At 39.3% G+C, this 72089-nt stretch overlaps 1 long non-coding RNA gene across 2 annotated transcripts; it reads right to left on the minus strand.

Moving 5' to 3' along the window:
* Positions 1 to 1572: 1572 nt before the first annotated feature.
* Positions 1573 to 45476, minus strand: LOC110741915. 2 transcript variants are annotated; one of them, XR_002518943.2, is made up of 5 exons: positions 45166 to 45476; positions 18572 to 18812; positions 17633 to 17772; positions 10997 to 11236; positions 1573 to 1976 (listed from the first exon to the last, which is right to left on the minus strand). It is a non-coding gene; the product is annotated as an uncharacterized LOC110741915 (long non-coding RNA). The 2 variants fall into 2 exon arrangements; XR_002518942.2 differs by lacking the exon at positions 45166 to 45476 and adding an exon at positions 21402 to 21947 and having other exon boundaries at positions 18572 to 20063.
* Between the last annotated feature and the right edge of the window lie 26613 nt (positions 45477 to 72089).

Below are 72089 nucleotides of genomic sequence, written 5' to 3' on the forward strand. Positions count from 1 at the left end.
TAAGTGGATTACCACAATGACCTTCTAACTGATGCTGTTAGCACCGAAGCAACACAATCCCTTGAAATCTGAAGTGAGACCTTACTCCTTCTCTGTGAGAACTCTTTCATGGCTCCCATGTCATTCACAGTAGAATCCTATGTGGCCCTAAATTGTCTGACTCTCAGTCACCTCTCACTCACTCAGCGTTAGTTTCCACTATACTGACTTCTTTGCTGTTTTTCACATACGCCAAAAGAGCCCTGTCTTAAAGCTTTTGCATATTCTCTTTCCTGTGGCTAGAAGATTCATAACCCAGGTATCCTCGTAGCTCACAACCTCACTACATTCAGACCTCTGCTGCAGGGTCAACTTGTCAGAAAGATCTCACTGAGCAATCTGTATGAAACAGCACTCTCTTCCACAGGCCCCTGCCCTATCCCCCTCCTCTAGACGATAAGCCCCAGGGAAGGCACTGGCTTGATCTTTGGAAGAGCAAATAATAGGCCTTCAATAGAAATGTGATGGTTGAGAAAAAGATTGAGTGAGGAATGTGTAATTGAAGACACAAGAGCTCTTCAAGAAAGTGTCATGGCTGTGAGACAGCATATAATAAAAAATAAATAAACAAAACCTGTCCTGGACTTGGCATCAGAGAAAGCTTCACTGAGGTCATTTGAGCTTGGGCCATCATTCAAAGAATGCGAAGATCTCAAGGTGTGCAAGAAACTCAGAAGAGTGTGAAGTTTCGGGACACTGAAGCAGGGGAGGATTCTGGACTAGTTTTGCTTTTTTTTTTTTTTTTTTAAATTATACTTTAAGTTCTAGGGTACATGTGCACAACGTGCAGGTTTGTTACATATGTATACTTGTGCCATGTTGGTGTGCTGCACCCATCAACTCATCAGCACCCATCAACTCATCATTTACATCAGGTATAACTCCCAATGCAATCCCTCCCCCCTCCCCCATCCCCATAATAGGCCCCAGTGTGTGATGTTCCCCTTCCCAAGTCCAAGTGATCTCATTGTTCAGTTCCCACCTGTGAGTGAGAACATGCAGTGTTTGGTTTTCTGTTCTTGCAATAGTTTGCTGAGAATGATGGTTTCCAGCTGCATCCATGTCCCTACAAAGGACACAAACTCATCCTTTTTTATGGCTGCATAGTATTCCATGGTGTATATGTGCCACATTTTCTTAATCCAATCTGTCACTGACGGACATTTGGGTTGATTCCAAGTCTTTGCTATTGTGAATAGTGCCGCAATGAACATACGTGTGCATGTGTCTTTATAGCAGCATGATTTATAATCCTTTGGGTATATACCCAGTAATGGGATGGCTGGGTCATATGGTACTTCTAGTTCTAGATCCTTGAGGAATCACCATACTGTTTTCCATAATGGTTGAACTAGTTTACAATCCCACCAACAGTGTAAAAGTGTTCCTATTTCTCCACATCCTCTCCAGCACCTGTTGTTTCCTGACTTTTTAATGATTGTCATTCTAACTGGTGTGAGATGGTATCTCAGTGTGCTTTTGATTTGCATTTCTCTGATGGCCAGTGGTGACGAGTATTTTTTCATGTGTCTGTTGGCTGTATGCATGTCTTCTTTTGAGAAATGTCTGTTCATATCCCTTGCCCACTTTTTGATGGAGTTGTTTGTTTTTTTTTCCGTAAATTTGCTAGTTTTGCTTTTATGTGGCTGAGTGTGCACAGTGGAGCTCCACTTCTTTCCAAGCCTTTATAAAGGACTGGGTTTCCCCCACCCCACTTAAATGAAAAAGATAAATGCTGAGGCACATGCTGGCCCCAGGACCAGAGATAGCCCTGTGCAGACTTGTGGGAGACATCTCCTTGCCCAGCTCCCCTGCTAACTTGGCACTGCAAGGCAGCCTCTTTTGCTCCATGGAACTCCACCCTTTAACTGGAGACAGCTTCAAGGACCAGGAGGTGGCATCTCAGTAGATGAGTTGGATCAATCTGATTTTCTGCCCTAGGAATATGAAGTGAAAAACATGAAAATTACTGAGCGTAGAGGATTGTTCAGCGGGAGAATTCTGAAGTGGAATAGATTATAAAGCAGTTTTCAGTGTTGATCCTAATTGGATTTAGTGACTTCAAGGGAATATGGACAGGTCCCCAGAGATTATGGGGAGAGAGAAGGGAAGTACATAAAGAAGGGGAGGTTGAGCCAGGTGTGTTCCCTGAAGGCCACAGAAGTGAAGAGGAGTTGAGGGCAGACTCGTGACTGACCAGGCAGCCCAGGGGTGACCCATGGGTGGGGTGACCTAAGCATGGTGCACACAATCCCGACTGTAGGTAACAAGAATCCTGCCCACAGCAAGAAGCAAAACCAAGTGCTAATAAGGACCCATTCAAACCTCCAGGTCCACCCTTTGGGAAGGTCTGGAAAGAGCTTGCAGAGAGCAGGGGAGTTTGAGAAATATAGGAGCATGTGATCATTGAGAAGAAGTTGAAAATAAAGAAAAATATTAAAGGAACCTGCACACCAAAGAGAGGCTCTCTAGCCTCTTGGTCAACTGGGAGCAGGTGAAGTATCCCCCAAGGATGTGTCTCCTGGAAGAGTCCACGCTTGGGAGAGACTGCTGCTTTCTCTGCTCAGGTTCTGGATGAGTTGACCTGGAGGAAAATTTTGCAGTCCCTTCTTGTCCCTGGGGGAGTGTGGGCCCTGCTAAGAGGCTCCTTGTGGAGTGAAGAAATAAGATGCCTGGTATGGTGAGGCTAAGGGTCAAGACCTGGGTGCATCCATGCCATGTGCACCATGCTTCCACTTCGTCCCATGTCCTACCAACTCCAGGTACTGCTGAGGAGCTAGGGTGTAGTGCTGACCATCCCAGGCCCCGGCTTCTGTCCTCTTTCTGTACCAGTGATGAGATGGGACCACAGCAAGCCCAAGACAAGCCTTACTCAGAAGGAAGAAGTAAAGACAGCGACCAGATATGATAAAGATGAGATTAATAATGTTAAATAATTCATGCATTTTGTTTTGAATCCTGGCTGTATGGCTACAAATGTTGTTCTCTTAACTCTAAGCTATACTACCTCTCAGTATAGAGAAAGGAAGGGAGCAGATATACTGAGGGTAACATCAGAATAGTTCCGGCTGATGTTTATTGAGCACCAATTGCATGGCAGGTAGTCTTGTGCACCTGTATTAATCCTCTAACAGGCCTATTGCAGCAGGTGCAAATATTATAAAATTGATTTTGCAGGTGACAAAACTGAGGCAAAAAACAGGAAGGAAGGAGGGAGGGAAAGGAGGGAGAAAGGGAGAAAGGGAATAAGAGAGGGAGGCTAAACAGAATGGAAGGAAGGAAGGAAGGAGTATTTTACAGCTAATAAATAAAGGAGATAAACTTCCAACTCAGGCAGTCTGAATCCCAAAGGTGTACTCTCAGCTATCAATTTAAACAGTCTGAAATGACCAGCATTTGGCTTGTTTGGCCTATATAATAACAGCACTCCCGTATCTTAAACCTGGCACCGTACCTATAACTTCCATGGATCATGGAGTCAAAACCCAGACTTGCACTGCTGAGGCCTTTGGGGCTTTCTTGACCTCCTTTCTCACTCCAGGCTACTGTGGCTTCCGACCTTGTCTTTCTCTGAACTTTCCTTTGACAACCCAGAAAAGTCTCTACAGATGTGAATTTGCAGTTCCAAGCTCAATGGTGCCAAAGTATCTCATTTCTTACTATGACTCAATCAAAGACATTCAACCCTTGATTTACAATCACTTCATTCAATAAGAAGGCACCATTTCTGGTGTTTGAGGAGCTCCCTACTTTACCCACTCCCTCAGAGTCAGGCAAAGACAAAGCAAAATGTCCCAGGAAGGTCCGCCCACCACCTTTCTTCTCCCTACAGTGGTTACCTGCATTTATATAGTTTTGATGTCTATAAATTCTGCTGCTCACATAAACAATTGCCATGGCTGGGTACCACAAGACTTGGCTTTATCCATGCCACGCGCACCATGGATCCATCACCTCCAGTGTCCTACCAACTCCAGGCACTGCCAAGGAACTAGGGCAGAGTGCTGACCAACCCAGGCTCTGGCTTCGGTCATTTTTCTAGGCTACAGGACAATGTTTATCTCCCTTGCTGCTTTCCACAGACTCCATCTTCCTTCAGGAACCCTGTGGACACAATCTTCAGTGGCTTCGGCTTTTATAAAGTAAAGGAAAAGGGTTTCTTCCCATTCCCAGCTTCTGCTCTAAGCTCTGCACCTGTACCCCACAAAAAGAAATACAAATTGCCTGGTTCACTTCTTGAAGTGAGATGCAGTGGGGAGAGAACGCAAAGATCCAAATTCAGCTCCCACCCTAATAGAACACCCAAGAAGCCTGCTTTCCTGTTGCATGCTTGGGTGGGGTTCTGCTCGTTGCAATCAGAAATGCCAAATGGAAACAGTTCTACAATCAGGGGAGTGTATTTTTAGGGATTTTTTTCTCTGGAGACTTCCTCCAGCCTCCTCCTTCTGGCTTCTGGATCTCTAAGAGGCCCATGGCTGATGCTGCTTCTTTCACTGAACTGACAAATGAATCCATGTGTCACCATGATTGTATGTTGCAGGAGACAGGTCACAAGAGCAATGTATATATAGAGTGTAGTTTTCGTATATGTATGTAGGGTAGAATATATCTTACCTATAGAATACTTTTTACTGTCATGGTTTTTCTGTCCCTGGGGTAGGGTACCTGAAGAGAAGAGAAGGTTGGGTGTCAGCACCCCCTGTTGGCTTCCTCAGATTACATTGGAGCATTGTTTCTGCCCTTTTATGGGGGAAAGAAATCCTACACAATTCTCTTCTCTTTGCCCAAGCCAATGAAAAGCAGACAGCATCCTCTGGCTCAAGTGTGACTCCGGATCTGCCTGGCATCTCCTGCAGCGGGGAGGTGTCGTGACCTTGCTGGGCTGGTGGCTCCTGGCACCCTCCCAGCCCTGGATGCGCTGCACAACCCTAAATAACCCCGCTTCTGCACCATCTGACACAGAGAGCATTTCCCTGATGAATTACCCATGCACAGATAATCAAATAAATCTTTGTCTCGCTACCTGCAGTCGGGATGCCCTGCGAAGTTTCACAGGTCACAGCACAGATCAAATTAAGGCCCAGAGTCATGGGTGGGATGGACGGCCCCAGCCTGGCTGTCCGGGGCCACACGGACACACACAGCCAGTTCTCCAGGCCAGGCTGCAGCTCTGGGGGACACATCAGTCATTGATTCCAGTACCCAGGTGAGCTCTGCAGCAGCTGCAAAGCATCAAGGTGGAGGCGGGGGAGGAGAAATTAGGAAATAAACCAGCTTCCTCTGGTAAAATAAAAAATCTTGCCTACCCTCAAATCCCACTGTCCTGGAAAAGGGCAGAATTGGGGGCTGCCCTGTGCTTGCTCCACCCCCCAAGAGAGCAGTGGCTGCCTCTCCCCTCTCTCCTGACAAGAGAACACGATCACAAATCGGGAACCAGATGGCTGCCTTTATATTTCTTTTTTCCTTTTTCTTCTTCTTCCTTTTTTTTTTTTTTTTTTTTACTGCAATACTAAAGCCACCATAAAAAAGCAAAGTTGAACAGACAGAGCTAATAATATAATCATTCAAAACACCTGCAAACAGTGCAGATGGGCAATTTCTGTCTGCAGAATCGTCGGTGAAAGACCGCCTCCCCATATGGGCAGCTCCAGAAGCCCAGTTTTGCCCAGCTCTGTCCCTTACCTTAGGAAAACCTGCGCAGAGCATATGCACGCTTTTTATAGTCGAGCGAAAGAGTCGGTGGCTGATTATTTATGTCCTTCTGGTATGTCTTAGAGTCAGGCAACCTGCAAAAGGTCCGTCCAGCCCAGCCGGGCTCCCCAGGTGTTGTGTGACCCAAGGGGAGGCCAAGGACAGCCCTGCAGCCACTTCGCAGTCTGGGCACAAACAATGGCTATTGCCTGCGAATGGCTCCATCATCCTTCTCGCCATCTACCTGCATTGTCAAAATAAACAACCCTCCAAAGCCAACAGCCCTGCATTCTGTTTCTCACTGAAAAGGCACAATGTGAATCTGTAGAGAAAGAAAAAAAAAATGTGCTCTGCAAAGGCTTGCTTTTGTCATCTGTCAGTGGGTTCCTCATGTCACTCTCCAGCTTCCTGCAGGAGAACTCAATCCCAAGGAAGAAAGGATGTGATTGGGAGCCTGTTGTGGAAGGAAGGCCACACCCCAACCAGAGGGTCAATCCTGAGGAATAACCACTCCCCGACCGCCACCTGCATTACAGAGGGATAAACTGAGGCTGAGAGGGGAACAGTAATTTTCTCAAGGTGGCAGAGGCAGGGTGGGTCTCCCCATTTGCAGCCATGCATGGAGAGCTAGGGTGGCCCTCACTGCCCTTCGCTTCATGGATTGATTCCACACAGCACCATGTCAGCTCCCTATGAATTAGGTACAGATGGACAGGTGGGTGGATGAGAACTGAAGGTACAACTTGCCTGCCTGCCGGAGAGAGGCAGCTGTGGGACCTGCATTCCTCCAGGCAAGGCAGGCAGCTCAACTGACCACAGCTGGCTGAGTGGCTGCCAGGGATCAGGCACTCCGGGAAAGAGAGATGAGGGAGAATGGGGTCTCAGTCCTCTGGGGGCTCCTAGTCTTCTGGGAGAAACATGTTTGACTGCCCTGAGTCAGAACCAGTAACTAAAGAGAAGTCCACGCAATGTCCATTAGAGTATTTAAAAGATGGAGAGTTCAATGCAGCAGGGATCCAGTTGAAAAAAAAAAAATTAGGGAAGGCTTTCTGGGGGAGGCAACATATAAGATTTTTCTTTCTAAATATATGTGAATTCATTCGCTTCTCTCCATCATCACCTCTACTACCAGGGTCTCGGATGTCATTAGGTTTCATCTCTTCTACGGAGTATTTCCATCGGCTCCTTATCCCTCTCCCCATTTCCTTCTCACCCAGTCCACTCCTCACACTTCAGGCGGAGTGATCATTTTAAACCATAATTCAAGCATCCCTTCTTTAAAATTTACCGGTACCTTCCCTTTGCTCTCACCATAAATACTCAAATCCTTATTATGGGGAAGTATTTAGAGTGCTTTGGGGAGCAAGTGATAAGAGAACAGAATCAACTTATGTTAGGAATGACTTAACAGAAACATTTATGCTCTTATGTAAATATCCAGGAGAAAAGTGCATGTTTGGTTAATTTGGTAGTTCAGTAGCTTCCTTCTAGCTTTCCTGGCATCCTCAATGTAGGTTTTGTCCCCTAGACTGGTCCTCCTGGCTTGAAGACCTCTGCAAGAATTCCAAGTACCACCCTGGCACATGGCAGAACTCAAAGCCAGAGGACAGAATTCCCTTCTCTTGGTCCCTTTTTAAAGTCCTGGAAACATTTCTGAAAGTCCCACCAGCCACTAACACCCCTCCACTATGGGACTTCATTCACAATCCCTTGGCCTGTATTTTGTCAGCTGCTTTTCTTTAAAACAAGTCATGGCAAAGAGAATGGCACGTCTATAGGTTAGACTCATGAAGATTCATCTCCTGGGATTGAGGCAGGGCCCAGCACACACTCGTTCTCAAGGTCTCCTTCTGCCTGAACAAAAATAGGCTTTTATTAGCAATAAAGTAGAGACATGAGAAGAACTCTGTGGTGGTCAGCCAACAATGTCTGCGGCCCATGCTTCTAGGACCTGCAGGTATGGCCCCGGCTGACCTCCTTCCTCATATTGTTTTACTCTCCTTCTTTCTCTGAGATACTCTCCTTCTTTCTCTGAGGTCTTCCTACCCTACAGCCACCCCACATGCTGGAAGGCAGATGAGCTCCTGATTTTAGTGTGGAGAAAATACGCCCCCCCCGCAACCATATTGTGGAATCAACAAGACTGAGGCAATCCATCTCTGGAATGTTTGGTAGAACTTTGTAGAACCATTTAGGCTCATTTGTTTGCTAGTTGAGTCTATGCACATGTGTGTGTAGGTGTTTGTGGATATTTAGCCACTGATTCATTTTGCTTATCTTTATTGGGCCAGTTTTTAAGATATTTTCATTATGATATAATTCATATATCATAAAATGCATTATTGTTGAGTTTATAATTTAATGAGTTTTGCAAGTGCATACACCCACATAACCCACATTTCCACAAAGATTTTGAATAATTCCATCACTAGAAAAATTATCCATGCACCCTTCCAGTCATTACCTCTTCATGCTGTCCCCAAACTGCCACTGCAAAGAAATAGTTTATCATGGATTAGATTTGTTTTTTTCTAGAACATCATGTAAATGGGATCATATAATATGGATTAATTTGTATCTGGCTTTTTATAGTCAAAGTAGTCTTTTTGAGTTTATCCATATTAATGGTGTATTAGTAGTTTATTCTTTTTATTCCTAAGTAGTGTCACATTGTATGAATATACACCATTGGTTTTGCCACTTTCCCCTTGATATATATTTAGGTTGTTTCCAGCTTTGGGCTATTATATGTACTTCTGTCACGAACACTGGTATTAACTCTTTGGGTAGATATCTCAGAGTGGATTTGCTTAGTCTTACAATATGTACATGATGAACTTTATAATAAACTGCCAAATAATTGTATCATGTTTTATTATTTTACATTGCACCAGCGATATGTGAGAGTTCAATTGTGTCATATCCTCACCAACATCTGGTGATGGAATTTTAATTTTAGGCACTCCACTGGGTATGAAATGTTATTTCATTGTTATATTAAGTTGTATTTCAATGAGGATTACTAATTTTGAGTACTTCTTATGTAATTATTGGCAAATGTGTCTTGCTATGGGAAGTGTCTGTTCAAATCTTTTACTCATCTTTTAAAATTAGGTTGTCTTATTTAATAATAAGATTAATGATAATGTAATTATATATCATTATTATAATTATAATCAAGGGTATTATTAATATGATAAATAATAACATTGATTGTAAGAGTTCTTTGTGTCTGTGTATACATGTGTACATATATATATACAAAACTTCACTATAAACACACACACATATATACACATATATACAGTGAAGATTTTCCCTAATCTTGAGTCAGTTTTCAGATTTCATTTTTTTTCTAGAAAATGTTCCCTTTTGTCTAAGTTTTCCAATTTAAAGCCATAAAGTTTCCAAGTATTCTCTATTGTTTACATCTCTGCAAAATCTGCAGTTATGTCTCTTTTTTCAGTCCTAAAATTATTTGTGCCTGATCTGTTTTTGCTTTGCTCAGTCTTGCCAGAGGATTGTTTATTTTTATCATCTTTTCAAGAAAAAGATAAGATTTGATTTCTTCATTGTGTCTTTGTTTTCTGTTTCATTAGACCACTCTCTTACCTTTGTTAGTTTCTTCTTTTTATATTCTTTGATGTACTCTGTTGCTCTTTCTTTTTTCTTTTTATGAGTTGAGGCCTCTCTCTGTTGCCCATGCTGGAATGCAGTGGTGTGATCATAGCTCACTGCAGCCTTGAACTCACAAGCTCAGGAGACCCTTCCACCTCATCCTCCCAAGAAGCTGGGACTACAGGTGCACACCTCTGTGCCTGGCTAATACTGTTTATCTTTTATCTTTCTCAATATGGCACTTAGCTCATACGTTTTTAGGCTTCTTTCTCTAACACAAATATTTACAAATATGTATTTTGTTCTAAGAACTGCCTTTATATGTAGTATTTTCATTTTTGTTCAATTTTAAATATTTTCAAATATCTATTATTATTTTTGATTCATACATTATTTAGAAATATGCATTTTTCTTCTAAAATTGTGGAAGAATTTTTTAATTTAAAAATCTTTTTGCTATTAATTTTTAAACTAATTGCTTTGTCGTCAAATAATGTTGTGTTTATGATTTAATAGTTTGCATCTTTTAAGACAATCTTCCCAGACTGGAATTTGGTCATTTTTTTAGTATTTCATGTGTTAAAAAATAACATGTTTTCTATAATCATTGGTTGCAGAGTTCCTTATATATCTGTCCACTAACAAACTTATTATTTTTAAATAGTCTATATTCTTAATGTTTTTGTTTTCTTTGCAGTTATTGATAGTTGTATTAATAGATTATGAGGATTATATATTTATTAACACTCAAAAATAATCTTTTGCAATAATTTATTTTACATTGTTTAGGGTAGTTGGTAATATAAGCCAGCTACCTAGCCATGAAAGACCTTGGGGACCTTTGGTCCAAGGGAAGTTGAGTTGGAATGTAGCCCTTCTTGTTGGACGTAAGGCAGCCTGGTACCAGTTGGATCACTAATGGGTGACTAGGAGAGAACTTCTGTAATCAGTCATTGGACCAGATTATCTGATTGATGATTCTCTGGCTAGAACCTAGCGCATAATAGGTGTGGGGGTCATAGGTTTTGGCCCCCTTGCTGACAAATCTCTGGCATGAGGCAGATTGATAAATAGGAGAAAAGGCATGCAAATTTACGGAACATGTATACATTGGAGCCTTCAGTTCCTCATGTCAAAATGCTATACTTTGGATATTGCTTTCTGAGCCCCAACATTGGTGTATCAGTCTGCTCTCACACTGTTAATAAAGACATACCCACAACTCGGTAATTTATAAAGGAAAGAGGTTCAATGGATTCACAGTTCCATATGGCTGGGGAGACCTCACAATCATGGCAGAAGGTGAAGGGGAAGCAAGACACTTCTTACATGGCAGCAAGAAAGAGAGCTTATGCAGTGGAATTCCCCTTTATAAAACCATCAGATCTCTGAGGCTTATTCACTACCACAAGAACAGTGCGGGGGGAACCGCCTGCATGATTCAATTATCTCTACCTGCCTCCACCCTTGACATACAGGGATTATTACAATTCAAGGTGAGATTTGGGTGAGGACACAGCCAAATCATAACAATTGGTTTAAGCATGTGTATGTGTGTGTGATGTTGTGGGGTGTATAATTAATAAAGAATAACTTAAATGTGTCTTAAAGGCATAAGAGCATGTCTACAGGCAGAGAGAATACTCACTTTGATGGTGACAATGACTTCATTTTCACTTGCCCAGGATCACCCCTGCGTTTGGCAGCTGCACTCCAATTTTCCTTTGCAGAGGCCTCTTTTCCTATCTTCACTCCACGTGGGCTGAGTGGGGCTGACCTCATCTCTTCCCTCCAGGAGTGGATGCAGAACCTTGACCTCTGCAATCTGACCACCAACACATCCGAGGAAAGCCTGCTTGAGAGTGAAATCAGCACAGAAGCAGCAGAACTGAGAAAGGAAGAGATGCTTTGTTTATGAATCTGCCCAAAGGAATCCCTTGAACTTTCCAATCAAATAAACCAATAGATTCCGTTTTCTTTTATGTGAATTTGTGCTGAGTTTTTGTTAATTAAGAGCCCTAACGATCATCAAGAGTGACTCTGCAGGGGGCTCACGCAGAGCAGGTCACAGGCTGTCTCCTTTCAAAAGAGGTTAGAAAGGCCTGCCCTCCACTTGTCCCCCTCTCCTCACCCCAGCTTCTGTGCACAGTGCTTGGGCTTGGTTACATGAAAACCTTTCCCAGTACTCTTAAACCTGACCTCAGATTCACATTTGCCAGCTATCCAGGACACAATGTATTTCCTTGATCAATTCCACACAATTGTGAAGAGCCCCACGGAATTTTATTCCCGGCCTCATGCAAAATACAGTGAATGGGAAAGGAACTAGCGCTGGATGACAAGTTTCTCTTTCGGGAGTGCCATAATTTGTGGCAAAGTGTGCTAATCTGAAATGTTGATATCATATTATATTTTAAGTTCACTAAAAAGCTATCTGGTTAAAGGGACTTGGAGAGAACTCCTGGACACAAATAGATCACCCCTTTAGCGGAGAGCATTTCCCCTCGGGGCTCGCGGTTCCCAAACATGAGTAGAGCTTCTATTGCAAGTCTCTGTGACTCTGCAGATGGGCTTTCTGTGGCTGCAAGAGCATGGCGAGCTCCCACATGAGATAGGCCTACTGTGCCAGGCAAGGCATACCCTGCCCATGTCAATGAAAGGCCAGTGACAATTGAAGACAAACACCCCAGCTTCCTCGCCCCTCAGATGGGATGACAACACTGAGGTGTGTTTTACACAGTCTCCCAGGGGTCCCAGGTAGACCTCCTCACCCCCGCCATCATATCTTGTACATCAAAACTCTCCACATCGCTTGTTCCCATTCCCAGTCTCATTTCCTCTTTCCCCTACGGATGCTTCCTGGGGTCAACTCCCAAATGAGCAACTTAAAGCCTTGTTTTAGGGTGTGCTTAGAAAGGTTTGCAGTGTAAGACCCACCCAATTCCTTTGCTTATCACCATCTCTTTTGCTTAAATTTATTTGCTTATGTATTTATGTATTGGCTTTATTTTTTTAAAGCAGCTTCAAGTTCACAGCAAAATTGAAGGGAAGATGCAGAGAGTTCACGTATATTCCCCAACTCCCATGGCATCTCCTTTACCCACAGCCCTGACCAGATACAATCTGGTACAATCCTTATAACTGATAAATCCACACTGACATGTTATAACCACCTAGCATCCCCAGTTTAATTAGGGATGACTCTTGGTCATGTACATTCTATGAGTGGCCATTTGCTTTATAACATGTATTTCCTTATACTGGGGTCACCTCTCCCCTTTCACCTGCTTAGAAAGTGTGGCTTGGTGATGAAATTCACAAGGCCCTCCTGGTCCTGTCTCCACCTACTTCCTTAGTTGGCTGGCAGCCTTGGATCAGTGAGAAAGCTGAAATGCAGAGACCCTGAGTAATCAGAAGGCCGCCCCCCAATGGCAGCAGTGGGTAGTTCAGGCCCTTCTCTCATTTCTGCCTTCCTCCCCCATTAAGATGAGCTGCTATGGTCTGGGACATGTACTCTTTTTTCTTACTAACTTTTATATTACAAATATGATTTGAAAATTATTGAAAAGTTAAGGCTGGGTGAGGTGACTCACGCCTGTAATCCCTGCATTTGGTAGGCTGACATGGGAGGATCGCTTAAGGACAGGAGTTCGAGGCCAGCCTGGGCAACATGGTAAGACCCTGTGTCTACCAAAAAAAAAAAAAAAAAAAAGAATTAGCTGATGGGCATGTGGTGGAGTGCCTATAGTCTCAGCCACTTGGGAAGCTGAATTGGCAATATGGTTTGAGACCAGGTTGCAGTGAGCTATGATCACACCACTGCACTCCAGCCTGGACAAAAGAGTAAAACCCTGTATCTAAAAATAAAAAAAATTAAAAACATAACAAATACATATAAGCAAAAGAAGAAAAACATTAAAAATCAACAATATTATTAGTCAATATTAATGGTGAAAGGCAGAATGCTTTCTTACCCTAAGGCCAAAAATTAGATTAGAAAATAGAAAGTACGAGACAAGGATGTCTGCTCATGCCACTTCTATACAACATTTTATGGGAGATTCTAGCGAGATTGAAAAGGAAGAAGTACAATCACCACTATGTGCAGATTAAGTCATCTTGTATGTAGAAACTCTTAAGGAGTACACACACACACACACACACACACACGCCCTATTAGAAGTAATAAATGAGTTCAGCAATATTGCAGTGTATAAGATCAATATTTAAAAATTTGTATGTTTATACACTAGCAATAAACAATCTAACAATGAAACTAAGTAAACAGTTATATTTATAATAGCATCAGAAAGAATAAAATACTTAACATAAATTTAACAAAAAAGTACAAGACTCTTACAGTGGAACACTGTAAAACATTGTTGAAAAGAATGAAAGAAGATCTAAATAAACAGAAAGATGTCCATGGTCATGAATAGGAAGACTGAATATTGGCAGTGTTTCCTAAATTGGTCTTCAGATTCAATGCAACCCCGGTAAAAATTCAGCTGCCATTTTGTAGAAAATGCAGGAAGTTATGATCAGGAATGATCACAAAATTTATACGAATATTCAGGGGACTCAGAATAGAAAAAAACAATCTTGGGAAAGGAAAAGAGAGTAAAACGACTCAAGCTTCCCAATTTCATAACTTACTACAAAGCTAGAGTAATCAAGACAGTGTGGTACTGGCATCAGAAGTAGAACCGATAATCCAGAAAACAAAGCTGTGCATTTGAAGTCACTTGATTTTTCAAGATCATTCAATGGAGAATGAATACTCTTTATGACAAATGGTGCTGGGACAACTGGATTCCCACATACAGAAGAATAAAATTGGACTTCTACCTCACACTACACACAAACATTAACTCAACATGGAAAATAAATTTAGGTGTAAGAGCTGAAACTAGGCCGGGCATGGTGGCTCATGTCTGTAACCCCAGCACTTTGGGAGGCCTATGCGGTGGATCACCTGAGGTCAGGAGTTCGAGACCATCCTGGCCACAGTGGTGAAATAAAAAAATATATATATATTTTTTGTATTTTTTCTCTACTAAAAATACAAAAATTTCTCTACCCAAACTACAAAAAATTAGCTGGGCGTGGTGGCACACACATGTGGTCTCAGCTACTTGGGAGGCTAAGACAGGAGAATCATTTGAACCTGGGAGACAGAGGTTGTCGTGAGCCTAGATTGTGCTGCTGCACTCCAGCCTGGGTGACAGAGCAAAACTCCATTTCAAAAAAAAAAAAAAAAAAAGCTAAAACTATAAAATTACTGGAAGAAAACAAGGAGTCGATCTTTGCGATCTGCATAAGACTATGATATCTTAGATATGAAACCAAATGCATAAGGAACAAAAGAAAAATAGATAAATTATACTTCATTATAATATATTTCATTAAAACCAAAAGTTTCCATGCTGTAAATGATACCATTCAGAAAGTGAAAAGACAACTCACAGAATGAGAGAAAATATTTGAAAATCATAACGTTATACACATCATAAGGGATTTGTACACAGGATATACAGAATACATATAAAGAACTCATACAACCAAATAATCAAGATATTTAAAAACTCAATTAAATATTGAAATAGGATCTGACGGTTCTCTAAAAAAGATATCCAAATTATCAATCAGCATAAGATATTCAACATCATTAGCCATTAAGGAAATACACATGAAAACTACAAGGACACACCACTTCACATCCTATGGTAGCTGTATTCTAAAAGACAGATAAGGGCAAATATGGGTGAGAATGTGAAGAAATTGACACCCTCGTACATTTCCATTGCGAATGTAATATGGTGCATCCATTTTGGAAAACAGTCTAGTGGTTTCTCAAAAAGTTAAGCAATATAATTACCATATGACCCTGAAATTTCCTCCTAGATACATACAAAAGAATTGGAAATATATGTCTACACAAAAACTTGTACATAAATGTTTATAACAGCATTATTTATAACAGCCTTAAAGTGGAAACAACCCAAATGCCCATCAAATGATAAATGGGAAAATAAAATGTCTTATATCCATACAATAAAACTTGATAATTCAGCAACAAAAAAGGAATGAATTACCAATACATGCTATAACATGGACGGACTCTGGAAACATTATGCTAAGTGAAAGAAGTCAGTCACAAAAAAAAAACCACACACTGTATAATTTCATTTATTGAAAATGTCTAGAATAGGCAAACAGGAGGAATTATAAGGTATGTAAATTACATCTCAATAAAACTGTTCAAAAACCCCCACTTCCCAGAGGTAATCACTGTTAATATACTTAGTAAAAATAACTTTCAAGATACAAATATTTTTATTTATGTGTATATATATCAAAAGGACAGTAGGGTGCAGTGGTTCACACCTGTAATCTCAGCACACTGGGAAGCCAGGGTGGGAGGATTGTTTGAGCTCAGGAGTTTGAGACTAGCCTGGGCAACATAGTGACAACATTTTGTCTCTGCAAAAAATACAAAAAGTAGCCAGGTGTTGTAGTACACGCCTGAGTCCCAACTACTCGGGAGGCCAAAGAAGGAGGATCACTTGAGCTTGGGAGGCAGAGGTTGCAGTGAGCCAAAATTGCGCCACCGCACTCCAGCCTGGGCAAAAGAGTGAGACTCTGCCTCAAAAAAAGAAAAAAGAAATTATACTATACATTAATCTTCTATTTTTGTAATAGAATGTGTCATTAAATATTCTTCTTCAATTTTTTTTTCAAAGCTACATATTGATTTTGCATCATGTTCTATAATTTGTTTAAAGAATCTTGGCCAAACCTTTATGTTGCTTCTAGTTTGTTGTTTTTATAAACAACAGTGTTGTGAATATCTTTTGGCTAACTTGGGTAACGAATATGCATGTTTTGATGTCCTGAACTATAAAAAGTCTATGACAACCTTGAAGAATGTATCAGTTTGTTCACCCTCCAGCAGTTCAATGCTGTGCCCAGTTTCCCATACCTCCATCAAAGCAGATATTACCCATTTGGAAAAGGTTACACCAATTTTATTTCAGTTTTTTAATTACAAATGATTATCTACACACCTCAAGTTGAGTCTGCATAATGCCAAAGAACCAGAAGAAAGTAAAGAAAAATTGAATACGTGATAAGAAGGAACTTGTTTGTGTCTTTTTATCAGTAGTAATTTGTTTGACTGATTCATCCAATGCACTGAATGGTCCTGCTCAGAGCATCCTAACAACCAATTCCTGCCACATTTCCATGCAGTCAGCATGTGGGGCTTAGCTGGTATATAACTGGCATCACCAGTATGGACTGCCTGGTGATCAACAAGGTGGGCTTTCTAGGGAAGACCTTCCCACTGACTGTGCATCCTCAAACCTAGCACGTTGTTTTGCAGATCTGAGGACAAGGATGCATAGATGTTTCTGCACATGTAGTTGTGCCTTCCAGACAAGAGGTTGTGTAAAGTGGGGATCATAAATCATTCTTTGACTCATAATTCCATCAAACCAATACATAGCATAAACATTTACACACTAAAATAAATATTTCCTAAATGCAACTTAGTATCCTGGATTGTATCCTGGGAAAGAAAAGGGATATAAATGGGAAAATGTGAAACCCAAATAAAGTTTGGAATTATTTAATGGTAGTGTACAAATGTTTTGACCAATGTACGTCTATGTAAGATACGGATATTAATAGTAAGTAGTTGAAGGTTATATAGGAATTCTTTTTGCAACTTTTCTGTAAATGTAAAACTGTTCCAAAACTTCAAATGTAAAAAAATAGAAAATAAATGAATATTTTATTCATATATGTTTGTAATTTAGCTATTTGTTGATTCACCTATCAAATGGGGTCAACCAATTCCCAAATTAAGGAATTAAAGAGTTGGAAGGACAATAAGATAGCCCACTTGCTACCTTTTCCTGTCCCTACCTACCAGAAAGACACAACATATTCTCATCAATGACAGGAGCTAATTTGGACATATGTAATTAAAAGCATCACCACCCTAATGTTGTAACTCTACTTTTCTCCCTAGAGGTCACAGAAGAGAAGAACTCTGTAGCCTTCATTTAGAATCACTGAGCTAGTCCAACATGTTCATTTTATATATAGAACAATTGAGTTCACAGAAGTATTGCAATTGTCTTCATTCTTTTTCCACTAATTATTTTAAAACCATCTTAAAGAAGTATTTACACATCACTTGTGTGCTTAGTGCCTTTCTTCCAATCTGGGTGTTGGCATATTCCACGGGCCATCAGACACCAGGGGGCTTTCTGTGTACCTTTTGGCCCTTTTCTTCCTGGGCAGGTCCATTCAGAAGGAGGCTTGGTCCTACCACCTCTTGTTTGTCTAATGAGGCCACTGAGAAACTCCCTTCGAGGTTGTTTTCTAACTGGAGATTACAGCTTTTAGCAATGTTTGCTGGAAGAAAGAGAAGAGGGTTTTAGAGGCTTTGCAGTGGCTTCCTGCCATGCAGTTGTGTTCTTGCTAAGTATCCCCCTGCCATCTCAAAATCTTTTGCTTTTCTAAAAAGCAACAATCATTTGAATAATTACAACACTGAAAATACTCTCCTTTCTGACTGTGTACTCTGTTTATCTCCAAGCAAGAACTCTGCTTTCATCTGATACATAAAAGAGCAATAGTTCTCTGATGAACTAAGACACATGGAATATCTAATTAACATTAAAATATTGTCTGTCATCATTAGCTTCATTCACACTGGATGTGTCAGTTCTTGAGAAAGAAGTGCACAGGCAATGACCCAATCTCACAGTTTTTTTTTTTTTTAATATAAAAAAGGCAAATTGATGTAAAAAGAAGGAGGACAACATATTCCACGTCTAGGACAATGGTTCACTAAGCCCATTGCCTGGGAATGACTTCCCTGTGCCAAGGCCCTGAGCGCTTTCTGACATCCAACCCCACTGTGAATGGGTCTGTGACCATTTATATGTATTTTTATTATCTTGGAGTCTCTACAGAAGGAACAGTCAATCCCTCCATGTCTGGGGCCTTTACATGAAGCTACACAGCTCAATACAGTAGAGCAGAACCTGAGGAACTCATTGGAACGAGAGCATTTCTGCTGCCAGGTGCAGCTTCATGGTCTCTGGATAGTCCCCAGTGAGCTATCAGAGGTCACAGCAGACTAAATAAGTGGGTTCTAACAACCACCCCGAAATGCATTAGAAGGTCTCAATGAATAGACACTTCTTACCTGTCCCTGAGAGGGGTCCAGAAGATTCTGGAATGAATTCTCATGATGGGTAAGAGAACCTTTAAGATTCTAGACTCTCTGGAGCCAGAAAACATTGCACTGTCCATGATCACATGCTTCCTATGAGTGCAGACCCACTGAGCAACATCCATGATCTTGCTGGGTGACCTCCAATAAAAGGTTTCTCTGCTGCTCTCAAAAGCCAATGATGTCCTCTTTGCATCAACTGTGGGCTCCTAGCCTGCAGAGAGTCCATATGTTTTCCAGCTCTATTATTATCCACAGAAGCCTATTGAAATTCCCAATTCCCCTGGAACCTCCTGAGGAACTGACAGCTCCAGGCTCTCAGTAGAAGCCAACACACTATATTTTCAGAAAGCATTACCAGGACCATTCCAAATGCAGTCCAGTTTCATATGGTCCTGGAGACTGAAGGTCTTAATGAGGCCACAACAGCCACACATTTCATTAGGATACTAACAGTTTAGGTCTTCCACTACCATTTCTACACCCTTGGGCTTCCATCCTTTGCCTTAGCCCACTTGCTTATTGCTTTTCTCTTATTTTGTTGTTGCTTTTCCTCTTGCTCACTGAGCTTCTTTGATTGTTTCATCCAGAGAGAGCCAGGACTGCAAACAGCAACATTAGCAATATTGTATGCTTTAAATCTTACATTTAAATAAATCTGCAAGTAGGTAACCCAAATCGGGGCATCTTCAAACGTTGGAGTTTGGGTATATTCCACGCTCTTCAAAGAACCTCTGCAACACCCATCTCTCACCTTTAAAGCCCATGGACTTTTCTTCCCAGAACCTGATTTCAACATTGAACTCCTGGCCTCGTGTAAGTCCCAGCCACATGAAGAAGATCTCTAAGTGGTTGTTGTTGTTGTTGTTTTGGCCAAACTGTTATTGATAATGTAGGTTCACTGCGAAACTGGACTTACTTTTTTCTCACTGTATCTGCTCTTTTTGAAAAGTGATTTTGTAAGTTCTCCCATGAAGAGATGGAGTCTGTTTTCCTACCCCTTGAATGTGAACTAGTTTTGTGAATCTCTTTGGCCGATGAAATGCAGAAGACAGGGCAGTGTGTGAGTGCCAAGATGAGACCTCACAAGACTGTGTGGTTTTACCAATTTTTGGAACTCTGCCACCACTAATGAAACAAGTGAAAGCTATATTGATAGAGGATAAGAGAACATATAGAACAGAGTCAAGTCATTCAGCTTCTTTTGTAGAAGGTACTCTGTACCAGGCACTCTCTGCTTTGTCTAGTAGCTAGTCATAGATACATTAGCAGAACCAGTAAACAAAATGACCCAGCTGACCTTTAGACTCACGAAAAGTTACAAATGGTTGTGATTTTAAGTCTTTAATTTTAGAATGGTTATGCCTCAAGAGGTTAAAAATATAGAAATTGGTATGTAAAAGTGAGTGTTGTAACAAAAACCTGAAATATGTAGCATTGGCTTTGGGGCTGGATGAAATGCGACCTGTAGAAAAAAAGTGAGGAACCTTTTAACAAAGCAGAAAAAATAGTTTATTATAGGAGGTAGAAAAATGGCAACTTGCATTATGAAAACTGTAACAACAGATTCAACATTTGTTTCTAACAGTAGAGTCCCAGAAGGACAAGAGAAAGAAGTGAGTGCTTAAAAAGTACTAGGAGAAATAATAGCTGAAAACTTCTCAGATTTGACAATAAGCATAAACCTATAGATTCCAGAAGTGAAGCAAACCCAAACAAACAAAACAAAACAAAAACTTAATGCCAAAACACCTTAACCATCTAAAAACTAAGCAGAGTTAAAATCTCGAAATCCGAGAGAGGGAAACAATGCATTATCTATGGAGGAAAAAAAATTCAAATAACAACAGATTTCTTGTCAGAAACCAGGGAGGCCAGAGAAAGTGGCACAATATTTTTCAAGTGCTAAAATAAAATAATTTTCAAACAAGAATTCTAGATCCAGAGAAAATATCCTTTAGAAATGAAGAGAAAATCAAAGGAGTGGTTACATTAATACCATATAGAGTAGATTTTGAGCAAAGAATATTTCCAGTGGCAGAAAGTGATATTAAATAATGGCAAAAGTGTCCCTCTATCAAAAATTAATAGGAATACTAAACATGTAGATAAATAAACAGCAGAGCTACAAAATGTGTGAAGCACAAATCGATAGAAGTGGATGGTGTCAGTAAAAATGGTGCAGTAAGGACTTCTGTAAATTTTTAGCCCCTACATAAAACCAAAGAAAAGGAACTGGCAAAATATATGATTAGGATCAGCTTTTATGGAACTCTGGAAATTAATTAAAGGCTTTCAGCAACCACGAAGTGTTTATAGAAGAAAAGCGGCTGACTCTTAGTGTAACAGCAAATTTTATGGTGTTTTAAGTTATTCTAGTTCTATCCCCCAGTCCTCAGCAGAGAAGTAGCCTTGAAAAACAATAGCTTACATTTCTAGTGCCAAAAGAAACACATGCTCAAAGGATTGTCAGAATTTGACTTGTCTGATAGTTCCCTGTAAGGTCCTACTACTACATCCTGTCTTTATTTGACCTAACTTGATACTCGATACTAAAAATTTCATCACAGAGGGAGTTTCTCAAAAACATTTACAGGCAAATGTTTTAACACTGTGGCTGCCTAAGGAAATGGATGACAGTTTGGAAAAACGATAGACTAATTTAAAAGGAAAAGCTGGGTAATAATACATCCATAGGAGCTTTGAAAAGTTGTGACATATTCTTGTAAATCTAGAAAGTCATGCAGATACATAGGGCTATGTGTATGATAAAGGAAGACTTGAGAAGTCCCCAAGGACTCACCTCTGGCTGGACCTGAGGCTCTGCACAAGCAGAAAGGCATAATTGTCAACTGTCTGGATGAGTGTTTAAGTTATGCCTCAATGGTCATGTGGAGTCCTTAAACAAAAACCAAGAGAATTATTGCTTTCAAGTGTTTAAGGAAATAGCTGTCCAATTATTAGCTGACCACTAAACTAATATTGAAAGACTTAAGTGGCTACATACAATAAATAATACAGGCTTTACAACAGTAGATTAGAAAAATCACTACACAAACAGCAATTACAGCAAACAGCAAATATAACAAACCCTGAGAAAAGAGAAAGAACCTAATTTCCAGAGTTGACATATTATAATATTTAAAATATTTTCAACAAAAATTTAAAGACATGTAGAGAAACAAGAAAATGTCCCCAATACATAGAAAAAAAGCAATAAATAGAAACTGAACCAGAGCAAGTATGGACATCGTACTTACTAGCAAATACTTTGTCAGTGATTTTAAATATGTTTTGTTAGTAGAAGGAAACTAAGTTTGAAAACCTAAAGCATGACATTCCATAACAAATATAGAATACCAATAAAGAGATAGAAATTATATATATATAATAAATTAAGTAAATTAAAAATTAAATAAATAAATATATAACAAATAAAATATATAGAAATTATATCCATATGTATATATAATTACTGGAGTTGTAAAGTATAATAACTGAAAAAAAATTACTAGACAAACTCCACAGCAGATTTAGGAAGGCAAAGGAAAGATGTAACAAACATGAAGATAGATCAATTGACAGTATCCAATTTGAGAAAGAGAAAGAATAAAAAGAATGAAGAAAAATGAGAGAGCATCAGAGATTTGTAGGACAACACCAAGCATACTAATATACATATGATGGGAGTTCAGACTGCAGGGGGTGATTTCTCAAATATGATGGAAAATCATTAGTCTACACTTTCGAAGAGCTTACCAAACTCCAAGAAAAATAAACTTCAGGGTATCCACATGTAACATCGTAACTGTTGAATGCCAAAGACAACAAGAAGCTTGAAAGCAGGAAGAGATAAGCAATTTATGTACAAGAGATCTTCAATAAGATTAACATCTTATTTCTTATCAGAAATCATGAGACAAAAGGCAATAGAATGACATAATCATAATACTAAAAAAAACCCTATCAAAACAGAATTCTATATATATTTTTAAAAATCCTTCACAATAAAGGAGAAATTAAGATATTCTCAGATAAGCAGAAAATTCATCATTAGCTGACCTACTCTAAAAAATATGGAAAAGAGTCTAAGATGAAATGAAAGAACACCAGGCAGTAAGTGGAATATATTTGAAGAATTAAACAACCCTGATAAAGGTAATCATGTAGCTAAATACAAAATATAGTACAAATATTTTTGTAACTTTTTTTCTGCTATACAATTGAAAAGAGAACTACACAAAGCAATAATTGTAAATGTATGCTGATATGCACACAATGTATACTGATGTAATTTGTGATAATTATAGCACGAAGCAAGAGACAAATGGAGCTATATAGGAACAGAGTTTTTGTATACTACTGAAATTAAATTGGTATTAATCCAAGGTAGGTTGTTATAAAATTAAATGTTACTGACAATCTTCAGGAAACCCACCAAGAAAATAACTCAAAAAATATATAAGAAGAAAAATGACAAAAGCATTAAAATGGCACAGAAGAAAAAATGTTTTTCACACAAAAAGGCAGTAATGGAAAAATTGAGTAACAAAGAAGACAAGATATAAAGAAAGCAAACATCAAAATGACAGACGTAAATATTATTGTGCCAGTAATTATATTAAATGTAAATGAACAAAATTCTCCAATTAAATGACAGATATTGGCAGAATGAATTTTCAAAGGAAAACAACAATCAAGCTATATGCTGTCTGCAAGAGACTCCATTTAAATTTAAAGACAACAAATTTTGGAATAGAAGATAAAAATAAGCAATGCAAATAGTAAACAAAAGACAGCTGCATTGCCTATATTAATATAGACATAAAATATATTTCATAATGACAAAAGGATCAATTTATCAAGAATTATAAACAATTATATACATACACACACCAAAAAACATAGCACTCCCCAAAATAAATACATAGCACATGTTAATTACATACCTTGCCCAGTGAAGTTTATTTCAGGAATACCAGATTGGCTCAATATTTGAAAAATCAGTCAATATAATCTACTATATTATCATGTTAAAGAATAAATAAATCACGTGATTTTATCAATTGATACAAAATAATTTAACAAAATGTAACACCCACTCATTATATATACTCTTGGTCAACTAGAAATAAAAGGAAATGTACTCATATTGATAAAGAGCATCTATAAAAGCTACTTACAGCTAATGGAATATTTAATAGTGAAAAACTGATGTTTTCTCCTTGAGATTGGAAACCAATACCATCTACTCTTATCATTGCTATTCAACAACCATATTTAATAATTGATTCAACGTAGTATTGGAAGATCTAGGTAGAGCAATAAGGTGAGAACTGGAAATAATAGGCATACAGATAGGAAAGAAAGAAATAAAAATGTGCTTATTTGTACATGACATGAGTTTCTACATAGAAAATAATAAAGAATCTGGAGGGAAATTAGCTATTTCCTACTCTTACATATTAAGCACTTTGTGGTTATTATTAAAGGCAGACCATTAAGGCTATGAGTTCTTTGGTTATTTTCTGACCGATTGTCTAAACTGTTTTGCCATTTGTGACATTACACTTAGTTAATTTAACAACTGAAATAAGTGAGTTGGTATTATTGTGGACATTAAATTACTTTAATCTAGAATACAATCTATAAAAATTACTTTAGAAAGTATTAGTTCAACAAAATATATAGAATATAGAATCAACATACAAAAATTGATTATTTTTGACATGTGGAAATACACTTTAAAATACAATATCATTTTTAATTTTTCAATTGGTGTAATACTTTTGTGCAAATCTAACTATATATGTATGCCAAAAGCTGCACATTGTTAATGAAAAAAATGAAAAACAATCTAAGTTAAAGAGATACAGTGCATGTTTATGGATTAGAAAATTCAATACAATAAAGCTGTCAATTCTTCCCAAATTTAAATTTATATACTGATTTAACATAATTCCTATAAAATCTCAACAAGATTGTTTTCTAGATGTAGACAAAATTATTCATATGTATATGAATCTTATATACATGAACTTATATATAAGATATATATAATTATGTATATATATATTTAAATATATGTATATAAACATATATCATATACAAGCATTATGGAAATATATATCATACATAAATATATATTTTATTTATTTAACATATAAATATTATATAATATACAACATATCATATATAAATTTTATAATATATAATATATAAATCTTATATATAAATACATATTTATTATATTTTAATATAATTGTATCTTATAATATACTTACAAATTTATATAATTATTTATAATATATATTTATATATATACAACTTATATATTATATTTATTATAATATCTTGTATTTACACGTAAACATGTAATATATATTAACCAGAATAGCCAAAATAATTTTATGTTTATTATATAAAATATATGCTATATAAAAATATATATATGTGAACTAGAATAGCCAAAATAATTCTGAAAAAGAATAAAGTGGCTGGACGTGGTGGCTTACACTTGTAATCCCAGCATTTTAGGAGGCCGAGGTGGGTGGATAACTTCAAGTCAAGAGTTCGAGACCAGCTAGGCCAAAATGGTGAAACCCCGACTCCACTAAAAACACACAAACTAGCTGGGCGTGGTAGCAGGCACCTGTAATCCCAGCTGCTCTGGTGGCTGAGATAGGAGAATTGCTTGAACCTGGAGGGCAGAGATTGCAGTGAGCCGAGATTGTGCCACTGCACTCCAGCCTGGGGGACAGAGTGAGACTATCTCACAGAAAAAAAAAAAACAAGGAGTTATTATATAGCTACAGTAATCAAGAAAATGTGGTGTCGATGGAGGGGTTCACAGGTAGATTAGTGAACAGAAAAGCAAACTAAGAAATAGCCACTTTCAAGTTCAACCAAGGATATAAAAGCAATTGACTTGATAAATAATGCTAGAGATTAGATATCACTATGCATAAATAAATAAATCTTGATCTAAAACTCACACTTTGATCTAAATCTACCAAAATTCACTCAAAATCAATCACGGATTTAATGCAAAATTATAAATTTTTTTTAAAAGATACATATAAGGAAATATTCAGGACCAAGGTTTTGGTGAACACTTCTTAGACATGACACCTATAACAATTCATCAATTAAAAATAAATCAATAAATTACACTTTGTCAAAATTTAAAACATTTTCTTTCTGAAAGACATTCTTAAAAGGATGAGAAAATATCTACAGACTTGGAAAAATATTTTCAAGCAATATATCTGACAAGGAATTCATACATAGTGCATATAAAATAGAAAACAATCCAATAAGAAACAGTAAAAAAAATCCAATGAGAAAATGATAAAAGACACAAACATTTTACTGAAGATTATACATGTGTGACAAATAAGCCACAAAAAATTACCTTCATCACTAGCCATTAGAGAAATGCAAGTTAAAGCTGAAATGAATACCTCTGCACTTGTATGACTAATTAAAAATTTTTTAAATATATACTGACAGTACCAAGTGTTAGTGAGGAGGAAGAGCAACTGGAACTCGCCTACATTTCTGGTAGGAATATAAAATTACATAAGCATTATAAAAAAAAAGAGTGTTCAGTTTGTATAATGGTAAACATACACTTATCCTCTGACCCAGAAATCTCACTCGTAGACATTTATCCTACAAATGTTTATAAATGTTTTTAAAGCACTTATGTTCACATTAAAACTTCTCCACAAACGTTTAGAGAAATTCTGTTTATAATTGCCCCAAACTAGATACAACCTATATCTCCTTCAGTGGTTTAATGGTTAGACACACAGCAGTACATTTATACACTGGAATCATACTTATCAGTACAAACAAAAGGACTGTTGATAAGAGTAAAAACTCAAAGGCATTATGCTGAGTGAGTATAACTAGTGTTGAAAACTTGCATATTGTATGGCTCCATTTATGTGACTTTCATGAAAAGACAAAATATAATGCTGAAAAATAGATCAGTTGTTATCAGAAGTTAGTAAAAACAATAAAATGAGCCCTGAGTACAAGAAACAAATCATAGGTGTGACTTTAAAATGTCTTGTAAATGTTATATAGATGTTCTCAGATAGACTAAAGGAAGATGAAAAACATGGAGGACTAACCCCAAACTAGTAACTTCAAAGAGAAAAGTCTTTCTCAAAGGCTATTTTAGTTTTGGAATCTGAAGCATGGAGTAAAAAATAGTTAGATACATAGAAGGTCCATGAGGTTTTTAATGGAATTGAATTGGCAAAATGCCACCAGTATATAATAAAAGAACTAATATTTATTTTGAATTATAAAGACATTCCTGGGCCCCAAACTTCTTAAGGTCAAGAAGCAGGGTGAAAAAGCAACTCATTGCCAAGACAGGCCACTTTTTCTAGAAGTAGTCAATGAGAATGATAGAAAATAAATGGGATCTCAAACAGTGGTGTGAAGATCTTTGAAAAACAATGAATGGGAAACCACTCTCAGAGAATAGAACCATGACCTAGTCAAGTAATGCTCTCCCTGTTTGCACAGTAGAGTTTCAGAATGCCCATAAACCATTGGCTGCTACATACCTCCCATTATTCCCTCTTTTCGAAGGGAGCATTTGTTGTAATTTTACTATCCACTTCAACATTGTATGTAGGGTGTGCGGGGATTGATAGCTTGGCTTTATAATTCATAATTCTCAAAACCAAGAGCATCTTGAACTCTAGTAGATATAGATCACAAGATGTTAAATTTGGAATATGACACCATATTGGATGAGACATTTGTAGGTGTGTGGGAGGTTTAGGAGGGTTTAATGTATTTTGTTTGTGGAAAGGATGTGACTAATTTTAGACAGAGGGTTAACTGTGGTAGGTTGGTTGCAAAAATGGCTCAAATATTTTCCCTCCCTGTATCCATGACCCTTGCAATGTAACTTCGAAGTTCTTCCCATGCAGAAATAGTCTATTGCTAATGTGGAACATACACATGATCGAATACTATGCAGCCATAAAAAGAAAGAAATTTTGCCATTTGCAGTAATATGGATGCAGCTGGAGGCCATTATTGTAAGAAAGTTGATGCAAAAACAGAGAATCAAATACTGTATATTCTCACTTATAAGTGAGAGCTAAACACTGAGTACACAGGGACATAAAGCTGGCAAGAATAGACACTGGGGACTATTAGAGAGGGGAGGGAGAGAGGAAGTCAAGGGCTGAAATACTATCTATTGGGTACTTTTCTCAATACCTGAGTGACGGGATCAATTGTACCTAAAACTTCAATATCATGCAATACTCCCATGTAACAAACTTGTACATGTACCCCCTGAATCCAAAATAAAAGTTGAAAATTAAAAAAAATAATTTTAAAAGAAATAGTCTATTTCCTGTACCCTCTGGGTTACTGTGTGACTCACTTTGGCCAAGAGAATGCTAAGGAAAGAGCCTTGTGCCACTTCTGAGTCTAACTTTAAAAGGCCTGTGTATCTCTCTAGGGTCTTTCAGAACCCTGTAACCATGTGAACAAACCCAGGTTAGCCTGCTAGAGAATAAGAGAACAACCACATGGAACAGGGAAAAGCTGTGTCAGCTGGAGCCACCCTGGACAGCTAACCTGGCTGATTCACCAGCTGACCACAGGAGCATGGGTTGCCTCAGCTGAAATCAGCTGGTCTTGGCCCAGATCAATAGAACCATCCAACTGACTTAAAGGGTCAAGAGAAATAATAAATTTTAGGTTGTATTTTCAGTCATTAATGGGCTTAAAAATGGATAATTTATTATGAAGTAATGGCTGTTACAGAAAATTCTTGCTCATTGTATTACTCAGTGCATCTTACAGATGAATTGATAGACTAAGAAATGCAGTTTTCTTCATGCAGTGCTATGATATTGTTCTGAGACCCTCTGTTTTTGTCATCTCCTAGGATGCCCAGAAGTTCAAGACCAAGGTTTGCACTCAAATACCCTAGCTTCCTCCAGTTATGGGTGTTCTAGGAAATTTCTTTTCTTTTCCCTTCATCTATACTTACTGATGTCTTTTTGTTGTGTGCATGTTTGAGATAGTTTTGTTTGTTGTATCTGTGTTTGTGTAGCCAGAGACTAAAATGTTATTGATAACAAGGACTAGTAGAAATCATTCCAGGACTCCCTGTTCTGGGATTATACTTCAGTTATTAATGATATTAATAATGTGGGTCTGGTAGTGCAGCACCACCACTGAGAATCAAACAGACAGGGGCCACACCCCCTCCAAGGCACAGCCATGATTCAGGAATAAAACATAAAAGTAATCCGTATTTTTATTTTAAACAGGGCTATAAATCTGTCAAATACAAGCAAACATGCTGCATAACATGCATGTGTTTTCTGGGGTTTAGAGACCAGGGTCCCAGGATTATTACAGGGTGAGAAAAACTTACATCTCTAAACAGGCAATGCATTTTACTGCTTCTTCTGTCTTTCTCCATCCCTTCCACACACCCCCAATCCCCCGCAAAACAAAACAGACTCTATTCTAATTGACACTAGCCAATGAGTGTTAGGCACATACTCTAAGACAGGCACAGACAAGCTCCCTGAGGGATACCGTGTTCAACAAGACAAGGTCTTTGCCCTCAAAGACCTTAAAGATTCATGAACTAGGAAAGTAGGGGCAAGTGTGAGACAATAGAGAATGTTGAGAAGGGTCCTCTATGCTTATTGAGACCATCCCCTCAGCCACACATGCGTAAACTGAGGCCCAGAGCAGGGAAACATTTGCCAAAATTAAACCACTGGCCAAAGGCTGAGTCTGTTTAGCATCTAGGCCTTCTAACCCCAATTCCTTTTCTATCACATCAAGGTTCATCCAAATGATTGCAAGGTTCTTAGGTGATGATAATGATGATGGCAATGATAATATTGGCAGTGATGATGATGGCGATAATGATGATGACAAAGATTTCTTTGGATTATAACAGAGCATCCACATGCCTGTTTGAGTTGCTTGGCAACTCTCAATTGCTCCAGAACTAACATATTCTGGGGCTGTCTCAGAGTGACTCTATTGTTACTTTTGCCCAAAGAGGAGGATGAACCAGGTCTGAAGCACTTCCTTAGAACTCTAATGTACTACACTATGCTGAGTTATTTATGGAGCAACTTTGGGTCATAAAAGACTAGATTTCTGTGATATTTATCTTTTTTCATCCTTATAAAATAATGGCCAGAGCAGACCACCCTGCGATTTTCACCTTACCCGTATGACTGCTTCTGAAACATTCCTACTTTCTATTTTAGAACTAAATTTTCAGTCTGAAGAATTGATTTGTGTAATTAAGCAAGTGATTTTGAAGGAAGATTTTGCATGAATTTGCAATATAATTTTCTTTTTCTGTAACTGTTAATTGAAATCATTTATCAGATTTTTAAGCTGAAAAAAGTTAACTTTGAAAAAATAAGGTGTGAACTGTTCATTTTTTATGCAATCTCAACATTGTCTTTGATGCACTCATTAATTCCTTATGTACAATGAGGGATGCCGGCTTCCTCAGTTTGGATAAGAAATGGTCTGCCTTAACCCTTAGTGGGATGGGACTTTCAGACCCAACAACTTGGTAATAGTTGTCTTTATCCTTCCTTCTCCTCACATCATCACCCCAGGAAAGTCTGGGGCTAAAATTTCCATTAAAATGACCAAATTGGAATCTTAGTCTAAAACCACAAGAATTTAATAAATACAACTTTATTTTTGGTAACTCAACATCCTTTTTGAGCAGTCATTTTGTAAGAATTATAGAAATTTAAGTTAAGAAAAACTTGGGGTTTCTTTTGCTTATTCCACGCATGTTGCTTCTAGGGCTACATGTAGCCTGGGCTCCAAAAGCGAAGGCCAGGTGTCTGATCCTCAATACCATCTGACATTCACCAATGTGCCTATCCCCATGTCTAGTCTGAGTCACTGGTCCATTCCACTGCTTAAGGGGGTCCATTCCTAAGATCCACACTGCCCTCAAGCACATGGGGATTGAGCTGCATGCTTCTCCTGGGCTTTCCACTGTCTAGACATTTCACCAGCTTGCTCAAAGTCTTGTTGCCTTCACTGACTTTCTTGCCTTTCCTGGCCTTTGTTAAGGAATCTGTGCCAGGTACTACTGCTTTAGGGTTCCTAGGAACTTTTCTGGGTTACTTCCCTCCTATTAAGGTTCAGCTTAGGGTACAGGCTTCAGGAACCCCTGCGGAGAGTACTGATCTCTCTGCTTCTCTCCCTACACTCCAGAGGAAACTTTGAGTCCTGAAGTTATCTTTAAAATGTTGCCCATACCTAGATTTCTGAAGTTCTTCCAAGGGTCTAGGTTGTGCTAAAATTATGAAGAAAGAAAGATACTTTTTCCCCCCTTTTCCTCTGGGAAAGTCTTCTCCCTTTCCTGAAGCTAGTAGAACAACAAACCTTAGTTTTCTGAATGAGGAGTAGGCAAAGTTAATGCTTGCTGGGGGAAATCAGTCATATTCCAACGCCTATAGTAACAACCCAAGTAATTAACAGGACAAAGGAATAGCCCCTCTCCAGCCACCTGACCCCATGTTATAAGAGCTGCACTTTGCAAAGTTTAATGGGGGACCCTGCTCTGAGCACCCCCACAACTCCAGCCCACGGGTCTACATTCTGTGTCCTGCTGTGCGCTGTTGGACACTCTGTTCTCCTTCCTCAAAGCCTCTGTCACTCCACCAACAGTGGAAAACACTCTTAGAAGCACAAGAGGAAGTAGAAATGGTTAATTCTCTCTGAAATGCGCTCACAGGATGCCTGGAATTTTTTTTTCCTGGTGAACTTTCCTTAGCTCTAATTCATTTACCAGTGGGAAGATGGAGAACAGGTGAAGTGCAATTTTTTTCAACAGCTTAATAGTTTTCCATTATATGAATTTACCATGGTTTTACCTTACTGATGAATATTTATTCTGTTTCCCAATTTTTACTCTTGTAAACAACATCAACTTAGAGAAAAGAGCATTGGTCAGGAACATGGATCTACATACAAAATGGAAGAACTTTAGAAAAGGCATAAGTGATGGTAAAATAAAGTATTTTATTTCCCTTATTCTTAATTGCTATAAGAGATAACAACTTGTTCAAAATAATAATACTAACAATATATTGAGTGTCTATAGCTTGTATATAAGGAAAATGAGCAATGGTAATGTTGTAAGGGGCTGGCAGGAGGAATGGCATTACTGTGTTATGCAGTACTGTACTAAACTTGAAGTGGTATAGTGTTATTTGAAAGTAGACCTAGATTATTGTAAATACATGTTGCAAATTCTAGGGCAATCACTTAAAAATGTAAAAAGAAGTATACTTGATATTCTAAGAGAGAAGAGAAAATGGGCTCATATAACATACTCAATTCAAACCGGAAAAAGAGAGTAAGCAAAGAAAAGAAACAAAGAACAAGGACAATAAATAGAAAATAGTTACAATATGGTAGCTATTACTCCAACTATATCAATAATCACTTTAAATCTGAATGGTTTAAATACACTTATTAAAAGTCAGAGAATGTCAGAGTGGATATAAAAACAAAACCCAACTATACGTTGTCTACAAGAACTTCACTTTCAGTATAAAGACACACAAAAGTAAAGAGATGGAGAAAAATATACCATACTCGAAGTAATAAAAATAAAACACTATATTAATTTCAGACAAAACAGATTTCACAATAAGGAAAATTATCAACAATAAAGAGAGGCATTTTATAATAAAAATGTTAATTCTCCAAACTTCATGTGTATGTGTGTAATAACAGAGGTCCAAAATACATGAGGCAAAAGCTGATAGATAAATGTACTATTATAGTTGGAGACTTCTACACCCCTCTATCAGTAATTTAGTTTCATAAGGCTAAAACATCAGTTAGAATATAGTCAAACTGAACAGAACCATCAATCACCTCGCTCTAACCGATATTTATAAAATACTTCATCCAACAACAGCAGAGCACGCATTCTTCTCGAGTTCCTAAGGGACAAGGACTGAGATATAACACATTCTGGGTCATAAAATTCACCTTAACAGAGTTAAAAGTATATAAATAATATGATGTCTGGTCTCAGATCATAATGAAGTTAAACTAGAAATCAACAGAAAGAAGCTGAAAAATCTTAAAATATCTAGAGACTAAACAGCACGTTTCTAAATAGTATGAATAAAAGAAATACTAAGAGAAATTAAGACATGTTTTGAACAAAATGAAGCTACAACTTATCAACATTTGTGGGATGCAGCAGAAACAGTGCTTACAGGGAAATTTATAGCATTAAATGTGCATATTAGAAAAGAAGAAGGATTTAAGATTAGTTAGCTAAGCTTCCACCATAGGAAGCTAGAAAAAGAAGACAAAATCAAAGCCAAATTAAGCAGAAGAAAACAAATATAAAAATTATGGTAGAAATAAATAACATTGAAAATAAAAAATCAATAGAGAGAATCAACAGACTCAAAAGTTACACTTTGATCGTATTTTTAAAAGTAATAGAACTGCAGCTAGAGCAACCAAAAGACAGACAGAGAGAGGCAGAGAAAGAGCGAGAGAAAACAAAAATTACTAATATCAGAAATGAAAGAGGAGTCATCACTACTGATCCCTTACATATTGGAAAGATAATAAATGAATATTAGAATTAACTCTATGCTCACGAATTTGACAACTTAGATGAAATGGACCAATTTCTTAAAAGACTATCTGCCAAAACTCACACAAGAAATCAATAATCTGAATAGGCCCATATTTATTAAAGTAATTGAATAAATAATTAATAACCTTTCAGAAAATAAAGCATTGTGCTTAGATGGTTTTACCTGTGAATTCTATCAGACATTTAAAAAAGAAATCATGCCAATTTTCTAAACACTAGAAAGATCATTCTTGCAGCTAAACATTTGTCCATGTATAATTTCCATAGGATGTATTACCGGTGAAGAATTGTTGGATTAAAAGTATATGTATTGTTAATATTTTATTAGGTATTGCCAAGTTGCACTGCTAAGTTTGAAATTAAGTTTTAATTAAGAATAAGAAAAAAATAAAATCAGTTTGAAACCAATTAATAGAGTGTTTATTTCTCTGAAAACCTGCTGACAATTGAAATGTTTTGGTGTTGTCATTTTTATGGTTAAAAATAAGAATTCATTAATGTTTAAATTGCATTTATTTTAACAAAATAAATGTAAAATAATTTTAGTAATGTTCGTGTGTGTTTTCAATTCTAAAGAACCTTCTCATGTTCATTAGTAGTATTTTAATAATTATAATAGCACAAATATAATACTTAAATTTGCCAACTACTATTGTAAGTGCCTTACATATTCCAAGTAATTTAATTATCAGGACACCCCAATAAGTTAGGAAATGTTATTTCCATTTTACAGATAAGTAAATTGAGTATAAAAAGATTAATTAAATTGCCTAAGGTCACGCTTAGTTGGAAATTAAGTCTGCCACACTGGCAGAATCCATACTCTTAAATGTTATGTTACTCTGATTTTCAGGGGGTGTTTGTTTTTAATATGTGCATGCACACACACACAGACACACACACACAGACACACACACACACACACACACACGATTTTCCAAGCAAGAAAACAAACCTACCATAAATGAGCTAATTAATATATTTGCTACGATAGAAAGTATTTTAATTGTATTAGGATTTAAATGTACTATAATTAAAGTAGAAAGACAAACTGGGCAAAGTATTACACATTTTAGAATTAAACTTTTCTCAGCCTCCCCCTTTATTCTTTTATCTGTCAATGATATATATACCCACATTTGCTTCTAATTTTTTTAAATTTTATAATTTACATTTAAACATTTTATTTACATAAATCAGGCACCAAATTTCTTTTTGCAAATGTTTGGTCATTGTCTCAACACATTGACTGAGTCATATAACCTTTAACTACAGATTTTAAATTCCATTTGACATAAACCTGGGAATGCCTCTGAATTTTTTTTCTGGTCCATTGGCCTGTCAAAAAAAAGGCCAAACCATACTGATTTTGTTATTGTAGCTTGATAATGTATATAGGCAAGACTTTCTGCATTACCGGATATAACTTTTTTTCTTGACGAATTGATTTCTTCATATACTTTAAAATCATTTTGTTGAATTTCAAAGAGAATCTTGACATTTATTTTAGTTACATTTCATGTTACTTTGAATCATTGTTCAATTGTCTTAACATTTAGAAAAAGAATGTGTTTAACTGCAAATCATGATAATTTTGTTTCCTTTTCTCCAATATTTATACTGGTCATGATTTTTCCTCTTTTTTGCGATCCCTAGCATTTCTAAAAACAAAAAGTTTTAAAATATTGCATGTGTTTGTGTATGTATATATATGCACAGAATAAGCATATATATAATTGATTTTACTTATTTACTTATTCTAATGTATTTAAATCCTGATTCTATTTGGTTCTGTATTTTCTGTTAAGTTTTGTTGTTATATTTCTATGTCCTTGAGTTAATGTTTAATTCGTTAAAAATGTTACTAAATAATGGATGTATGTAATATTTTAAATTTTTCTAGGAGAGGAACTTTGACTGTTTTTGAGATTTGATCTGTAGCTTTTGCATTGTTTCTTTTCTATAAATATAATAGAAATATGCAATTAAAATTTTGAATTTTTATTTGGCAAAAATGTATTTCACAGAGTATTGCTAAATTTCCTAACAATTGTTATTGTTTTAAAAATATTTGTCATTATTACTTTAATTATACCTAATAAGTAAATACATTATATGTGAAACATGTTTATAATTTTTTAAGTTTATTGAGTTTTTGTTGACTAATATAAGTTCCTATATGTGTGTTAGAAACAAAGATATATTCTGCATAACGTAAAAGTCATATTATTTAGGCTTTCTCATTTTTTTCTACCAGATCTGTCAAAGACAAATAAAAGCAAGTAAAAGGATGTCGTTATAACTGTTTTCACATTCCGCTTTGTATTTCTAAAGACATTGGTGGTACTAGGGTCAATTCCTTTCACTGGCTGGCATTAATGTCTGTTAGCCCCTATTTTGGGTGATGGTGCGACTTTCCTCTTCTCCCCATTTGTCTTCATTGGTACTTGGGCAGAGTTGTGTGTTTATATGTGTGTGTTTGTGTGTGTGTGTTTGTGTGTGAGATGGAGGTGGAGGGTGGAGCTAAATTATGATCTCCTAGCCAGATGTCGTTTTGAACAGCAAGCTGGCCAAGAGGCCTTCTGCAGACCTGCTGACTCTTCACCCTTCATGATCCAGGTGTCAACCTTGGCAGAGGTCTCAAGGAGAGGGAGTGAGGAAAAGGGAGGTAAAGCGCAAGTGCAGACACATGGTCCATTATATTATCTCAGCTCATGAATGCTGGTGATGGCATCTGCAGTCCAAGCTTTATTTTCAGTTCCCTCTTAACTAGTTGGCCCATATTCTTCTGGCTCCAGGAAAGAAGTCTAAAAATAGATTGCAAGAGATGTGATGATCACTTTGCATTCAAAATGGCCTTACCTCCAGGAGTGATGCTTGTATATTTAAAATGTCTTTTAAGAGCAGTTTCAGAAAATCACCCTAACAGGTGCATCTCAGTGGTGGCAGCTGTGAGCTCTGCCATGTGGGAGAGAGGTCAGGAAATTCAGTGTTAGACTCAGAGAAAGCCAGCCTGATGGCCAGGACACCCAGTGTGGAGTCTTCTTTTCTAAAACTTCAGTAATGCTTTGTGGAGGAATTAAGGCTACTTTATGCTGCCTTTCCATTGGCTGAAGCAGTAAGATCAATAGACGAACAAAAGGAAAACCCAAAAGCTTAGAATCAGTACTACTAGGATGGCACTCTTCCTAACAAAATGTCATCGCACACACTTCGCATGGTTCTCTCCCACCCTCTGAAGCTGGACCCGGGATTTAACCTGGTATTTCGTGATCAGAAGCTCTGAGGGTTGATATAGGCAAAAAGGCATCACTAGACTCTCTAGTCAGATCCCCATCTGGCATTTGAATTCTTTGTCTTATGCCACCAAAGTGTTCTCCCTCTTTTCCTCCCATGTCTGCATGCATCTAGCATCTCTGTATTCACCTGTGCACTATTTCTCAAGCTGTTCCCCCACCTTCAATCACATAGCACACGTTCCTGCCCTTTGTCTACTTGAATCCACTCCACTCAAGTTGAACCTTCCCAACACATGCTCTCGTTTCGGACATCCCTACTTGCATTATGTGTAATAATATTCAATTATAGACGGTATTTGAAAAATTATTTACATTGGTCCTTAGATTGCCAAATAAACTATCAAACCCCTTAGAACATGTATCTTCCTCATATCACTTCTTGACCTAGCCTGGCACAAGTGGTTCAGTAAAACCTTGGGAGATTCTATTGCTTTTCTCTATCCTCTCCACAGAAAAGAATTAGCATGGCTCCAGTTTGGTTCTGAAAACAGAATTGCAATACCTCATATTCAAGTAAAAGTTTGAACCAAAAGATGGTTCATACGATTGTAGTTTCTGATTCACATCTACTCTCAACTGCCTCGGTGAGAGCCTCCTCCCCCTCCCACTCTCGGCAATGAGGTGTTTATTTGGACATTTTGGTCCATGTGCCATTTTCAGAGGCTGGAACGCTCTTTCAGGCACATGCGACGCCGTGTGGGGTGATGTGTCCCTTCTCATCATCACGTAAGATATGGTCTGCTCTGCTTTCAAATCCAAATTCCATCTATTTTAATGTACAGTAATTACACCATATCAAATTTCTGCCTACAGCACTACACATCTTACTTTCCACCGTCTAGCACCTCCTGTCATCTGCAGAGGGGGCTAGGAACAGAGTGAGCTGTGTACTAAAGAACAAACTCATCAAGCCTCCAAACTTCCCCGTCCTCACTCATTGCCAGAGCTCCCCGCGTTAAGAAGGAGGACAACACCACCACCACTTTGCAATCCAGTCGCACAGCCCGGAGTCTGGATAGCACAGAGGTTTTGTCTACCATCATTCCGAAGGAGTGTTCCAGACACCACTCCAGCCCTGGCCAAATGGAATTATACTGAATCACCCTCTTTCCATATTTATGGTTGGAGTGGGTAAGGGAGGGGGGTGGAGATGGGCAGAAAGGTCTAGCACTTTCGGTTATATGGATTCTGAAAAATCAGCTACCTTTTTTTATTCTTAAAATGTATATGTTGCATATGTTGCATCTCTAGGCTCTGGAGGTTGGTGCAAATGTTCTCTTGCTCAGGAGGAGTAAGAGCCAGAAGACAGGAGAGGTGCTTTGGGAAAGCCTGTCAAACCAGTGTGCAGACTATGAGCTCCCTGGGGCAGATACTAACTCACACCACCTTGAAGAATCCAGTGACCTTCAGGGCCTCCCACTGGCACCAGTGTGAGCTAATTAGATTGGGCTAAATTCGATCATTTAACGAAAAGCACATAGCTGGAATTGGATTCTTCTGGCCTTCAGGTAGAATAACTTAGGGTCACCCTAAACCCATTAAACAATGTTGGTTACACAGTTGCCTTTGGTACAAAGACCAAACCCAGAAATTCCTCAATAGCAGTCCACTTCAAGGCCATGGACATATCAGCTTCCCCCCAAGTCCAATGTCCTTCCCCACTCATTCTCCTGTCCCCCAGCTCTACCCAGCTTATGCTATTTGGGGGGCATGAATAGCTGAGAAACCTCCCATTTAGAAGTATGAACTTGTTAGTTTGGAAAAGCTGAGTAGCTACTGAAACTTCTGCAACATGAGCCGCTGGGCATCAGAGCCGAGAAGACCCTGTGAGGTCATGGACAAAACAGAAATCTGAGGCCTAGAAAAATAGCCACACAATTAACTGATGGTAACCTACAGAAACGTGTCAGTTGATGAAGCACAAATGAGAAGGATATTGAGGAACTTCCAGAGCCTATGGGAAAGAGAGTCTGCAGTAGAAGGTGGGGCCCAGCTATAAGACCTGAGTCAGAACAGGTACGCCCCAACCCAGGCATCCACTCCTGCTAGAATGAACATCACCTGAAATTTATTTTAGTCAAAGTCATTCCACCCAAGTCTCAAGTCCAGTAAGAAAGAATATGATTGTCTGAGCTGAAGTCATGTACCTGACCACCAACATTAGAAATGTCAATCATCATTGACAAAGAAAGAAGACTCTCAAAGAGGCAGGTTCAAGGGTCTTCTGCTGCTTCCATAGAAGGAAGGCAGTGGAATGAAGTCCCTGTCTCCCCAAACTGCACATAATCAGGGAGCGGACATTCCTCCAAGGGGACTGTCACAAGCCCCATCTGAACACTTACAGAGCCCAGCATGACAGTACAAACATTTCTAAATGTTACAAATCACGTTACAAACTATTTTTTTAAATATGATATCCTCCCACCTTGACAAATAAAGCTTCATAACAACCTGGAAGGTCAGGCTTGAGTTTAGAATTTCTAAACACCTTGGAATTTTAGCTACACATGGACAATGCACGCAACCCTCCCACTCCAGCTTATTAACTACTCCGTCTCCCACTCTTCTCTCTCTTGCCTTATAAACAGCCTCCAATTCTAATGTGTAGACACCAAGATCACAAGTTCCAGCTCCGTCTACACTTGCAAACAGCAGACCCTTGACCACAACTCTAGACCAGTGTGTGGTCTGCACTTGGGAGGTAAGATCCAAAAAAGAGGTCAATGAAGTTCTAGAAGTGGGCTTAGGACCATCTGGGCAGGGGGCTGACCTAGCTGGTGTGGTCTAGAGCAGGAGGCATTGGCTCTATCCAGTCACATTCTCTTGTCCTGTCAGGAGGCATACAGCTACAGGAGTACCAAAGCAAGGATGGGAGTCTTCTTTCTTGTCTAGAGGCAGAACTGCACAGTTAAGGGAAAGGGGTGCTGAAAAGATGGGAAAAAAAGGAACAACACAGATACTCTTTAGGCCCAGACAAGGCAAGTAACTTGCTGAAGATCACACAGCAAGACAGTGGCAGAACTAGGTAGTGAATCACACACATATCATATTAATCCAATTCCAGTGCTGAGTAATAGGTCATTAAAGCTTGAGATGCCTCAATATTTTCTTTAGGAAGCTTCTTCCCCAGGATCACTCACGTCCTCAAACCTAGAATATTGCTAGGCTTATTTTAGTAATAGAGTAAACAAGCTAATAAATGGTCCAGCTGTCCCCCTCGCCCAACACCAAGGCTTGGCAAAGGACCAGTTTCTAGAGATCTTCAATTTTTTTTCCACCTCTTGTGCTCACTACTCCAGTTTTTCCCTGAATCACTCCATCATCCTATTATTTCACAACCCTGACACAGCTCATCAAGAGCACTAAACACCACAGACGCTTCACTCCAACTTACTGAACTTCTCGCTTGCATCCGCTCAGTCCACTCTCCTTCCTAATTGAGATACTTTCTTCTGTCATAACCAGGACTTTCCCTTGTGTAGAGTTTCCCTTACATCTCTCTCCACTCCATAGGGCCTCCCCCACCAGATGTTTAAATGCTGAGGTGGAAACTTTCTTCAGACTCTTGGAGTGATTTTACCCAAATCCTTGGTTTAAACAAATACTGGTGACCCTCCAACCTGTAAATCTCCTGGAATCCCTCCTATCCCTACAAAGTTCTTCTCTAAGTCTCCTCTTGAATTTCTTTAAAATGTTTTGTTTTGAATTAATTATAGATTCACAGGAAGTTGAAGGAAAACTTACGGGAAAAGCTCTTCGCCCAGTTTTCCCCAATGGTAACATCTTGCGTAAATACAATACAGTAACAAATCAGTAAATTGATATTGATCTAATCCACAGACATTATTTGGGTTTTACCAGTCTTGCATGTGCTCATTTATTTACTTATATGTGTGTGTGTGTGTCTGTGTGTGTAGTTCTTTGCAATTTTATCAGATATGTGGATTCCTTTAACCACCACAATGTAGATAAAGAACGGTTTCATTACTACAGATTTTCTTGTGCTAGAACTTTACAGCTATATCCACTCCTGTCCTATCACTAACTCTACTATTCTATACTTGAGCTCTATACTTTTGTTATTTCAAATATATATATTTGAGATATATATATATATATATATATATATATATATATATATATATGCAGACAACCCGGACCCCTCCTCCACTGTTAATGGGAATGTAAAATGGTATAATCACTCTGGAAAATAGTTGGGCGTGTCCTATAAAACTAAGCATGCACTTACTATAGTTCCCAGTTTTTGCCTATAACAAATAAAGCTGCTATAAACATTTACATAAAGGTGTTTATGTAAACATAGATTTTTCATTTCTCTGGGATAAACGCCCAAGAGTATAATTGCTGGGCTGTATAGTAAGTGGGTACTTAGGTTTACAGGACACGCCCAACTGTTTTCCAGAGTGATTGTAGCATTTTACATTCCCATCAGCAGTGGAGGAGGGGTCTGGGTTGTCTGCATCCTCACCAGCATATGTTGAAACCAGGATTCTTCATTTAGCCATTCTGATTGGTGAGTAGTGAGATATCATTGTGTGTTTGCAATTTTGTAACACAACAGAAATTTATTGCCCACAGTAGTTCAGAAGGCTAGAAATCCCAAATTGATGTCAGCAGCACCATGCGCTCTCTGAAGGCTCAGGGTGAGGGAATCCTCCATGCCTCTCGCCTGGCCTCTGGAGTTACCAGATGGCCGTCCTTGGCATTTCTTGTCTTCAAGATGCAACACTCCAGTCTCTGCCTCTGCCTTTACACAGCCTTCTCTTCTGCATGTTATGTGAGTTTTCCTCATTGTGGTTTTAACTTGAATTACTTCCATAGCTAATTATGTTGAATATGTTTTCATGTTCTTTTATTTTTGCCATCTGTATGTCCTCTTCAGTGAAATGTCTGTTCATGTTTTTTTGCCCATGTTCAAATTGAATTGTTCATTTTCTCTACTGACTTTAAAGACTCCCTTCTACATTCTCGATATGAGGCCTTTATTGGATATGTGACTTGCTAATGCTTTCTCTCACTTTTTTCATCTTTACAATTTTTTAATAGCAAAAGTTATTTTAACTTAGATGACGTCTAATGTATCGATTTTTCCTTTCATAAAATGTGTGTGTGTGTGTGTGAAAACTAAAAATTTTTGCCTAGTCCTAGGTCCTAAAGATTTCCTCCTATTCTAAAATAGATACAGCTTTGCACTTAAGTCTGTGATCCATTTTGGTCTGAATTTGTATAAGGTGTGAGATTTAGATGAAGGTTTACTTTCTTACCTATGGATGTCCAATTGCACCATTACTATTTGTTGAAAATGCTATCCTTTGTCCACTGAATTGCTTTTACACCTTGTTGAAATCATTTGGGCATATTTTAAACTATTTCTGGGTTCCATTTCTGTTCCACTGATCCATGTATCTATCTCCATGCCAAAACCAGACTATTTTGATTACTATAGATATTACTATAGATAACATCGGTTAGACTGGTTCTTTTTATTTTATACTTCTCTTCAAAGTTGTTTTAGATCATTTGTCCAGATTCCTTTTCTTTCCATGTAAACTTTAGAATAAGATTGCCTTTTTCTGCAATAAACCTTACTGGGATTTTGATAGACATTTTATTAAATCTAGAGATCAGTTTAAAGAAAATTGCCATCTTTACTGTGTTTAATCTTCCAATCCATAAACATGGTATATCCCTCCATTTAGTTAAGTTTTTTAAAATTTATTTAATCCACATTTTATAATTTTCAATAAACAGATTCTATACATAATTTGTTAGATTTAAACCTAGGTATGTTTTTAATAATTGTAAATGATTTTTAAAATATTTTGTTCATGTCTGGTGTATAGAAATATAATTTATTTTTGTGTATTGATCTTGCAAACATGGCCGGTATTTTAGCTGTAGGAGCATGATTTTTGTTTCTTTTTAAATGGAGGGCTGTTTTGAGATTTTCTATATAGAAAATCATGTTATTTGTAAATAGAGAAAATTTTATTTCTTCTTTTCCAGTCAGTAAGTTTTTTTTCTTTCTATTTCACTAGCTAGAACTTCCAGTACAATGTTGAATAGGCATGATGTGAGTGGACATTCTTCCCCTGATATCAACTGTAGGGTGTGGTGTGTGTGTATGTGTGTTCTTTACTATGTCAAGGAAGTTTTTTGGCCAGGTGCAGAGGCTCACTCCTGTAATCCCAGCACGTTGGAAAGCTGAGATGGGAGGATTGCTTGAGACAAGGAGTTGGAGACCAGCCTGGGGGACATACTGAGACCCCTGTTTCTACAAAAAAATACAAAAATTAGCCAGTTGCAGTGGTGTGTGCCTTTAGTCTCAGCTATTCAAGTGGGAGGATCACTTGAATACAGGAAGTTGAGGCTGCAGTGAGCCATGATTACACCACTGAACCTGCACTCCAGCCTGGGTGACAGTGAGACTCTATCTTAAAAAAGAAAGTTTTTCTCTATTCCTAGTTTTTTAAAAGTTTTTATCATTAATGCCTGTGCAAGCTTGTCAAACACTTTTTGTGCAACAATTGATACTATCACATGCTTTTTCTTCTTTAGCCTGTTAGTATGGTGGATTATGTTAACTGATTTTTACATAGCATGCCAAAGTTGCAAACCTGGAATAAATCCCACCTGGTCCTTGTTATGTGATGAATTGTGTACCCCCAAACTTCTATATTGAAGCCCTAATCCTTAGTACCTCAAAAATGTGATTGTATTTGGAGATAGGGATTTTAAAGGGGTAATTAAGTTAAAAATGGGGCCATTTGAGTGGACTTCAATTTAACAGCATCAGTGTCCTTGTAAAAAAGATGAGAATAGGACATAGAAAACACAAATGGAAAGGTGACCATGTGAGGACACAGTGAGAATGCAGCCATCTGAAAACCAAGGTGAGAGGCCTAAGAAGAAATCATCCCTGTAAATACTTTGATCTTGGACTTCCAGCCTCTCAGAGCCTGAGTGTGGAAAGGAATCCTGCACAGTGATTATACTTTGCAGAAAGAACTCTGTTCTTTCATCTTTCTCAGTTTGCTCCCCATCACTTTTCATGAGTGCGCTACAGTACAGGTACATGTAAATTGAATGAAAAGCCATGGCTGGCTTTGACTCCACGCAGGAGTTCTCATTCTCTCTGTCTGAGTCTGTGAGGTCTCTGCCTTGATCAAGGTTTGACTAGACAGGTCTCCAGACCACAACCCGGAGCTTCCGGCTGGGCTCGTTTTTCTTTAGGAAGGTCTGTCTGCTCACACAGGCCTGGGCCCACTTTGCTCCAACCTATTGATCTCCCTTGATGTTTCTCATTAACCCACAATCACCCTTAGTCTTCCTTCCTAAAACCCTGCCAGAGCCTTCCCATGGGTTTCAACACCGTCTGGGCTCCCATTCCCTAACCTGCATCCCCTTCATCTCGGGGCCCGATCCTGTGTCCCATCAGCCTCCCACTACCCCTCACACCTGCCTCTGCTCTTCTGCACCAGGCTCAGCCCCCAGTCCTCACTCCCAGTTGCACCCGATTATCCTCCAAGGCTGACTGCACATTCCCTGCTGCTTTCCAGTCCTGGCCACCTCTCTCCTACCCCCTCTACTATCTCAGTCTCTTCTCTGGGTTCCGTTCTGGCCATCCAGGTCCTGTAGGTCCCTGTCCTCTAACTTTTGTGGCTGAGGTCATTTGTCTATTTTACCCTTTACCCTTGCCTTTATTTTATCTGATCCACTAGTTTCCTCTTACTATAAATTAAATATCAATTTAAATAACATTATGTAATTCAAAGCACCAGTGCTACAGAGACATGGCATAAGTTGTGCCAGTCAAATTGCCTGAAGTTTGATTTCAATCAGTGATTCCAAGTAAAATAACACAACTACCCCAGGGCAGTCCCCTCTGTGGGAACCAGGTCACATGGAAAGTGGAAAATAATCTGTTGTTAAGGTCTCTGGACACCTCACACCAGGCAGGCATGTGGGTTTCAGAGTCAGATGTCCACTGAGCTACCGTTTGAATCCCCATCCCATACGAATGAAGGAGAGTTTTCTTCCGTTTGTCTACTCTAGCAGTTGGTACTGTAATGAGGACCACAAGCTTTCATTGTTGGATCTGGGACTCAAACCCGAGTCTGTTTGCCTCTGAGGACATTGATGTCCCCCAGAGTGGGGATCTCCCCTTGCTGCAGTTGCCCAGAGCCTTCAGGAGAAGACAGGTGCTGGTGGTATACCAGTCTCAGCCTGGGCATGGCTGATAGGGTCACATGGTGGCCATGTTCCCTGGGCTCTTCACTGCCCAAAGATTTTCTGAGTTCACCTACTCTGGTTTGTGCTTGGCACTGATGATCAAGCAGGGTTCCTTGGGTCCTGTGTGTCTCCAAGGCTGCAAAAAGAGCCTTCCCTTAGGCTCTGCCTACAGCACCTCTCTCTACAGGGCTAAGTTATAAGTCCACAAGAAACAGTGGGTACAGTTCAACCAGTATCTGGTAGTATATCCTGATTCCTTCCTGGCTCCCTTGTAAACATCTCCACCCCTGACAAAACCTACATTGCAAATCAATGCGTAGTTGCTCACTCACCAGTTCATCAGACATACCCAGACACATCCTCTGCTATAATCAGAATGTCCGTGTCACTCCCAAATTAATAGCAGAAATCTAGTTGACGATGTAATGACATTTGGAAGTGGGGCCTTTGTGAAGTAATCAGACTATGAGGCAGAGTTCTCATGAATAAGATTTGTGCTCAGAGATCTGCCTTGCCCCTTCCACCATATAGGATGCAGCAGGAAAGTGCTACAGATGAACCAGAATGTAGACCCTCACCAGACACCAAATCTGCCAGTATCTTAATCTTATATTTCCCAGCTGGGCACGGTGGCTCACCCCTGTAATCCTAGCACTTTGAGAGGCCGGTTGATCGTAATGTCAGGAGATCAAGACCATTCTGGCTACCATGGTGAAACTGTGTCTCTACTAAAAATACAAAAAAATTAGCCAGATGTAGTGGTGGGCTCCTGTAGTGGCAGGCGCCTGTAGTCCCAGCTACTCAGGAGGCTGAGGCAGGATAATGGCATGAACCCGGGAGGTGGAGCTTGCAGTGAGCCGAGATCACGCCACTGCAGTCCAGCCTGGGCAACAAAGCAAGACTCTATCTCAAAAAAATAAAATTAAATAAATAAATAAATAAATAAATAAATAAATAAAGTAAAAGCAAATCTTATATTTCCCAGACTCCAGAACTGTGAAAAATAAATTTTTGTGGTTTAGAAGACACACATTTATGAGACGGTTTTATAACAGTGCAAACAGACTATGACATCCTCTCACACTTGTGACACCTGTAACTTGGGTGCACACATCTCGTTTCCTGTGAGCACCCTTAGGCCAGGGGTCTTATTCATTTTGGTGTATCCCGCATATAACACCGGACCTGGCTGTCAGTAAGCACTAAGAAAGCATTCAAAGAAATGTCCTGAGCTCATGGGCAGCCATGTGCATATGCAGTAGTTTAAAGTGCTGTATTTTGTAGGGCTGAGTAGCAGGGAGGTGTGAGGGATGGAGATGAAGCACTGGAGGAGGTAGTAGCTACAGGGGTGTGGTAGTTCAGTGGCTGGAGCCTGGCCATGAGGTGAATGTCAAGGGACCTGAGTCCTGGTCTTGGCTTTGTTCTTTGTTTTGTAACTATAAATGGGCCATTTGATTTCTCTGGGTGCTTGCATTCTCCCCACTACCCGTGTATAACAATAGCAGGAGATGAGGCAGTATAGTTAGTAAGAAGGCAAAGATTCAGATATAGAGACATCTGAGGACAGTGGTCCTGCCCAGGAAGACCCTGAGGAGGTGGGCCAAAAACTGGCGTAACAAAGACAGAAACTGTGTTCATGAAAGGGAGGCTTCAACATGGAAAATCTAACCCTTTTCCCAAAATAAATTCATGAATTCAACCTAGAATTTATCAAAAGACAAACAAAATTCTTCATGGAAATTGACAATCTGATTCTGATATTTAAATAGAAGACTTTCTGTGCAAGAAGAGCCAAGAAACTGTAAAAAATTTAAAGATAAAAGAGAAGGAGTGTTTGTCCAAAATATGTTTTAATCCCATTTTGATAAAAAGCAAGTTGTATCAGCACTAGAATAGACAGAGTAGTAGAACAGAAAAGTGAATTCAGAAATAGATCTGTGTCCATATGAGAACTTAGTAAAGACTAGAGACAGGAGGGCCTATGAAATATAGTATACATTTAAAAATATATATTGAAATTCCTATCTCATACCATTTGAAAAAAATAAATGTAGGCATTACAGAATCTAAACATAAAAAACTACTATAAAATCAGAGAAGAAGATAAGAAAGTTCTTTTCAAACAAGAAGTAAAAAAGACAAAGAAAAGGCTGATAATTTGACATCAGTAGATATTCAATAAATATTTGTTGAATAAATAAGTGAAACACAATTGTAAAACTCTAAACCACAAAAAAATTACAGGCAAAATTAAAATAGTAGACTGTGTAGCAAATAGATGGCAAACTGACAGAGGGTTATTAACTGGAATATATAAAGAACTCCTACAAATAAGACAGGATAAGAGAGGAGGAGGAAGAGGACAGTTCTGGAACACCTGTGGGGTGGGAGGATAGAGATGAGTATGATCCCAGATGGGAAGTCAGCCACACAGACAAGGAGGGACCTCAGGGCAGTGGTCTGGGGTCTGTGTGGCTCAAGATGGACCAGATAAGGGACACATATAGCAGGGCCAGTGGTGGGCAGGTTCCTTCTCCAAGAAAAAGGCTAAGGATTCAACTTCATAATGAGTCCCACTCCACACATCAATTTCCCTGTGTGGAGGAGGGGTGGGCAATATGGAAGGGGCAGTGGGCTGGGAGGACATGTCAGGAGGCATCAGTATTTGTGCAAGAAAGCCAGAGCTCCAGTGAGGATGTGGTGGCTGCAGGGCCGATGAGAAGGTAGCTGGTGCACTAAAGTCAGGTTTGCTGGCCGGGCTGTCCCAAGGGTGATGTGAACATTCTGCATAGAGACTCTGCCTGGGCCGCTGCCTACCCCACACTGGGCCCTTCTCTCAGCTTCTTCCATGCCTTGTGCAAAGTGAAGATAGAATCTCCTCCATTTGGTTTGCGTGGACTCCAGGGTTTTGGCAATCACCCCTTCTCTTCTCTTCCTCCCTCCTCCCCTCAGCACTGGAGATAAAGAAAGAGAGGGCTTGGCCAGGAGGGATGCAGGGAGCCTGCCCATGGAGGAGAAGCCTCGTTGAGGAATGAGCTGGGTGTGAATTGAATGTTGAGCGTGCATTGACACGTAGGAAGCCCTGCCACTGCTGACCCGAAGTGACCCTGTCACATGTCTCTGTCTCCCCAGCTGAGAAGACAGAAGTCAACTTCATGACTACCAGATTTCCTAGCTCGGATAACTATAAGAACCCTCAGACTTTTAGAGTAGCAGGGCTGCCTAAGTATGAAACCCTAGGAAATCAAGACTCCCCTCTTCTTTCCTCCCTTTGCTCCTCCAGGCCTGGCCCAGGGCTCTACCCACGCCCAGGGCTCTACTCACCATACTTCAGTAATGAGTGTCATCTCTTCCTTAAAAATCACATCCCCAAGCATATCCACTGCTGGTGGGGATATAAATTAGCACGACCACTATGGAACACAGTATGGAGATTTCTCAAAGAACTCTAAGTAGATCTGCCATTCCATCCAGCAGTCCCACTTCTGGATACCCAAAGGAAAAGAACTCATTACATCAAAAAGACTCCTGCACACATGTGTTTACTAAAGTACAATTCACAATTCAAAGATATTGAATCAACCTAAATGTCCGTCAACTGATGAGTGAACAAAGTAAATGTGACATATATACACCATGGATTACTACTCAGCCATAAAAAAGAATGACATAATGTCTTTTGCAGCAACTTCAAAGGAGCTGGGAGCCATTATCCTAAGTGAAGTAGCTCAGGAACAGAAAAGCAAAGATCTCAACTTCTCACAAGTGGAAGCTAAGCTATGGGTATGCAGGGGCATACAGAGTGGTATGATGGACATTGGAAACTCAGAAGGGGGAACAGTGAATACAAGCCCAGAGGTATAAAGTTTGGGACTGCCAGAGCTGGGTGAAGGTTTAATCTTCCTGCCTTTCACGGAGGGGAGCTTCCTGTATCCCACCCTATCACCCTCATCCCTGGAACCACCTTCCCAGCTCCAATAAGGACAAGCTCCAGAAAGGAGAAGACAGAGTCAAAATACTCTCACTGAACACCTGGGGTCTCTCCAGAACATTACTGGTGTTTGTTTGTTTGTTTGAGGGGGGCAACTTTGGGGAGGAGAATTATGCAGAGGCAGCAAAGTTCAGACAGTGGAACTAGACAGACTGGGTTCAAATCCCAGCTCTGCCACTTACTCACAGGGTGACTTGGCACAATGCCTAACTTCCCCCCAGCCTCAGTTTTCTCATCTATAAAAAGGGGATAATTATAGTCGTGCAACTGCTTTAGACCAATCTGGTCCAACTATTTATTTATATATTTATTTATTTATTTATTTATTTTGAGACAGGATCTCACTCCTGTTGCCCAGGCTGGAGTGCAGTGGCACAGTCACAGCTCACTGCAGCCTTAACCAGGGCTCAAAAGATCCTCCCACCTTGGCCTCTCAAAGTGCTGGGATTACAGGCTTGAGCTACCATACCCACCTGGTTCAACTTTTATGTAACAAAGTTGTGAGTTGCCATTCAGCTGCCATGGATCCCCAGGTTGAAGGTCACATAAACTCTGCATGCCCAGATGAGCCAAATGGGCAAGCAGGAGGGAGTGTAAGCACTCCCAAAGAGTGGGGACTGAATTAAGAAGTGGACATGCATGGCAGGATCAGGACCCAATCATACTGAGTCCTGGCATCACCCCATGGCAGGATCCAATCAGATCATGCCTCCTGGCATCACCCCATTGCAAGATCCAGTCAGATCACACCTCATTACCCTATGCTTATAAAACCTGACCCAGCCTCCAGCTTAGGGAGACAGATTTAAGTGTTTCCTCTTGTTTCCTTGCCAGTAGAACTGCAAACAAATTTTTCTTTTCTCAAAAGCTGGGGTCATGTGTTGGCCTCTATGTGCCTTCAGCAGGGAGCCCATTGATTCCTCAGTAACAGTGCTTGCCACATACGAGGTTGTTATGAGGATTAAACGAGATAATATTCACAAGTTGTTTCTAACAATTCTTAGCAGGTAGTGAGCACCAGGCCAGTGTTGGTTCAAATTGAAAAAGGAGAAAGGAAGGAAGAGGGTGAGAAGGAAGGAAGAATGGAATGAAGGTAAGACTACGGAAATAGGGAAGAGGTAAAGCGAGGCACAGAACTCTCAGCTCACTTCCCACTTTCTCCTAAGCTTGAGCTGGGCAGAGGAGACACTCACCTTCCTGAGCTCCCACAGGCCCATCCCTGCACCTTCCTCTCCTGAGTGCTTCTGAATCTCCCCTCAGCCCCTAGGTCTCACTTTGAAGCTCTGCCCTCACGGGGAACCCAGACAGTGCAGAGGTGTAGCAGGACGCATGTGGGAGAGGGGGGTGTGCTGGTGGAGGCACTTTGATCTCTGGAGATCAAAGCCCTGGGGAGGGAAGAGCACCCTCCCGGCCCATCAGGAGTTTCCCCACTCTATCACACTCTCACTCTCACTCTGCCTGGCTCGGATGCCCTCTGTGGCTGCCCTCTAACTACTGGATCTCAAAGGAGGCCGTCTGAATTTGATTTCAAGCCCCACTTGCATGCCAAGATAGACGCTGCCAGCTAGCTCTCGCCGGTCTTAGCTCTGTTACCTTTGCCCTCAAATGCACCCTTTCTCTGCTCCAACCAAATGGAGGTGGTCACCCTCTGCCTTGGACTCTTCTCCGACTGGAAGAACTCTGTACCCACTCAGGCTCAAAGCTCAGTCAAGTCCCATGTCCTCCAGGAATGGGCCTCCTGCCTCCTCTGTCTTCTCTGTCCTCCTCTACCGTATTCCCTGTCCCCGGGCTCCTTGGAGCTGACCCCAATGGACTTATTGACCTCCTCACTGCTCCATCCCCAGACAGGGGCTCACCTCCATCCCAGGGCCCAGCTTAGAGGTCGCACAACCAGCCCCCTTAACACCCCAACACCCCAACGGGAGCTCCTCACACTATTTTAGAATTCCCTTCCCACCTGAAACTTCCTTATTTATGGAGCCACTCCCCAAGTAAGACTGTTGATCACTAGTTCAACTTTCTTCTCTTAGTCTACCTGACTTTCGCCTTTGGGCCATAGCAAAATCCATTCCGATTGCCTTTTCCGGTGGCCTGGGGATGGAACTACCAAGTGTTCATCAGCCATTTTCCAGGACGTGGAATCTTCTGCAGTCGGTTTACTCCTCCCCATCTGAGCTCCCAATGGGGAGGAAACTTTTTCCAAGTAGAGGGATGCAGGAGCAGGGAAGGGCTACTGCGATGCCAGAGTGAGGACAATGCTTGGGGCCTTTTCTCTCAACACTTTGGAGCTCTTTTTTCCCTTGGTTTCTCCCCTTGTTCCCCACCCCCTATCTCTTGTTTTCTTCTATCCATTGTCTCTCTCTTTTCCTTTTATCTTCCTCTTTGCTTGGAAGAACTTACTGTAAACCAACTTTGTTGGATAACTTTTGTAAAATAGTGCCCAACATTCATCACATTTGTGTTCAATATTTTTCTTACATATAAAGAGCTGACAGCCTGCTCATCTATGATAGATGTACTTATTTCTTTTAAACTATCACTAACCAAGCATATCATTTTTACACAGTAAGTGTATATTCAATTTTCTACAGTTTTGACTACTAAACAGCCTTACTAGTGAGACAAATGACACATATATTGCAATATTAGTGAGGGCTCTCTTAAACCCATGTAATGAGATTGCAGAGTCAATGTCCGTTCCCATTTTGTGTAGCTGAGAAGATGAGAACCAAGGTAGGCCTGGCTGGGAGGCTTCTCTCTGTGAGTCTAGCACAGGTGCCTGGCTGGGCAGCCTCCTCTTCCTCAGGTGCTGACTGGCTTCAGGTCCTGGGGCTGAAGTCTGGGGCAGGGAGTTCTCTCCCACAGTAGGTTTTCATTTTACAAAAATGTCCCAAACCCTTTTCTCTTTTCTGCCTAGATTCAGTCCCACCAGAGCCAGCTGCCGAAATGAGAATCAGTTTTACTCCTCCAAGGACCCTGAGTTGTTACGGATGTTCTAGCCGAGTCCTAGTGCTGCAAGGAACACAGAGCCATGCACAAGCCCTTACGCTGTAACTGAGGTGTAGACCCACATTCTTTCCTCCTCCCCGCCGTTCCCCCTCTCGTTTATTCATAAATTGAGCTCCTACTGTGTGACATACAGTACCAAATGCACAGACCTGTCCTGACCCTTGAAACTCGGTAAGTCCAGGGATGGAACAATTTAAGGGGGTGAGCCAAAGGGCGACTGAGTCCATGGTGAGAGAGCTAAGGCAGTTACAAACCAGGAAGATTGGGAAGGAGGACTTGAAATGGACTTGGCATCGGTTCCGGGACACTTCTGGGGTTGAAGCGTTGGTAATGGATCTGTTGCAATTCAGCCACGGAGATGATGTACGAGGCTTTTCTACTGACATTGAATCAGGTCACTGGGCCCATTGGATGTGATACAATGTCAATGAAACTGTTATGTGTTATTGATGTCAGTCATGGAATAGATAAAAACATTATAAAAATAGCTTTTGTCACCATTTACATTTTTTTTTTATAAATGGTAAAAGGCATCACTCCCCACCTGTCAGGGAGTGAAGCAGCCAAGGATGGGTTTTCATGCCAGTGACTGGAATCTCAGGAGGTCAGAAAGGGAGCACTCTCCCCATGAAAAGTGACTGCAGAACGAAGGCCAAGGAGGTGCCCCACTCTTTGCCCTCCAAGGGTGAATAGTTGACACAGAAGAATATAGGATGAGTGGGGTGGGGAAGTTCCTTCTTTCACTCAACAAACACACGTTGAGACCCTACAGGTGTGCTAGAAATGGGACTTGAAAATAATCCTTCCAGCTCTGATGGTGCCCATAACCTAATATGCTCTCGGGGTTCCTGTCTGAAACCTGCCAGGTGTGGTCACACCTGCCCCACACGGTGGCTGTGAAGCGTGAATGAGAGCTACAGCGGACACTCAATCCATAAGCTTGCTCCTTTGATGTGGTCATCATGCCCCAGTAATGCATGACAGTCCAAGTCTGTGTCAAGATTTTGCTTGAAGCTTAGAGAAATGTTGTCTTAGGGTCTCCTGGTTGGGCACCTGAGGAGCAGGTCAGGCATCACCAGCTCCATTTTATATATGAAGACACTGAAATGATTTGGCCAAAGCCATGAGTGAGTGACAGGCACACTTGGTCGCGGACGGTGGTCTGGTGGACTGCAATGTCTGTGGCTGTTTTCCTGCACCTTGCTGCTTTCTCATGTGGCCAGATCTGAGGATGTCCTTGGTTCCAGTAGTTCAGCACCTGAGAAGTTCCAGAGTTAACGCAGAGGCAAGCCGAGCTTGAACTTCCTGATTCCCAGGCCAGTGCTCCTCCCCTGAACCTCACTGCTTTTCTCCCCATTCACTATCCAGATCATCCATGACCATGCCTCACCCACACAAGGGTCTGCTTTATGTGGAGCCTGGCAAAGGGCCTTGAACAAGCCTAGATGTCCCCACATGGCTTCACCTGACATCAGGAGTGTCCGGCATAGTGAGAAGCCTGAGAGCTTAGGCTGGGACTGAATCTAGCTTTTATGTGAATCTAGCTTTTACGTGAATTTCTGTCTTCTAGAGTTAGCAAGGGCAGGGACTTTTGAGTCTGGGGAAGCTGGAATTTCCCAGGTCCCATCAAGAAAGCAGAGCCAGCCCCACACAGTCAAGGAGGCCAGACAGCCCCAAGTAGAGTGGCATTTCGTGAGAGAACTAGCCATCTGCTGGCTCTGAGCAAAGGCACTATTTTCAGGCCCTGTACCCATGAGACTGTTGGCCCTGGCTGGGCTCAGCCTGAACGCCTAGGTGGGGATGCCCAGCTCAGGGCATGAACCTCCACAGTCCACCCACACGACATTTTTACTATTACCCAGGAACCCAGCTGGGCCCCTTGATTCCAGATTCACCACTCAGTGTAAGTAAAAACTGATGGACAATTATCAGCTGAAAGGAGCCCGTAGCAGTGGGTAGGCCCACCACCAAATAGACAAAGAAGGAAAGCAAGTGAGAAATCAGGAGAAAAGCCATAAATAAATAATAAACTAGCATTCTTTATAAAGGTGAAAATTGCCAGATTCTGAGATTCTTCACCAATAAAACACTTGAGTCAGTTCTGACACCTCTATCTACATATGGAAGAACTGTTGCATAAGAGATTCTGAGCGAAAGCCTTAATTTTTTATTAAAAATGTCGGTGGAGAATCTGTTGTAAAAGGCAGCTTTCAAAAGACATACACGTTTTTATTGGGAGTAGCTAAGTAGAAATTCAGACTCCAGGGAGGTCCAGGCTGCAGTGAGCCTTGATCATGCCACTGCACTTCAGCCTGGAAATCAGAATGACACTTTGTCGTGAAAAAAGCAAAAACAAAAAAGCAAAAAATAAGAGAAATTCTGGCTCAGCCTCCATGATACAGCCGGATCCACAGCTTTTCAGGCACGATCATTGCTGATAATCATTTCCATGTCCTCTTCTTGCAATCTTCTATGGCAGCACCCTCACCTCTATACCCCACCACCTAGGACGGTGTAGAGTTTTACATTTTTCTAGTTTTTGAGACAGGGTCTTGCTCTTTCACCCAGGCTGGAGTGTGGTGGTGCAATCACAGCTCATAGCAGCCTTGACCTCCCAGGCTCTGGCGACCCTGACAGGCTCACTGATCCTCCCAGCTCAGTCTCTCGAGTAGCTAAGACTACAGGTGCATGCCACCATGCCCAGCTAATTTCTAATATTTTGTAGAGACAGGGTCTTGCTGTGTTGCCCAAGCTGATCTCAAACTCCTGCGCTCAAAGGATCTTTTCACCTCAGCCTCCCAAGTAGCTGGGGTCACAGGCACATGTTACTATGCGCAGCTAATTTTTAATTATTTTTGTGGAGAGGAGGGTCTCACTATGTTGCCTGGGCTGGTCTCAAAGTCCTGGGATTACAGGTGTGAGCCACTGCACCAACGTGCTGGGCAGTCTGGACCTTTTCACTCACCACTGACCCTTCCTTAACTCCCGGCTCTTGGCTCTCCGTTGATCCAAGACTTGACTTCTTTCAGACTCCCATTCCCATTCTGCATTTTATTTCTAGGATAGTTACACAGTTTCTCCCTCACCACAGGACCACCAACACAAAAGGGAATGAATTAACAATGTAATTAATTGGTAGTTAAGAGTGTGGGCTCTAGGGTGGGCCCTGAATGTGAGCTGTGTCTCACTCTAAATAGCTGTGCTATTTCCGATGACTTTGGGCAAGTTAAATAACCTCTCTGTGCATTGGCTTCTTCATCTGCAAAATCCAAATACTAATACAATGTACTTCATAGCATTGTTACAAGGATGTTTATGCATCAATAAATATAAAGTTCTAGAACAGTGATAAGCACACAGTTAGTGTGTTCAATAAATGTTATTTTTTGCTGCTGTTGCTGCTATTGTTTTGACAATAGCCTATACAGAGAGGTTTGGAGTGTCTGGCAAGAAAGCAAGCCCTGGGGTGGGTTATGCTGGCTGTTATCGGCTGCTTTGGGCCTTGGCAGAAAGTGATAGGTACCTTACCACTGCCTAACCCCAAATCTCAGAGAAGCCTCTCTAAAATGAAAATAAAATTATTCATTTCCTTATTTCAGCTTCATCACTCAAGGAGCCAGCTGTCCAGTCCCAGATCACATACCAAAAGCAGCTCACAGTCAGTGCACTGCTGCAAAATCTGTCTGCATAGAGAACTTGAAAAAGGTTCAAGTGCACTGGCACTGACTACCATATCCATCCATAACAATGGTTTCGTTTGATTTCGGCTCTGCCACTTGGGAAAAGCCCAACTTTTTCCAGGTAGCCAAGGGTTAAAAGCTCAGCCTTTAGCTTTAAATGCAAATAGATCCAGTTCTGAATTCCAGGGATTTCCTTATACCCATGTGGCTTTAAGAAGTTACTCAACATCTTTAAGCCTCAGGTTTCTCATTTTCAGAATGGGTGTAATAATACAGTTGATGAGAGAATCAAATAGGATCAAAAATATTCCTCCATATGATGCCTTTCATAGAAAAGAGATAAGAGATTGTGTTTTACTGCTTGGCAAAACAAAATGAAACGAAACTAACAGAAAAAACAGAAAAAAGACATTAGAAAAAGACTCATAGGGGCTCACAAGGAAAATGTAAGACACAGCCTTTAAAATAATTATGCTAAATAACTATTCTGTGTTCAAACCAAAAAAAAAAAACAAAAAACAAAGACAATATTGACATTTTTTACAGTGAACAGAAATTTCCAGTAATGACATGGCAGATTTAAGAGGACATTCTGGAACAATAAATGTAGGTGAAATAAAGAAATCAGTAGATGAGTTTTATAGCAAATACCATGTAGCTAAAGAGAAAATTAGTAAAAAGAGAACATATCAAAAGAAATATACAGGATGGAGAAAAAATAATAGGAAGTGATAGAAAAATAGTAAGAAAGAAAGGAATGAATGAGGGGTAAGAAATACAGAAAATATAGTCAGAAGTCTAATATACATTTAATTATAGTTACAAAAGGAGAGGAGAGAATGTGGAAGAGGCATTTAAGTAGATAAGACTGAGAATTCTCTAGAATTTACAAAAGCCATCAAGTACAGATCCAAAAAGCCTAAGAAATGCCAAAGAAGATAAATAAAAAATAGACCCATATTTATGCATACAAAAATAAAACCAAACAATAAACCAGAACACAAAACCCTTTAAGAGCCAAGTAAAACAAGGTTACCTTCAAAGGAACAGGAATAAAATTGACAAATACTTTCTGAACTTAAAAACAAGTAAGCCAGAAAACAAATTTTTGTTTCATGCGTATGTGTGCTATGAGAAAATAGCTGTCAAACAAGATGTCTATACCCTTTAAAATATCCTTAGAGAATGAAAGTGAAAATTAAAAGTAATGCATTTTTTTTTTCAAGAGAGTTCTGCTTTCAGTAATGGTAAAGTAGCTCATTTGTACCAATTTTCTCATAAATAGACCCATAGTCTAGATAAAATTTTAAAAAATTACAGGCTGTGATTAACAGTAAGTTAGTGATGACATATTAATGAGTCCCTGAACTTGAAGATAGAACAATAGTAATTGTTTAAAGGACAAGGACAGTGAGACAATACCAACATTTCTACCATAAACGTCATTGGAACCCCAGAATGAAAAGAGAGGGAAAGTGGAACAGAAAATTACTTGAAGAAATGAATGATGCCTTAAATTTATCCAAATTTGGTGAAAGACACAGATTTATAGATTCTAGAAGCTCAACAAATGAAAAGCAATGCAAAGGAAATTTCATCTGGGCATGGGGGCTCACTCCTGTAATGGCAGTATTTTGGGAGGCTAAGTAGGGGCAGATTGATTGAGCTCAGGAGTTCAAGAGCAGTCTGGGTAACATGGTGAAACCCTATCTCTATGAAAAATACAAAAAGTAGGCTGACATGGTGGTGTGCATGCCTGTGGCATCAGCTACTCAACAGTGTGAGGTAGGGGATCACTTGAGACCAGGAGGTCAAGGCTGCAGTGAGCTGTGATCACACCACTGCACTCCAGCCTGGGCAAAAGAGGGAGGGAGGGAAGGAAGGAAGGAAGGAAGGAAGGAAGGAAGGAAGGAAGGAAGGAAGGAAGGAAGGAAGGAAGGGAGGGAGAAAAAAAAATTATTTCACCTAGGCATATCTTGTTCAAACTAATAAAAATCTAACATAAAGGAAAAATCAGTTGTTCCAATGGTGGTAGGGAGTAGAATGATCACAGGCTAGAAAGGCTGTGTGTGTGTGTGAGAGGAGTGATGAAGAGAGGTAGGTTAATGAGTGCAACCATACAGTTACATAGAAGGAATGAGTTCTAATGTTTGATAGCACAGTAAGGTGACTACAGTTAACAACTATATAATGTGTACTTCAAAATAGCTAAAACAGAAGATTTGAAATGTTCCCAATGGAAAGGATAAATGTTTGAGGCGTTGGATATCCTAAATACTCTAACTTGATTATTACACATCCTACACATGTATCAAAATACCATGTGTACACTATACATACATATAAATATTATGTATCAATTTTAAAAAGCTTTAAAAAGAGAAAATACTGAAATCAACCAGAGAAAAACAGCCATTATATTAAAGGAAGCAACAATGTAAATAACTGCTGACTTCTGGTCAGAAGTGCTGGAAGTCAGAAGACAGTGGAATGCCATCTTTAAAACATAGTCATGCGATGCATAATGAGGTCTTAGTCAATGAAAGACGATTGCCTACAGTACTCAGCAAAGTAGCATGCTGTACAGGTTTACAGCCTAGGAGCCACAGGCTATATCATACAGCCTAGGTGTATAGAAGGCTATACCGTCTAGATTTGTGTAAGTACACACTATGATGTTCACACAATGATACATTTTACCTAACAACACATTTCTCAGAAATATCCCTGTTATTAAGCAACACATGACTATGTTGAAAGAAAAACTTTCAATACAGAATTCTTTACACAGTGAAAATATTCTTCAAGCATGAAGGTGAAATAAAGACATTTCCAGATATATTAAAACTAAGAGACCTTGTTGCTAACAGATAATAGTATAAAAAACACTCAAAGAAGTTCTCCAGGTCCAAGGTAAATAATACTACATGGAAACCTATATATCTAGGAATAAATAAAGAGCCCTATAACTGGTAAACATGTAGAAAATATGAAAGACTTTTTACTTTTTATATTTTTAAAAAACAACCTTTAAGGCTATTTGAAGCAAAATATATGGCATTATATTTGGAGAATTTTAAATTATGTAACTGTAATATATGTATATATATGTATATAAAACAACTATAGCATAACAAACAGAGCAGGGACAGAGGGGGATAAATGGACCTAACTTTAAGTAGACTATGAAAAATTAAGGCTGTATATATTAAAGCCTTTAACACTTAGTAAAAATAAATCAATAAAGTATAGCTAAAACCTAACCAATAAATTGGAATAAAATCATAAAATATATTCAGTTAAGCCAAAAGATGGCAGGAAAAGAAGATCAAAATCCAAAAGTAGAAAAGACCAAAATAAAAAAAATCCAAAAGAGAAGACCAAAAGAACAAAACCCAACAACAAATAGTAAAATGTAACATCTAAATTAGATTGAATAATTACATTAAGTATAAAGAACTCGATTAAAAGGCAGAGACTATATGAAAGGATTAATAAAAGCAAGATCAACCTGTAATCCCAGCACTTTGGGAGGCTGAGACGGGCGGATCACGAGGTCAGGAGATTGAGACCATCCTGGCGAACACAGTGAAACCCCGTCTCTACTAAAAAATACAAAAAACTAGCCGGGCGAGGTGGCGGGCGCCTGTAGTCCCAGCTACTCGGGAGGCTGAGGCAGGAGAATGGCGTAAATCCGGGAGGCAGAGCTTGCAGTGAGCCGAGATCCGGCCACTGCACTCCAGCCTGGGCGACAGAGCGAGACTCCGCCTCAAAAAAAAAAAAAAAAAAAAAGCAAGATCAAATGATATAACCAATATACTTTAAATATAAAAATAGTCATAGATAAATTAAAAGTAAAAAATGGAATGGAAAAAGTATATAGCATGAAAACAACTAAAAGGGTGAAGATACTCAAAGAAGGATGAGGATTTGTCAAAACCACAAAAAGGAAAAGCAGCTTGAAGGGGTGCCCATTGTCCAGATACAGGAAAAAAATAATATAGATAATGGTTAAGGAGATGGATTATAATTCAATACATTAAAAATAAATTTAAATGCAGAGTGACATTCTTCTACAGTGAAGAATGCCAGCTATTAAACACTGAACAAACAATAGAATTAGAAAAGCACAATTTAAAAAAACATACAATTTATTAGATAAGGATAATTGATGAAATCAATGGATATTGGAAACTATGGGTGAAAGATTTTATGGGAATAGGATATTTACACAGTCCAAAATAATTCAGCCAAAATTCATCCCAGAAAAGTGTTTAGCAATTACAAAAGGGAAAATAGTAATTTTATAGTGGAGAAGGCTGGTGAACAAAGTTACCCAATAATGCAACGAACTGACACCACATGCTTCCTGAAGCAATGCACTGCAAAGAAGCTCAAGTAACTTCTGTAGTTTTTCAGTCCAAAACGTCACCTAGATCCAATCACTGGGAAGCAATCACCAAAGGGAGGGATATTTCACAAAATAATTGTCCTTTTACTCTTCAAAAGTATCAATGTCATGAAAGATAATTAAGGAATAAGTAAATGCCCAAAATTAAAGAAAATGAAAGAGATAACACAACTAAATTTTAGGTAATTGTCCTGAGGTAAATACTGAACTGAGTAAAAACTCCGGACATTATGGAAACATTTGGTAAAATTGGAATTTAGACTATAAATTAAATAATGCATTATGTCAATATTAAATTTTCTGACTTTTTAGTTGTGCTGTGGTTATGTCACAAAATGTTCTTTTCTTTAGAAAATACACATTAGCAAATGTAGCAAACTGTTAACAACAATTGGTGAGTCTGGGTGAAGAAACACCATTGTATTAAAAATGTTCTGAAAGTTTGAAATTTTTATAAATGCTTTAATGAAATATTTAAATGAATACTTTAATGTTTCCTGTTTTCATCAAGAAAATACTAAATAGAATCAGAATTTATAAATACTTTCCTAATGATAAAGTATTCGTGCTTTAGTTTTTAAAGTAGCATTTTATTTAATGGATAAACACTAGAAGTATTTCTATCAAGCTCCAGAAAAAGGCAGTGATTCCAAACATCTCTGCTATAGCTAATGTACATTTTTCTCTTGTCTGCTTTGATTGGCTAATACTTTAAGAACAAGAAGAGGCATAAGGCTTGGAAAAGAAGTAAAACTTTTTCTCAGTACATGATATGCCAATGTACCTGGAAACTCTAATAAACAGAAGTTAAACCGCCAAGCGCAGTGGCTCACGCCTGTAATCCCAGCACTTTGGGAGGCCGAGGCGCGCGGATCCTGAGGTCGGGAGCTCCAGGCCATTCTGGCTAACAGAGTGAAACCCCATCTCTACTACAAATACAAAAAATTAGCCGCGCTTGGGCAGGCGCCTGTAGTCCCAGCTACACAGGAGGCTGAGGTAGGAGAATGGCGTGAACCCGGGAGGCGGAGCTGGCAGTGAGCCGAGATCGCACCACTGCACTCCAGTCTGGGCCATACAGCGAGACTCCGTCTCAAAAAAAAAAAAAAAAAATTTAAACCAATACACAAACAAAGGTACACATAAATATACAAAATTAAATAAGGTAGAATAATGTAAAATTATCATAAAAGACAATAGCCTTTAAATATCCAAATAATAATTATTTAGAAGATGTAATGAAAGAGAAAAATTCACTTAAAATAACAACATGATACATTTTTATGAATAAATGTAATAAGAAATGTGCAAAACCTAGATGAGGAAAACCTAAAAACACATTGAAAGACCTGAAATTAGACCCGAAGAAGTAGAAATAAATTCCTTGTTCTTGGGGAAAAAAAATCATAAAGATATCATCTGGCCAAGTTATATAAATTTGTAGTAATCACAGTGAACATACCAACAAATTTTTTTCCTGCATCTGGACAAGGATTTTAATATTCAGATGAAAATAGGAAAACAAAATAAAGCCACAAAACCTTAAAGGAAAAAAGAAAGGCAATGCAAGTCCACTAAGGAATTTACCCCGAATACAAAGCAATATCAACCCAAGTGTTTATTCCTAGAAAAGTGTTTGAATAAACTTTGTTGTATCCACATAGTAAAATAATATTCAACTCAAACAAAGTATGAGGAATATCTGTATAAAGCATAATGGAACAATGGAGTAATTTCCTGAATGTTTTATCAATGGCAAAAAGGAAGCTGTATAGATTATACCATACTTTTATTAAAAACAACTGGGAAATAACATGTATGTATACACATACATGCATATGTATACATATATATTCTCTATACTTAGATATATACATCCTTACTTATTTGGCACAAAGGAACACAGAAAAAATATACCGGAAAATAACAAAAAGATTTTCCTCTGGTGATGGGTAGGAGTAAGAATTGGGTGAAATTTATGTGTGAGACTCCTCTGAGTTTATCTTTTTATATAGCTTTGAATTTTGAACCTGTAAATGTTTTATGTATGCAAAAGTAAAATTATATCAAAAGGATAAAAAGGAAATGTGAAGATGCAAATTAATAAAATTGTACTTCAAATTGATAACCATAGAGATAAAAAATTAATTCAAGTAACTTTTGAATATGTTACTCTAATCACACATTCCTACAGGAAGGCTATATTCTAAAGTTAAAAAATACATATTTTTAATTCTGCAAAGGAATCTTGACCTTTGTTTGGGAGGTTTGTTAATGGCAGTTGTATTGGTGTGCAATTCTGAAACTATTCTGTGCATTCTAGAATAGGGAAAATGTATAAGCATGTTGCTGCAAAGTAGTTTTCTCAGTGGGGTAAAAGGAAAATGCAAGTATGAATCACTTTCCTATTGAATTGAAGATTATCAATATAAATTCAGGATTTTACACAAAAAGTGTAAACATGTTGCTACAAAGTAGGGTTCTCAGTGTAGTAAAAGGAAAATGCAAATATGAATCAATTTCCTATTGAATTGGAGGTTATCAATACGAATTCAGAATTTTAAGGGAAAAATACATTTCCTAATTCCTCCCATTAAAGTGGGCTAAAGACAATAACAGCTGGTTGATGAGGAGCACACCTGCGGCCCAGATCTTGGCTCCTAAATACCATTTCCCATTAAAGAACCCCAAGGCTCCTTTGAAAAGTGACTACACATTTGGGACAGGGGAAATACAAAATAAGCTTGAGATACATTGTTTTTCCAAAAAACAAGACAGTACTCAAAACTCCTCTTTTCCAAAGAACATTAACCACTCATCAATACAGAAGCAAGTATTAAATGAGAAAATCACCACTTTGTAATCCCCAGTGCAATAATTGATTCAGGCAAGAATCATGAATAGGTGCTAAAAACCCAGGGTGAAATGTTGGAGATGGTGACATGTCACACGTCTCACAGTGTAAGGCATTTTACTGATCACAAAATATATTTGCTTATCAGCATACTAACCACCAAAGAAAAATACTTGCATGGAAGAGACCTGGCAGTAACCACCTTAACCAGTGACCCTCACTAGTAGAACAACCTGACATTATGTGCCTCCTGACATGTGACGAGAAGTATTCACATTCCCTATGTAGTATTCCTGCCAGAAGTACTAAACCTAAATCAAATCTGGAGAAACAATCAGAAAAATACAGCACGTGACACGTTTTACTGAACAACTAGCTTGGTTCTTCAAAAAAAATGCAAAGGGAATAACAGTAATTTTAAAAGTAAGTAAAGTGTATTCTAGACTTTTGAAAAAGACAAAAGACCTGACAATCAGGTGAATCCTTATAAGAGGATCTAGCTATCATAATGTATTGGGGACAGGTGTGGAAATTTGAATATTCACTCTATTTTAGATGTGATTTAATCAATTTTAATTTTCTTAAGTGTGATAATAGTATTGTGGTTGTGTAGAACACTTTCATTGTGAAGGCAGCAGTGTTTTCTACATGTAGCCATCAATAACCATACTAGTAACAATAAAAACAACGAAAAAGTTCAGTGAAGACGTTTTCAGACAAACACAAACTGAAAGAACTTCTTACCAGCAGATAGATCCACACTCCAGGAGATAAAGGAAGTCCTTCAGGCAGAAGGAAAAGGATTCCATATGGAAGGTCAGAGATCTAGGAAGAAATGCAGAGCTCTGGGAAAGTCTAAATGAAGAACTGAGTGTATCAAAAATAACAATAATATCTTGTGGGGTTTAAAATGTATGGAGAATGCCCAACACTGATAGCACATGAGTTGAAATTGCGCAAAGGAGTTGCAGTATTCTATTGCACGTTCTAGGAAACTTGTAAAGTTACCAAATTGACATTAAATTTTCATGAGTCAAAGATAAAAGTTGTCGTCTCTAGGGCAGAGTTTCTCAGTCTCAGTGCTGTTGAGATTTGGGACCATACACTCCTTATTGGGAGGGATTTTCCTGTGTACTGTAGGAAGTTTAGCAGCATTTCTGGCCTCCACTCACTAGTCACCACTAGCAATGCCCTCCCCTCCACCCACTACCATGGTGATATCCAAAACTGTCTATAGACATTGTCAAACATCTGCTGAAATTGCCCCAGTGGACAACCATGGCACTAAGGTAAGCAGAAAAGATAGCAACTGAGTGTGTATCTTCCAAAGGACAGAAGAAACACTGGAAGAACTAAAGAAATAACCAACCCCCCAAAACTAAAAGGGGCACTGAGTGGGTAAGAAGACTAATCAAATCCACCTAGGAGGATGGTAGATGTAAACCCCAATATAACATAATTACATTAAAATGTAAATGCATGAAATGCTCCATTTACAAGAGAAAGGTTTCTAAACTGAGAGATCTCAGAGGGTCCACTGAATTCTCCAATGTCCTCGAGTTGGCAGCAGCCCCTGGTCATGGGAAGAGCACTGAACCTGGTGTTCTCTGCACCTGGTCAGCTGTGTGACCTCGGACAGGACACTTACATCCTCAAAGTCTTCATTATGTTATCTGGAAATGTTGGCCTTAAATTAGGCCATTGGCCCTTCCCAGGCATCTGAATCTCATGTGCATCAGAATTCTCAGGTGAGCTTATTTTATAAAAATCATACATCTGTGTGCCTTCCCAGACCAGTGAATGGAGTTTTGGTGTGGCAATGGTTGGGGGATCCAGGCATTCATATTTTGAAAATGAAAGAATAAACGAAGAGGGCAAAAAAGAAGAGGAAAGAGGGAAGAGGAAGAGAGAGAGGAAGTAGAGAGGGAAGGAGGTCCTTCCAACATCAATGTGTCCATGGATGTTTTGGGGTGTGGTTTGGCACTGGAAACATGGGAAGACAAAATAGGCAGCACCTTTCATTTCCAGCTCTGTTTCATTGCCAGGCCAGCCAGCCTACCCTGAGCTGTGAATTATACCTATGGCCCATACAAATTTACTTGAGGCAACTGAAGGCAAAGTTACTTTCTCCAGTTTCGATAGGTAGAGCTGGTCACAAGCAACAGACACACTCTGGCTAAGTCTGAGGGCACAGTCTCAACAGTATGAACGTTCTCTTGCTGCTGTAACAAATTCCCCAAAGTCAATGGCTCAAACAATAGAAATCTATCATCTTACAGTTTTATAGATCAGAAGTCTGGCGCAGGTGTCACTGGGCTACCATCGCAGTGTCAGCAGCGCTGCACTCCTCCCCGCGGGCTCCAGTGGATAATTCATCTCATTGCCTTTTCCAGCTGATCTCGTCGACGAAAACGAAACCGTTGTCCGGATCCTCGATCTCTGGCAGCGATCGGTGATCCGCCTGCCGCAGCCTGCCGGTTTGTCGGCTTGCCGTTCGGCGCCCTGGCGCCGTTCGCCGCTGCCGTTTTCGCCAGTCGATGCGGCGCTTATGGCGGTTCTTCCTTCTTCTTCTTCTTCTTCTTTCTAGACAAGGTCTCACCTGCCGTTCGTGGCCGGAGTGCAGTGGCGCCAATCATGCCTCGCCACTACAGCCTTGACCCTCCCGGACCCACTCATTCTCCCACCTCAGCCTCCCCAAAACCGGGACTACAGGCATGCCAATTACGTTCAACTATTACTTATTTATTTTATTTTATTTATTTATTTATTTATTTATTTATTTTTGTAGAGACAGTGTCTCACTAGGTTACCCATGCTGGTCTTGATCTCCTGGCCCCAAGCGATCCTCCCACCTCAGCCTCCCAAAGTGCTGGGATTGCAGGTGTGAGCCACCATGTCTGTCCAGGGTTCCCCATTTTTAAGGACTCATATGATTACATGAGCTCCTCCTGGAAAACCCAGTGTTTTCTACCCATCTCAAAGTCAGTACATTTAATCACAATTGTGAAGTTGCTTTTTCCATGTCAGGTACCATTTTCACAGGTTCTGGGGATTAGGACGTGGGTGTCTTTGGAGTGGGGCATTGTTCTGCCTACCCTGAAGAGTGACTGTGGGAGTCTTAGAGATCTCCTAGACAGAACCTAGTTGATCATCCTGTCAACTAGGTTGATCAGCTCTGTTCTAGATAGAGCTCCCGGGACCCTGTTTTTCTCTGCCCTTGCATTACTCTACTTGGGTCTGAGTCCTGGGGCACAGAGATTGATTGGCTGAGCTCTGATTACATCCTGCCTTGGGCACTTTGATTGACAGCCCTTCAAGACTGCACAACTTGGGGGATATCCCCTCCAAAATATAAGGATACGGTTTTGTGAAGAAAGGAAATGGGTGATAGCTGCTAAAAAAATAAAACCCAAATGGCACATTAGCAGACACAGCGGGATGGAGGGTCACTCCCCTCTCGCTGCAAGCCACCAGAGAAAGAACATGCCTAATAACTAGCCTAAGTCACTGGACAAAGGCAGATCAGGTGAGCCTGAATATGGGATTGTGCTAATGCATGAACCTTTAGCTGTTTCTGAAAATAGAGGAAGAGCCGTGTGCATCCATTACTTGTAAGGTATACTGAATTTTTAATCTTCAACGTATATTATTACAGTAAAGTACAACAAATTACCTGTGGTACACAAAAAGCTTATAGGATACCATTATCCTTAATTAATGGGTAAATGCACTGCTTTTATTCAATGAAACTGATTTATTGTCTTAATTTTCAGACGTTCTGCCTCGTGTTACCACCGAAACCATCGTGTGCCCATAGTAACCAGCAGACACCATGCATGTGTGATCTCCTTTATGACCTGCGCCTAATTAGCTTTTTATTGTCATCTTCCAACTCCCGCTTAAACTGTACAAACAGGGGCAGCATGACTCCCAATACCGATTAATAAGCCTCCAGCCCCGGTCCTGCAATCAAGAGGATGTATTTACAGCATGAGACCAGAGCTGGTGCCTGTTTCTTTTCACGGGTTCTCTCATGTGGGGGTAGAGTGCAGGACTCAGAGGGGCGTAGGATGAGGCCCCGCCAGCCTCCGCCTTCCTTGTCCTGTCTGCCCCTCACCTGCCTGTCCTTCACCGCCTCTATTAGGCTGGGCTAGTTAAGTGAAAGGGAGAGAAAGGAACGGAAAGCTGGTGGGTGTTGGAGCTTCGAAGTCCAGAGATCCCCAGCTAATTGCTGGTCCTAACAGGCACAATTAGCTGCTACAAGCCCTTTGAGATGGCCCAGGGCCTTTCTCAGGTAGCAGACATCACCAGATAAAGCTGAAATGCGCTCCACTTAGAGAGACACTTGCAGACAGGAGTGTCACAGCCTGCCAATTACACTCTCCCTGTGCACAGTCACTTCCCAGAGAGAGGAAGAGCCCAGAGGAGGACCCCACATTAAAGGGACAGGGCTCAGGCTGCTCTCAGCCCCAGGAAGCCTTGCTGTAGCTGACTGGAAAGTAGTGGGGGTGGGGGGCGCTTTGCAAATTAAATCCTTATTGTTGAGTTCATGAGAAACTGCATTTCGTGGACGTTTGCTACTTGCATTTTCCTTCATCTGCTAACTTCCTGGCAAAGCCAGCGTCCTGCACTCCCCTTTTTTGTCTTGGGGAGGGGGAAACTCTGACAAAAATTGGACATTTCACTGGAAGATCAAGGCAGCTTGGTGCTGGGGAAAGAGTGCTTAACTAGGAGTCAGGATCCCCCCTTCCCCACCCAATTAAATAGCTCCACATTAAAGCCACATCTTTCAGAGGGAACGAGGTTCTAAGACACTGGGTAAGATGAAAATCACATTTCAAGGGTTATTTTGGCTGCATGTACTATAAAACATTCATAAAGCACAGTATACATGGATTTATGTAGATAACACCATCCAGTAATTTGGATGCATGAATGCCAATGCAATTGTGAAGTATATAATAAGGAGTGCAAATACAAAATATAATTTTCATTTTAAGTCTCATCAAACAAAAGCAAAGAATCAGTGGTGTACAGGGTTGAATTTCTGTCTGTCAAAGTGCTTGCTATGCAACTCTGCTGTATGACATTGGGAATATATCCTGTCTTCTCTAGGACTCAGTTTTCCCATCTGCAAAGAAAGGAATTGAACACAAGGATCTGTGATGTCACTGTCAGGGCTGATGTTTCCAGTGCTGAGATCTCAGCCAATGCACCCTCTCAATGGGTGGCCACCATCCTGGGTGGCTCCTCCAGCCTGGCCTTGCACTTGCTCTGCAGACTCTGAAGACACAGGATGGGGACAGAACATATGTCCACTGCTGCTGTGATGCACGCATGTCTGCTGCGCACTCTGTCTGTAACGGATGGTGGCCACGGAGCAGCTACATATGAATGAGCAAGGATCCTGGGCTGGGGAAACCTGGATGATGAGAAACACCCAAAGTCTGGCATATGCAACAGTTTGGGAGCAATTAGAAGGCAACTGAGCCGTTTCAGATGGCCATTATGGCAAGGAGTTGGTGCCGCTAACTAAAGCCTCCTGCCTCCTTGCCTTCCACAGCCAGGGCTACGTCAAGCTCCACTTGAGACCACTCCTCCTGCAGATGATTTTGTGAAGTTCCAATACATGGTGAACCACTCATCTTCAGAGAAATCACTAGGAGGGAGGCTATTGTGGGGAAAATGAGTGTCAGACACCAGGAAGCAGTTGGGAGACCTGGAATCTGCTCCTATCTCTGCCATTTCATTGCTGTGTGATACTGGGAAAGTCACTCAACCTTTCTGGGCCTCTTTCCTGTATTTATGCAAATGAGGAGCATGTGCTTCATTAGGTTATTGGTTCCTTCTAGCTTTGATATCTGAAGATTCTAAGTTCTCCTACCTGGTTTCCTGCGAGTTATTTCAACTTCTAACTATGGCATCAAGGGCTCCAGAGAAGGAGGGGGAAAGGCAAAAACATTTGTACTATATAAAAGGATGATATCAAGCTATGGAAAGCTGCATTCTTGGCAAAAACATTCCTGACAGTTTGTGAACAGAGGCCCAAGTCTTAGACACTACCTCCACTTCAGAAGGAAAGTCCCGTTTTTCCTCTCCAGCTGTCCTTCTACCTTGAGTAAAGTAGTCTTTTGTGATTGCTTCAACCAACTTTCAAGTAAAGGTTAGATACCAGGGCAAAGGTGCCAGGGTAACTCAATGGGGGAAATAAGAGTCTTTTCAATAAATAATACTGGAATAACTAGATAGCTATTGGGGAAAAAATCACCTTCACCCTTTCCTCATACCATACACAAAAGCAATTCAAAATGAATCATAAACCTAAATATAAGAGTTAAAACCATAAAGCTTCTAGAAAAAAATAGGAGAAATTCATGTGACCTTGAGCTAGATTTCTTAGACAGCACACAAAAGGCATAATCTATAAAAAAAGAAAATATAATAAAATAGGCTTCGTCAAAATTTAAAGCTTTTTCTAATTAAAAGATCATTGAGAAAATCAAAAGGCAAGAATAAAGAATTTGCACAACCTATTAATAAAAAAAAAACCCTCTAAAAGATAGACAAGATTTCAACATATACTTCAACCAAAATAATTTAAGAAAGACAAATAAGCATATGTAAAGAGGTTCAATATTGTTAACCCTTCAGGAAGTGCAAGCTAAAATCACAATGCAGAGATTGTTCTTTCCCTCATTGAGTGTTTTTGGCACCTTTGTGGAAAATCAATTGACCATAACCATGTGGATTTTGCCCTCAGCTCTTTACTCTGTTTCCCTCATCTATATGTCTGTTGTTATGCCAATGTCTTGCAGTTTTGGTTATGATAGCTTTATAGTATATTTTGAAGTCAGGTACTGTGATGCCCCCAGCTTTGTTGATTTTTACTGAAGATTGCTTTGGCTATTCAGGGTCTTTGTGGTTCCATACAAATTTTAAGATGACTTTTCTATTTCTGTGAAGAATAATGTTAATATTTTGATAGAGATTGCACTGAATCTGTAGATCACTTTTTGATAGTATGGACATTTTAACAAGATTAAGTCTTCCAATCTATAAACACATGATAGCTTTCCTTTTTTGTGTGTATTCTTCAATTTTCTTTAATAAATGTTAATTTTTGTAATAAATACTTTGTAGCTTTCATTGTAGAGATCTTTCACTTCCTTGGTTAAATTTATTCCTACATATCTTACTTTTTGGGTAGCTATTGTAAATAATATTGTTTTCTTGACTTTTTTTCAAATACTTCACTATTAGCATTTAGAAATGTTACTGATTTTTGTATGTTGATTTTGTATCCTGAAACTGAGATGAAAGACCTGTACACTGAAATCCATAAAACCTTTATGAGAAAAAAATTGAAAAAGATACAAATAAATGGAAAGATATCTCATATTTATGAGTTGGAAAATTTAGTATTGTTAAATTTTAACAAAGTGATCTATAAATTCAATGCAATTCCTATCAAAATTCTAATGACATTTTTCAGAGAAACAGAAAAAAAATCCTAAAATTTATATAGAATCAAGAAAGATAAAAATAAATATAAAATAACAAATGAAAATTTAATAAAATAATAATTTAAATATAAAATTTTTAAATAAGTGAATAAAAAATTTGAAAAAGACAAAATAAATGAATATGTCTCCAAAAGCACAGACAACAAAAGGAAAAATAAACAAATAGGATTAGATCAAACCAAAATTTTGTTTGTTAAACAAACAAAACCAAATAATCTGATTTAAAATGGACAAAGATCTTAATACACATTTCTCAAAAGAAGACATACAGATGGCCAACAGGTATATGAAAAAATGCTCAACATAACTAACCTTTAGGGAAACGCAAATCAAAACCACAATGGGTGATTCCTTTAAAAATTAAAAATAGAACTACCATATGATCTAGAAATCCCACTACTGGGTATATATCCAAAGGAAATAAAATCAGTATGTTGATTTTATACTCCCATGTTTATTGCAGCACTATTCACAGTAGCCAAAATATGCAATCAAACTAAGAGCCCATCAATCAATTCGCAATTGCAATAATATGGAACCAGCCCAAATGCCCATCAATCAACTAATGGATAAAGAAAATGTAGTATATATATACACCATGGAATACTACTCAGTCATAGAAAGGAACAAAATAATGGCATTCCTAGCAATCTGCATGGAATTGAAGACCATTATTCAAAGTGAAGTAACTCGGAAATGGAAAGCCAAACATTGTACATTCTCACTCATAAGTGGGAGCACTTATGAGGATGCAAAGGCTTAAGAGTGACATAATGAAAGGGTGGAAGGGAGATGAGGAATAAAAGAACACACATCGGATACAGTGTACAATGCTTAGGTGATGAGTGCACCAAAATCTCAGAAATCACCACTGAATAACTTATTCACGTAACCAAACACCACATGTTCCCCAAAAACCTATTGAAATAAAAAACAATTAATTAATTAAGAAAAAAACTATATATCTATCAGTGGACAAATGATTAAAGAAAATGTGGTGTATATGCACAATGGAATACCATTCAGCCATTAAAAAAAAAAAATGAAATCCTGTCATTTAGGACAACATGGGTAAACCTGGAAGACATCATGTTAAGTGAAATAAACCAGGCACCAATAGACAAATAGTACATGATCTCACCCATATGTGGAATTTAAAAAGATGACCTCATAGAAGTAATGGCTAGGACAGTGGTTACCAGGGTCTAAGGAGAATGGGGGAAAGAGAATGGGGGGAGATTAGTCAATAGGTAAAAGTCATAATTAGATATAAAGATTAGGTTCTGGTGTCTTATTGCACAGCACTGTGACCATAATTAGCCGTAATGTATAGAATATTTCAAAATAGTTAGAAGAGAGGATTTTGAGTGTTCTCACTACAAATAAATGATGAATGTTTGAAGTGATAAATATGCTAATTTCCATGATTTGATCATTGCACAAGGTATACATGAATTGAAGCATCACATTGTACCCCATAAATATGTACAATTATTTCGTGTCAAAATAAAAAATAATTATTAGTTTTTGTAAGAAGAAACTTAGACAATTGGCAGAACCTGTTATATGTATCTTTGTAGTATATTGTAAACCACCAAGTGCAATGAACTATATATAATTCTCACGAAATGAAACATAAGGAGATACCACTGTACACTCACCAAAACAGGTAACATTACAAAGACTGACAATATTAAGTGTTGATGAAGATGTGGGAAAACTGTCACTCTCACATGTTGAGGATAAGAATGTAAAATGGCACAGCCACTTGGAAGACAATTTGACAATTTC

This window comes from Papio anubis, chromosome 20 (genome assembly GCF_008728515.1).
Source record: "Papio anubis isolate 15944 chromosome 20, Panubis1.0, whole genome shotgun sequence".
NCBI classification, from domain to species: Eukaryota; Metazoa; Chordata; class Mammalia; order Primates; family Cercopithecidae; genus Papio; species Papio anubis.